Consider the following 72,089-nt stretch of genomic DNA (forward strand, 5'->3'; position numbering starts at 1 on the left):
GTATAGGTTCGGTGGGCTTGGGTCGGCGCAACATCGAGGGCCAAAGGGCCTGTACTGCGCTGTATTCTTCTATGTTCTATTTGCTGAAAGGAGTGCAAAGGAGTCTACTTGCGGAGGATTCAGTCGGAAGAGGAAACATTGTCAGGATTTAATGACATAATAGGAACAGGGAGAGTTGAAGTTGCTGGAAGTGGTGAGAGTATTACAGAGAGTGGAAAAGGCTTAAATGATATTACAAAGCCGAACGAATTACTGCAGCTGGATGTGTTTGCAAAGGTAAAGACGGAAGTGTGCAATTGTAGATATTTATTCTTCAGGTGAGGTGATTAATGGATAGTCCAGCAAACATTGCTCACTGCTAATTGCTCACAGGCAGCTTAGAGTCAACAATATTGCTGTGGGTTTGGCGTCACTTGTGAACTAGACCCGGCCAGGATGTCAGATGTCATTCCCTAAAGGGCACAAGCGAATCAGATGAGTTTTTTCCCCAAAATAATCAACACCACATTTATTGTGGAGTCTTTTCAACACATCACTGCATATTTGCCCAAGTTCCTCAGTTTCCATATCTTTTCCAAAGCAAATACTGAAGCAAAACATTTGTTCAGGATCTCACGTATCTCCTGTATTACCACGCATTGATGGCCTCATTGACCTTGAAGGGGCCATTAGCTCTTCTGACTTATACTTTCGCCCTTGTAGAAACTTGTCCAAAGCCTTCTGAAGCTTCAAATAAGCAATATCCCCATTCCCCACTCTATCTATTTCAAAACTTATGTCCACACCAAGACATAAAATCCAACAGGCTTTCCAAAATGTCCTTTAAAAAAAAAGTATTGCCGGCATATTGGGTATACAATTAACTTGATGGTGTGAAGAAGACGTTAGTCGTGGCAGGATGTGTATTTTACTGCAACATTGTAGCTGCTGGAGTGCCTCAGTAGTCGGTGCTGGGCCCATTATTTTTTGTTATGAATATCAATGATTTGGGATGAGAACTTGCAAGGTGCGTTTAGAAAGTTTGCAGCTGACATTAACGTATCGTTGATATCGTTGAGTATTACAACGATTAATAGACATTGTAGCAGGAACTTGAACAGCTAGGGAAGTGGACCAAGAACGGACAAATTGATGTACATAAATGTGAGTACTTGCGTTTTGAACAATGATCAAGGTAGGAGTTTCATAGTGATTGGTTGGGCAAAAGGAGTGCAGGGGAACAGAGAGACATTGGGGTTCAGGTGCATAGTTCACTGAAGTCGTGTCATAGGTAGACAGGGCAGTAAAGAAGGATTTTAGCGCATGAGCCTTTATCAATCAGGGCAGTCAATATAGAAATGATGAACTTGAGAAGTTATGTTGCTGTTATATTGGACTTTGGTGAAGCTGAACTTGGAGAGTTGTGTTCAGTTTTGGTCACATTGATATGGAAAGAATGCAAATAACTAGAAATAGTGCAGAAGAAATTTACAAAAATGTTGAGTGGACTCAATGGTCTGAACAATAGGGGGAGGTTAGACAAGTTAGGACATTTTGCTTCAGAGTGGAGGAGGCAGAGGTGTATTTTGTAGAGGTTCATGAGAACATGAGAGGCATGTGTTGGGTGAATGTACTCAGTGTTTTTCCCAGTCTTGTTGAATCGATGGCGAGCGGGCATCAGGTTGACGTTAGAGGGGAAAGAATTAGAGGGAACCTACCGGGCAACTTGTTTTACGCAGGGAATGGTACGCGTACGAATGAGCTGCAACTCGAACTGGTTGAGGTGGGGAAATAAACAACATTTAAATGTGTGCCAGCCATGATGCTATTCTAAACTAATACCATCTGCCTGATCATGGTACCATTTTGAGTGCGAGCAGCAGAGAAGGCAAGATGAAGCCGGAACACTGCTGCTAAGGTAAGGCATTCTTTTTAAAAAATTACGTACCGGTTGCGGACAGCGGTGTTTTCCCTTTCACAAAGGAGCGGGAGCAGCGGAGGAAGTGATGAGGACTAGAGGGGCAGCCGGGAGGGAAAGCAGTGAGTATAAAATCTCGCAGGAGAGGAACCCGAGGCACGACTGAGGGAGTGCCTCCCACCGGCCCTCCTCCTTTAACCGAATAATAAGGCCCGTTGTGGGAAGTAGGCATGTGCTGCATTTTGCTTGTTCTATTCTTTAGACCTGTTTTCTTTTTAAAAGGTTACTTTTAGAGGGATGGCAGTGAAGGCAGTGCAATGTTCCTCTTGCAACATGTTTGAGGTGAGGGATGCCATGGTCGTTCCTGCTGATTACACTTGCAGGAAGTGCATCCATCTCCAGCACCTCCAAGACCGTGTCAGGGAACTGGAGCTGGAGTTGGCTGAACTTAGGATCATTCAGGAGGCAGAGGGGGTCATAGATCGGAGCTTTAGGGAAGTCGTAACTCCAAAGATTGCAGACAGATGGGTGACGGTGAGGGGGACTGGGAGGAAGCAGCCAGTGCAGGGACCCCCTGCGGCCGTTCCCCTCAAGAACAAGTATACCGTTTTGGATACTTGTCGGGGGGACGACTTACCAGGGGTAAGCAATGGGGTTCAGGCCTCTGGAACGGAGCCTGTCCCCGTTGCACAGAAGGGAAGGGGGGAGAAGAGCAGAGCAATAGATTTGGGGACTCGATAGTTCGGGGCACAGATAGACGGTTTTGTGGGGGCGAGAGAGACTCACGTTTGGTAGGTTGCCTCCCAGGTGCAAGGTGACTTGACGTCTCTGATCGTGTTTTCCGGGTCCTTAAGGGGGAGGGGAGCAGCCCGAAGTCGTGGTCCACATTGGCATCAACAACATAGGTAGGAAGAGGGCTGAGGATGTTAGACAGGCTTTCAGGGAGCTAGGTTGGAAGCTCAAAGTTAGAACAAACAGAGTTGTTGTCTCTGGTTTGTTACCCGTGCCACGTGATAGAGAGTCGAGGAATAGGGAGAGAGAACAGTTAAATGCATGGCTACAGGGATGGTGCAGGAGGGAGGGATTCCGGTATCTGGATAACTGGGGTTCTTTCTGGGGAAGGTGACTTGAAGTGTATATACTTCAATGCAAGAAGTATACGAAACAAGGTAGGTGAACTTGCAGCGTGGGTTGGTACCTGGGATTTCAATGTGGTGGCTATTACGGAGACATGGGTAAAACTGGGACAGGATTGGCCTTTGTAGGTTCCAGGGTTTAAATGTTTTAGTAGAGTCAGAGATGGGGGTAAAAGAGGGGGAGCTGTGGCATTGCTTGTCAAAGATAGTATTATAGCGGTGGAAAGTACGATGGCTGAAGACTCTCCATCTGAAGGAGTTTGGGCTGAGGTTAGGAATAGGAAAGGTGAGCTCACCCTGTTAGGAGTTTTGTACAGGCCTCCTAATAGTCCTAGAGACGTAGAAGAAAGGATTGCGAGGATGATTCAGGAGAAGAGTGAAAGTAATAGGGTGGTTGTTATGGGGACTTTAACTTTCCACTTCTTGACTGGGAAAGCTATAGCTCAAGTTCGTTAGATGGGTCGGTGTTTGTCCAATGTGTGCAGGAGGGTTTCCTGACACAATATGGAGACAGGCCAACAAGAGCTGAGGCCATACTGAATTTGGTTCTGGGTAACGAACCAGGCCAGGTGTTATAATTGGAGGTAGGTGACCACTTTGGGGACAGTGACTACAATTCGGTGACTTTTACTCTAGTGATGGAGAGGGATAAGTGTGCACTGCAGGGCAAGAGTTATAGCTGGTGGCAGGGAAATATGATGCGGTGAGGCACGACCTCGCATGCGTGACTTGGAAAAGTAGGCTTCAATGGAAGGGCGCAATTGATGTGTGGAGCTTGTTCAAGGAGCAACTGTTGAGTGTGCTTGATAAGTGTGTACCTGTCAGACAGAGACGAAAGGGTCGTGTGAGGGAGCCGTGGTTTAATAAGGAATTGGAATCCCTTGTTAAAGAGAAGAGGACAGTCTAAGTAAAGATGAGGCGTGAAGGTTCAATTGGGGCGATTGAGAGTTATAAGGTAGCCAGGAAGGATCTGAAGTGAGAGAGAGCGAAGAGCAGCAAGGAGGGGGCATGAAAAGTCCTTAGTTGGTAGGATGAGGGAAAACCCAAAGGCTTTCTATCGGTATGTCAGGAATAAAAGAATGACTAGGGTAGGAATAGGTCCAGTCAAGGATAGTAGTGGGAAGTTGCGTGTGGAGGCTGAAGAGATTGGGGAGACACTGAATGAATACTTTTCGTCAGTATTCAGTCAGGAACAGGACATTGTTTCCGATGTGAATACTGAGTCACAATTAATTAAAATGGACGGCTTTGAGGTATGTAGGGAAGAGGTGTTGCAAATTCTGGAAAGGGTGAAAATAGATAAGTCCCCTGTGCCTGATGGCATTTATTCTAGGATTCTCTGCGAAGCAAGGGAGGAGATTGCAGAGCCATTGGCCTTGGTTTTGATGTCCTCGTTGACTACAGGAATAGTGCTAGAAGACTGGAGGATACCAAATGTGGTTCCCTTGTTCAAGAAGGGGAATAGGGATAACCCTAGCACCGATAGGCTGGTGAGTCTCACTTCTGTTGTGGGCAAAGTCTTAGAGAGAATAGTAAGGGATAGGATTTATGAACATCTGAATAGGAATAATGTGATCAAGGATAGTCAGCATGGTTTTGTGAAGGGCAAGTCGTGCCTCACAAACCTTAATGAATTATTTGAGAAGGTCACTCAGGAGGTGGTCGAGGGTAAAGCAGTAGATGTGGTGTATATGGATTTTAGTAAGGCGTTTGATAAGGTTCCCCATGGTAAGCTACTCCAAGAAATAAGGAGGTATGGCATTGAGGGTGAGTTGGAGGTTTGGATTAGGAATTGGCTGGCTGGAAGAAGACAGAGGGTAGCAGTTGATGGTAAAGGTTCATCTTGGAGTGCGGTTACTAGCGGTGTTCCGTAAGGATCTGTTTTAAGACTATTGCTGTTTGTCATTTTTATAAATGACCTGGAGGAGGGACTAGAAGGTTGGGTGAGTAAGTTTGCGGATGATACGAAAGTCGGTGGAGTTGTTGACAGTGAGGAAGGATGTGTCAGGTTACAGCGGGATATAGATAAGTTGCAGAGCTGGGCAGAAAGGTGGCAAATGGAGTTCAATGTAGGTAAGTGTGAGGTAATTCACTTTGATAAGAGTAACAAAAAGATGGGGTACTGGGCTAATGGGTGGATACTTGGTAGTGTGGATGAGCAGAGGGATCTTGATATCCATGCACACAGATCTCTGACAGTTGCCACCCAGGTAAATAGTGCGGTGAAGAAGACATATGGCATACTGGCTTTTATTGGTAGAGGAATTGAGTTCCGGAGTTCTGAGGTTAAGTTGCAGTTGTATAAGTCTCTGGTGCGGCCGCATCTGGAGTATTGTATGCAGTTTTGGACGCCATACGAGAGGAAGGATGTGGAGGCACTGGAACGGGTGCAGAGGAAGTTTACCAGGATGTTGCCTGGTATGGTAGGAAGATCGTAAGAGGAAAGGCTGAGGCACCTTGGGTTGTTTTCATTGGAGAAAAGAAGGTTTCGGGGTGACTTGATAGAAGTGTAAAAGATGATTAGGGGTTTAGATAGGGTTGACCATGAGAGCCTTTTTCCACGTATGGAGTCAGCTATTATGAGGGGGCAAAGCTTTAAATTAAGGGGTGGTAGGTATAGGACAGATGTTAGGGGTAGGTTCTTTACTCAGCGAGTCGTGAGCTCATGGAATGCCCTGCCAGTAGCAGTGGTGGACTCTCCCTCTTTATGGGAATTTAAACGAGCATTGGATAGGCATATGGAGGATAGTGGGCTAGTTTAGGTTAGGTGGGCTTGGATCGGCGCAACATCGAAGGCCAAAGGGCCTGTACTGCGCTGTATTCTTCTATGTCTCTATGTTTATATATACTCAATTGTTTTTCCCGGAGTAATAGAGGAAATATAGTACATTCCATAGTGATGTAATTGCTCCTTTTTAGTTTGTTTTTATTTACTTTTAATTGAATAACTTCACTTGAGGAAATTCCTCATGTTTTATCATTCTTTACTCGTGGAAATTTATCACTGATCAATATTATGACTTGCTATCCGAATTTTACTGCTTCTCTGTATCGCTTGAAGCCTGTACATTCTGGAAAATTGACCTACCTAGCCCTCTGCTTGCCTTCAGTGACATTAATGACATCAATCCCTGTCTCTTAACTTGTGATATCAAATCCTTCGTCCTTGATCTTCAGACCCGTTGCTTGAAAATATGCATCAGTTAATCTTAACAATTTCAATTCCGCTTCACCGTTACTGGCTTTCTAGTTATAAGAACCTCGTAATGTATTTCCGGACTGTCTTTTCTCGATCTTACTCTGTATCTCCCCCTGATGACTCATCCCTCGGGATACCTCCCCCCTACAATCTCAGTTAAATCCTGCCCCAACAGAATGAGCAATCATTACTGGAGGGATTCAGTTCTCATTCTGCTTAAGGTGCAACTTGTATGGCTTTGTTACTACCTGACCAACAATTGTCACACTATCCCAGAAAGCAAATTCATCAAGATAAATTTCATGCAGACTAAAAACAAAAGTATGGTTTATTCTTATCGAGGTTCGCAAAACAATTTAAGAGAAATATAAATAAAATCCATGAGTGGTGCTAAGAAATACAAAGTACTTGAGAGGGGTGTTAATGAGAATGGTCGGGGAAATATTCATCCTCGTAGAGAAGAAACCAACTGTAGAATTCTTAGAAAAAGGTTTCTTGAATGAACATCAGAAAAACCATGTCTATGGATCACATTCTCAAAAGTGGGAAGAGTTGATAGACCGTAGTTTTGGCAGAGTAGCCTCGATGGTCCAAAGGCCTTATTATTTTTTTTTTATAGATATTTTTATTAGAAATTTAACATTTTTACAAGTTTACAAAAATAAACAAAACTCTCAGATATAAACATTGATATACAATTAGCTCAAATATACAATAGCCAAAATTTGACAAAAAAAACAAAACAACAAAAAAAAACCGAAAAAGAAAAAAAAAGAAAACAACAAAAAAGAACAAACAGACAAAACTCAACTATCTACTAATCTAACCTACAACTAACCAGGGTGTATATTTAAGTCTCTTACATGCTCGGGATGTGTTAACATCAGATATGATAAAACCCGTATTCGTGCGGGATTCCTCCCCCGAGGGGCCGCGGACCAGCCAGGTCTGTAGTCTCAATTAAATAAAAGCCCTTGTTAGGATCGCCGAAATATCTGTATTTATGTAATTCAAAAAGGGCTGCCATATTTTATAAAATAATTCGGTCTTTCGGTGCACCATGTTTGTAAGGAAGTCAAGGGGAATACATTCCATAATTAGTCTGTGCCAATTTGAAAGTCCAGGGGGGCCCTCCGCCACCCAGTTCATCAAAATATTTTTCCTTGCACAGAAAGAAAGAATAGAAAATAGTCTCTTCCCGTACGTGTCCAGGGAGGGAAAGTTCGAAAAGCCCAATAGGAGAGATACGGGGTCCACTTTTATTTCCGTTCCTAAAATTTCTGTCAGGGTACTTGCTACTTTAGTCCAATATCCACGGATCTTATGACAGGTCCATAAGCAATGTACAAGAGTGCCCACCTCTATTTTGCATTTAGGACACATTGGAGATGCTCCTGCTTTAAATTTTGCCAATCGAACCGGTGCTATATGGGCCCTATGAAGTATCTTCAGCTGGATAGCCTGGGTTCTGTTACAAATAGTAATTCTTCTAGCATTTTCCCAGATATCATTCCACGTTTCTGTGGAGATTTCTAGTCCCAGATCCTGATCCCATGTTTTAAGCAGATTATCCATATCTCCCGATACTTCATCATGTAGTAAATGATAAATATTACTGACGGAAGATACCCCCACTGGTCGTAAAACACTACATTCTCTATCGGATTTATAAAGACTATCTAATAACGTAGTCTTCTTCTGTATAAAATCTCGAATTTGGAAGTATCGAAAGAGGTCTCCATTGGGTAATCCGAATTTCTGACGCAGCTGTCCGAAAGACATCAGGACCCCATCTTTAAATAAATCCCCGAGACATGAGATACCCCTGGCTCTCCAGAGTTTAAAAGTGGCATCTGTTAACCCCGGTTGGAATCCCCATGCTCCCACTATCGGTGTATAGGGGGATGTTTTATGTGAATTACCCTCATTTTGCCGCATTATATTCCAAGCCTTGATTGTATTCAGTATTATAGGGTTTTTACAGTGATCTGTAATGATTTTCCTCTTGTCTGAGAATAAAAGGTTAATAAGTGGGTATTTTACTTGAGAAGCCTCGATGTCCAACCAGATTGATTGTGGATCAGACAAAACCCAATCAGCTATATAACTTAATAGGGAACTTAATTGATATTTCCTAAAATCTGGGAAGTCCAATCCACCCCTTGCCTGTGGAAGCTGTAGCTTCTTCAGCTTAATGAGGGGCCGCCTATGGTTCCAGATAAAGGAACTCAGCCAGCCGTATAATTTACATAAAGCTGTCCTCGGCAGCATCACCGGAAGCATTCTCATAGGATATAGGAGACGGGGCAGGATATTCATTTTGATTAATGCTATTCTACCCAGCCAGGAAATTGGCAGGTCTCCCCATCGCTGGAGGTCCTGCCTTATCCTTTCCAATAAATTCACAAAATTAGCCTTATACAACTGACCAAATACTGGAGTAATAAAAATGCCTAACTATAAGAAACCCTCCAGGGACCAGCGAAAGGGAAAAAGGGAACCGTCCGCTAAGCGGGGTATCACAGCAAGGCCACCCATTGGCATAGCCTCCGATTTTGAAAAATTAATTTTATAGCCTGAGAATGCACTAAATGTATTAATAACTTGGATTAAGCGGGGTATGGACATCAAAGGGTTACTGAGGAATAGAAGAACATCATCTGCATAAAGGGTAATTTTATGTTTACCTGTACCAATCCTTGGGGCCACTATATTAGGATCAGCTCGTATAGCTTCTGCTAGTGGTTCAATTATTAGCGTGAATAACAATGGTGAGAGGGGACATCCCTGACGGCAGCCCCTACCCACACTGAAGCTATCCGAGCCTAATCCATTGGTAACCACAACTGCTTTGGGATCACTTTACAATGTTGAGATCCATTTGGTAAACACCTGTCCAACACCAAACCTCTCCAATGTGTAAAACAAATATGACCATTCGACCCTATCAAATGCCTTTTCCGCGTCTAATGAAACCACTACTCCTGGTATCTTTCCCTGATGACAAGCTTGAATCATATTCAGAGCCCTTCTAACATTATTGGATGATCTACGGCCCTTAATAAACCCCGTCTGATCCTCCTTTATAATATGTGGCCGTATCCTTTCTAATCTCAGTGCTAATGTTTTAGAGAGGATTTTAAAATCTGCATTTAGCAAGGATATTGGTCTGTATGATGTACAATCTTCTGGGTCCTTTCCTTTTTTGAGGATAAGAGAGATATTTGCCTCTTTCAGCGAAGGCGGGAGACAGCCCTGACTATATGCATAGTTATACATGTCCATAAGTGGACCAACCAGTATTTCTGTAAATTCTTTATAGAATTCAGCTTGAAAGCCATCTGGGCCCGGCGTCTTACCATTTTGAAGGTGCCTAATTGCATCAACTATTTCTTGGGGTGTAAGAGGAGCATTTAGGACCGATACTTGTTCCGGAGTTAGGTCTGGAAAAGTCAAATTTTTAAAAAATGACTGCATCCTCTTCGCCCTATCTTCACAATCCTGTGATTTATATAACTCAGAATAGAATTTTCTAAAGGTCGCATTAATCTTTTTATGATCATGAGTCAAAATACCCGTACTTTCCTTGATAGACATAATAGTCTGAGGGGCCTTTTTTTTCTTTGCAAGAAATGCTAAGTATCTACCCGGTTTGTCGCCATATTCATATAATCTTTGCTTTGCAAATAATATTTCCCTCTTAGCCGTTTGAGTAAGTGTAGTATTTAGAGCTGTCCTAAGAGCTGTAATCCTTTGCAATTTAATAATAGAGGGTCTATCAATGTATGCTGTTTCAGCCGCTTTTAAGCGGGTTTCAAGCAAACGCTGTTGTTCTCCTTTTAATTTCTTCTGGGTCGCTGAGTAGGAGATGATCAAGCCTCGCGTGTAAGCTTTGATGGTCTCCCACATCATTGACGGGTTGCTAGCTGTACCTGAATTAATTTCTAAAAAAGTTTTAAATTCTTGAGAGAAGTACTTTACAAATTTACTATCTTTCATTAAGAAGGGGTCCATACGCCAATGCCGAGGGGATGTCCCACTGTTCTTCGCCTTAGTTTCCATATATACAGCAGCGTGGTCAGAAATTGCTATATTACCTATTTTACAGGATGATATGGAATTTAAAAAAATTGAGGGGGCAAAAAACATATCAATTCTGGTATGACATTTATGTGGATTAGAGTAGAAAGAAAAATCTCTACCCTGTGGATGAAGACATCTCCATACATCTACTAATCCTAATTCTTTGTTCAGATCCATCAATTGTCTAGATCTGGGAGATACTCCTGCAGTACTCTTGGGAATCCTGTCTATTTCCGGATCCATAATACAATTAAAGTCTCCCCCTATAATTATATGACGGGCATCAAAAGCCATCAATTTTGAGAAGGCTTCCGTTATAAATTTAAAGGGGTGTGCCGGGGGGCAGTACAAATTTAAAATCCCATATTCCTCTCCATTTATGAGAGCTTTAATCAAGATATATCGTCCAGATTCGTCTTTTATCTGCTTTAGGATTTTGAAAGGGAAATTCTTCCGAACAAGAATAACAACTCCCCTGCTTTTTGAGCTAAAAGAAGAAAAAAAGGCCTGATCAAATCCGCCCTGTCGTAATTTCAAGTGTTCTTTATCTGACAGATGCGTCTCCTGTAGGAGAGCTATATCAACTCTTTCCTTCTTAAGATTTGATAATATTTTCTTCCTTTTAAGTGGCGAATTACTCCCTTTGACATTCCAGGTGCACCACTTAACCGATTGATCAACCATAATCCTCTAGGCCAATCCGAGACCCCTCGGGAGGGGGAACCCCATCCAGAACATCCCGGGCATGGAACATGTAAAATTTACAAAAATAAACCCTCTTTAATACACCCACAACAATACAGTAAAAAACTATTTCTAAATAAAAAAATATAAAACGTATCTAAGTGGAGACTTTCCCCCTTGTTCCCAGGGGGCATCACTGCCTCTCCAAAAATCCCTCATATCCTCTCCCAACCAATGCCCCACCCTTGACCCAGGCACTCCTCAATAAAGTGAGGAAAATTCAAATATAATACAAAGCTAGAGTTAACAGTGAGCACCCCACCCCCACCCCTACCAACACCTGGGTATATTTGGTAATGTTAATACCACATATAAACATATAACTATAAAATTACCAGTTCAACAAATAATAATTAAATATGATAATACAAAATAACGAAGGGAAAAACAACCGCGCTCCTAAAGACAGAGGTAAAATCGAATAAGGTAACCACCTCCCCCCACCCACATTAACCAAATCCCCCAGCTTATATATACATATATATACATACACATACATATATATATATATATATACATACATACATACACACACACACATATACATACACCCCTCATATATACATAAAATAATAACAGAAAACAACTCCAAGGGGGGGGGGGGAGAAAATCAAATCCCTCTCCCCACCCCACATAATAATATTAAGCAATAAGGTAAGAAAAGAAAAAAAAAGGGAGGGGATATAAACCAAAACGAGGGGGGAAGGCAGACCAACATCCATTATGTCCTACAATTTATCTAAGAGAGTCCAAGAATTCCTTAGCCTTTTCTGGTGATCCAAAGTTATATACAGATCCTTCATGGTTAAAGCGTAACATCGCTGGGTAGCGTAAGGAGTACTGTACATTTAAGTCCCTTAAACGCTTCTTCGCCTCGTCGAATGCCTTCCTCTTTCGAACCAGAGCCGGGGAAAAGTCCTGAAATAGCATGATCTTGGATCCTTTGTAGATCATAGCTTGGGGGTCTTTTCCGAGATTTCTAGAGGCTTCTAGGAGTATCTGCCTCTCCCTGTAGCTCTGCAGCCGGAACAGGACCGGGCGCGGGCGCTGGTTCGAGCCGGGCCCGCGTATTGCTACCCGGTAGGCCCATTCCACCCTTACCTGGCCTGATCCAGCTTGCAGATTTAAAAGTTGTGGCAGCCACTGCTCCAGGAATGCTGTAAGCTGGCCTTCCTCTTCCTGCTCGGGAAGGCCCAGCAAACGAATATTTTTTCGACGACCTCGATTATCGAGGTCGTCAATATGATTTTCCAAGGTCCGGACTCGCTGCTCGAGAGTCCGGACCTGATCCACGGCCGATTGAGCGGTTGTCTCCGAGGTCGCGGCCTTTAGCTCCGCCCCTCCGACTCGGCGTTGAATTTCATCAATTTCACGGTCGTGCTTCTTCAGCGCGGCCGAGAGCGACTCCCAACGATTCCTGGATTCGACGATAAAGGCATCAATCTTCGAGTCAAGCTTGGAAAGCATTTCTGCAAGGCTTGTTTTTGTAGGTAAGTCCCCCGGGGCGGCTGTGGACGCCTCTGCTGCAGCTGGAGAGTGTGGGGGAGGGGTTCCTGCTTGCTGAGAGCTACGGGCTCCCTTCCCTTTAGTCATTTTAACTTAGGATAAAGTTGCTTTAATATAATATTACACCACTAATTCAGTTACTAAACTATTATAAATGATTTATAAATGATTTGGTAAGCTTGGTAGGGGGTAGGTGACCCACTGTGCCCAAGTCTTGGGAGGAGCACTATAGATTCAGTCTTACTGGGTCGCCGCCATCTTGGATCCCCCGGCCTTATTATTTAGTGGGTGATTCGATAATTATGTGCAGTATGACACGAGGTAACCCCCGTCCCAGCCCTCCACCCCGCTAACTTAAACGAGCAAGACAGATAAGATTTAACTCCTGCGGTAATAAGAAAATTTGAGATGCAAAGAACTATCCCAAAAGTCACTATTTAAAGTAAATATTAGCATCTTTGTTTAAAGTCTATCAGGGAATATTAACTAACAACTGATTACAACTCATTTATCTAACCCTAGCAATTACCTTCCTCTCTACAATACTGGATGATAAAACACCTGATTGAGGTTTGCTGAAAAAAAATTCAAATTTCAAAAAACAGCCACTGTTGAATCTTCTCTTGGCATCTTCCTCTGTCGGTTTGCTCTCCGGGTCAGTGACGATCTACTTTTACTGTGCAACCTCCTTCTCCAGACAGGTAACTCTCAGAGAGTTCTGATGAGCAGCCTACATTTATTAGTATTTTGGCAATTCTCTCTCAACTGATCAAGTTTTTTTTTTACTCCTGGTTTTATATGCCAAAACATTGGATCGCTTCATGGATTTGATATTGTCAAAATACCAAATTCAAATTTGATTAGAATGTGATGTGTTGGGGCCAAATGTAAACTGACAGGTTGAATTTGCATTTGCTTTTGTCTCACAGCAGCTCAGCCAGTGCTAACTGTTCTGACCAAGCGTTACATTGTAATCTTGTTCTGGGCTCTATGCCTCTCTATTTTTTGCTAGCTTGCAACTATCTTAAAGTTACAGCACCCCTTACGTCATTAATGATTGCAAAAGAATAAAAATCGTTACAAGTCAATTATTTTTTCAGAAATGTGGAAAACCACAATATTATTCCCTGAAATCACAGAAACCCAAGCTCTCACGGAAGTTATGTATCATACATCATATTTAATATAGCACATAATTTATTCAACATGTAATACATGTCACACAATTTACATTACAACACCTTGCAAAGGTGGCCAGCACACTGGCCAGCATCTTGGAACAGCACACTACGTTTCAGTGATGTTGTGAATAAAATATATCAATTTGCATTTCAGCTTGATGAATCCCCATTAGAACTGGAAAATGATTGAGATGTCCCTTTTTTAATGTGGAAATGGAGGCACGAAGAAACTAGTAGAACAAAGGCAAGAAAAGGGCACAAGGCTCTGGTAGGAAGAATGTTGCTGGTGATTATGTGTGGTGAGGGATGAAAACACAACAAAAATATCTGGACAAAGTAATATTTTCTGGAATAGATCAAATTTGCAGGATTCTTTCCTGGAACTACTAAAGGGTGAAGTGAAATTTGATACGTCCAGTGATCACCTGTGTCACAGGAGAACTTGTCTCATAAGCTTCTTCTTATCGAGAAAATGGCATTGTATACATCATTACATCTGTATCATTAATGCACATCAGAATTGAAGTATGCAGACAGTATGCCTTATGAGACTTGACAATCCAAAAATCCAGTTTCAAAAACACATTTTTCATAACCTTTGGTTTTTTAAAAATACCATGTAGTCACTTGGCAATAATTCCTCTTTGGTCAACATAGAGCTCCGTTTCATCAAAGGTTTCGTCATTTCTTTCCCCCCAAAAAATTGTAAGTTCTGAAACAAAACAACAGATTCATGGCCTATTCCACAGGAGAATATAAAGCTTAGAACTTGGGCTGGCATGATGGGTCAGGGGTTAGCATTGCTACGTCACAGTGCCAGGCAGCTGGGTTCAATTCCCGTCTCGGGAGACTATTTGTGTAGAGTTTACACATTCTTCCTGAGCCTGCAAGGGTGTCCTCCCGAAATCCAAAAGATGGGCCGACCAGTTGAATTGTCCATGCTAAATTACCCGTAGTGTGAGGTGCATTAGTCAGGATTAAATGAAGGGAAATGGGTCTGGGTGGGTTTCTCTTTGGAGGGTTCATGTGGGTTGTTGGGATAAATGGCCTATTTCCACACTAATGTACACAAATGCATGAAGGCCCTTCAGTCCACTGTGTGCGTAATAAACATACACCATTTGTCTGCACATGGTCCATTTGTCAATTCGTTGGCTTTTCATGCATCTGTCTGAATGCTTCTAAGGTGCCTCTATCGTATCCATTTACCCTGGCAGCATACTCCAGGCCCTGTTCACGTGCTGTTTAAAAAGATTTTTGAGTTGCAAATCCCCCTTAAACTCTTTAATCCCCCCTCCCCTTCCCCCAACTAACATCAAGCTATGCAGCCCATTATGTGACATTTCCACCCCGGGATAAAAGCTCTGACGATCGAACCTATTAATTCATCCCACCATTTTGCAAGTCTATCAGGTTTTCCCTAGGCCTCTGAACCCTCTTGAGGTCATGAATCCAAGTACATCCCTCTTCTACTGATAACTAATGGATTCCGATCAATGAAATATCAAGGTAAACCACTTTTGCACGCTTTACAATGACTTCATATCCTTTCCTATATTTGCAAACAGAACTGCACGCAATACTCCAATGTGACTCAAATTTAACATGCTTACAATATTACTGGCCAACTATCGCAGTGAAGGATCATACCGATGTCAAAAATCATGGCATTTTCCTTCTTTACCACCTTATGCACTTGTGTTGTCACTTTCGGGTACAAATGGTATTTATCCCACCTAATACTTCATCCACAATGAAAAAGAAATCTGAATTAATTTGGAAAGCGTCAAATTGAATTCGATAAAATCTACAATTAAGTTTAGATTTAATTAAAATTAAATTAGTTTTATGGATATCATGTAACTATTTAAACCGCTGGAAATAACATCTAGTTTACGAACATGCTTCTTCGAAGGAAATGTGCCTGTCTTACCAGGCGTGGTCTACATGTTATTGAAGAGATATAAACAGTCCGGTTGATACTGAAATTGTCTTTGAAGCAGCTTCGGAAGCCAGTCATGTGTGTAGATAATTGGGAAGTATAATAAGTTTTTAATTACTCATTGAGAATTAAATTATTCATTTCTAGTGTGTGATAATGTATACTTTTGTCGTATGAAATTTATTTGAAAATGATCACCTCTAATCTGGAAGTTGTGCAGCTCATTAAGCACGCGGACATGGTTGATTAGGGTTCTGAGATGTCACTAATATCGTACAACCTTTGAACATCATTGGTCGAGGTGGACAAATGCGATAATTCCACATTTATTAAGATGTAATGCATCACTTGGTATGGTTGGACTGAGCACATTGGGCTGAGGAACACCTGAATTGGCAAGGTGTGATAAGTGTACATCCCTATTAAGCATAACAATCTTGTATGATTCCTGCTTTGACAGTCCTGAGACTTCCCGCTGGCTGCAATTGATTTCAGATGCATTTGGATTCTTCGATGTTGTGATTATTCAATAACTTACTCCAGGTCAGTGGTAGTTAGCCATAGTATGCGCATTTCCTAATCTCACTCATTCATATGAGCCAAATGGAACAGAATTTGTTCCTTTCAGCACATTCTGCGGAAATTGAGCACAGTTGAGAGGATGGTACGTTCCATCAGTTTTGCTGAGACCTCCTGTCAATGTTACTAATGGAAAACAATTGGACAAACTGATCTTGTCATGTTCTTTGTCAAGTAATTGACATCTTTCCCCAACAATGCACTGGTGCAGACTTGGGCAGAATGCAAGTCACCCTGAACAATATTTTAGACAATGGGATTGATTCAAGTTTCTGCTGTCAGGTCTAAAGCAATTGGAAGATTGATCTCTGCATTAGATGACATGCCTGCACTATTTATAACGTCTGGATTTGCACAAGCTGTTCGGAGGACTGGGTTTGTTGACGGCAATATGTCTGTTGAACATTACCCCATTGTTGAAATTTATACATCACAGATTCATGTCAGGTGGATGTGAAGGTAGTTCAATTTCAGTTTCTTTGCTGAATAGTTTGTATCATTGAAGAACCTCTATTGTTTGGTGAATCGTTACAGATTGGGGGATACTCTGGAGTTGAACCTCACGCACTGGTTGGAGAATGTCTGTTTTTTGGATGATATTACTCAATATATATTAGATTGAGGGACTGGGCATTCAACTTACAATATGATGTTTTGGGGTCATTTGTGTTAATTGTAATTATTTCAAAAGTCGAATAGGCTGTTTTGTTTGCAAAATGTGCTTCTTGGAACTGAAGTTCATTTGAAATGTTTTATTGCCTCGAACCTCCATCGAATCCCTACACTGTGGAAACGGGTTATTTGGCCCAACACATCCATAACGACCGTCTGGAGGGTATGCCACTCAAACCCATTTCCCGACCCCATTTATGTACATTTCCCCTAAAGCACCTCACCTACACATCCTGAACACTATGGGAAATTAATCTGATCTGCACATCTTTGTGTTGTGGTAGGAGATTGGAGCACATAGAGGAAATCTATACAAACATAGGGAAATATGCAAACTCCACACAGACAGTCTCCCGAGGCTGGAATCGAGTCTGGTCCCTTCAGCTGTGAGGCAGCAGTGCTCACCACTGAGGCTCCATGCTGCATGAGGTAGAGATACTGAATGAGTTGATGTCTTAGAAGTAGATTCAGATTTTCAATTGAGTGTGTGTTTCTGTGTGTGCATATGGAGAGTGTTTGTTTTGTGTGGTTGCAATTGTCTTGCTCAGTTGTGAAAATTGCTGCCTCAGAGGACAAATTGTTGGAATGAACATATCTTGACAGGCCTGGAGACAGTGTTTAAATATAGGTTTGTGAAATTGCGAAATAAATCCACCCGTCCATACAAATTGTGAAGGCAGGCTGATTGTAAATATATTCATATCAAAGAGGAGGCTTCATGTACTTTATAAATCTGGGATATGAAGCAGGCATCAGTAATATTGATGACAATGGTATTATGGAATAAACATCGATTTACAAAACTGCGGATGCTGTGAATCAGAAACAAGAAGCACAGATATTGCTGGAAAGATCTGGCAGCATTTATGGAGAGAAATCAGATTTGACATTTCGTGTCGACTGACGCTTCCTCAGAACTGTTGACTCCGAGGTCAGCTTAGATGCAGAAGATAGTCTGAGGGAGGGGGTAAGGAGTAAGGGAATACAATCCGAAGAAATTGAAGGAATATTGGACAAATTGATATGGCCTAGGAAAGTGACTTCCAAATTTACAAACCTGCCTCAACAGCTCAATCAAGCAATTCTGATAGATGTTGAAAATGTTCTTTGCTTGTGTGATTAATTATCATCAGGTCGTCCATATACACCAGACAACCGAGTAATCCAGAAACAACTTCCTTGCCAAATCTTTAAATTGTGGCTGATGCAATTTTCATGCCAGATGGTATGTCTTTAGATTGGTGTAGTCCGTTATATGCCACAGATGCCAAATTGTCTTCTCTCTTTAAGTTGAAGGTACCTGACAGTACCCACTGAGTATGTCCAGTTTCTGTTGCCGACAGAATGAAGAGAGGAAGTGTTGCGAATTAAATGTCGTTCGTCACCTAGGATTAAGGAAGGTTCAGGCCAAGAAATAGAAGCATTTTATTGTTTTGGATTGTGCAAAGACGCCGTTGAATTTTTCTGTACCTTCATTATGTACCAAGAAAGGCATAGGTAGAAATAAAATCATAGCCTTTGATGTCAATTCCCACATTTCGATAATGTTTAGACGGGTTATAATATATTATGCACGTCCACGAACTATAAACAAAAGTGGGAACCAATATTTCATAATTGTAATGGGTGTGTCAACGAGGTTTCCAGAGACAAATTCATGATGAAATGTCAGGGCATAAAGGTTGTGACGGAGCTGCTTGCTTGACATAGGAAGATTCAGTCAGACAAAAAGGTTCAATTTTACTACCGAATTATGCAAGGAGGTTATGGACAGTTCAGGCATCAGTCACTTGACGTCAAGTGTGCACCATCCCGAATCTCAGGGAGTATTGTAAAAATGGCAGCAGGCCCTAAAGCTCACTTGAGCACTTACTGCCAGGATTACCCAAATGATCCTATTTATATTATTTACCATTAGGGATGCTTCACATGAAGGGACTCCGTTTCCACCACTCGAATTGGCATTCGGACAGAAGTAAGAGGGCATTTAAAATTAATTATGGAAAAGTTGACAGGTCCGAAGTCAGATACCTTAAGGTTGGATTACATTTCTGAGGTGAGAGAAAGATTCAACAGAGCAGATGAATTAGCTAGACAACATTGGACGGTGGCACAGCACCGAATGAAGCACGAAGCAGAGAACAAATCTGTATGTTTGACGATGAAGATAAATAATTTGTGCTGTTAGCAGTGGTAGGAGATTCTTTCAGAGCAAGATTGAATTATCCCTCTCAGATTGAGAAGAATTTAACTCAGATGAATTATCTGGTAAAGATACCAAAAACGAAAAAAAGACTTTCAAGTATATTGTTTGAGCATGGTGGAATTGTACTATGGTAGGGAAAATGAATCAGGGAAGCAGGTATTGTTTCCTGCACTCAATGTGAGTAATCAAGTCGTGATGATTTGGATTTTAATGTGCCACAGAAAAAGGTTGAAGGATGAAGAAGTCCTTAGGGAATTGGATAGGGTAGAGCTCTATCTGTCCCAGGAGAAGAGAACTACATTGAATGATTTTTGTTACCGTGCTATGGGCATCTATGCAGAAATGGAAGAGGGAGGACTATTGCCATATTAGATGAGGCTGACAAAGGGATAAAACAACATCCGTACGGGTTCAATCTTTTGAAATTAACGCAGCTTCAGAAGGAAGTGGAAGTTCATTGAGATGAATTAAAGCAAATGCAGTTTGCCAAACCTGTTTACGAAATTCGAAGTTACTGAACTATTCTGGAATGACTATCTGTAGATCAACGCTATGACTAAATCTGACTCACAATCAATTCCCAAACTGAAGATTTGTGTGGAGAAATCTGGACATGACATCACAAAGTTAGACTTCTTTTGTGATTAGGGTCAAAGTCAGAGAGAACAAAAGATGTTTCTGCTTTTGTGATCCCAAACGGGCTATGTTAATTTAAAGTAATGCCCTTTGAAATTAAAACTGCAACAGCTACTTTTCAAAGTCTTGTGAACAGACCTGTTGTAGAGTTGACCAATTGTGCTGACTTAGTGATATTTAGCCATTCGTGGAAATATCACATGGAAAATTTGGTAGAGTTCTTTGAAAGACTGTGGCAGGGGACATTGATCGTAAACTTGCAAAACGTGGAATTGTGAAGTTGGAAATGGCATTCTTCGGGCACAGCAACGGAAGTGGGTGATAACACTGAGGAACATGAAGGTGAAAGCCATCGAGGAATTCCCAAACCATCCTCAAAGAAGGAAGTACTACGAGTTTTACAATTGAGCGGATTCTACAGGAAAATTGTTCCAAACATTACTAATCTTTTAGTTCGTCGTAAGGGGGACAACTTCCACTTCATAATAACGTGGATTTCACTCCTGCATACATTACATCATCTGTGACATAGCTACCGTTGAGTACAGCTGCCGCATCACTTTCGCGCTCTTATTAACAAAGGCAAGTATACCATATGCCTTCTTAACGAGGTCACCCACCTGTTCTGATCACAGACTTCTTATGCAGCACCATTCAAAGCAACGACGTTGACAATCTGGTAGCATAAGGGCTGTCTCACGTTGAAACACTACTCTCTACAATTTCCCCACCACGCCAATATCTAAAACTTCCGTTATTCTCTTGAATTGTTTCCTGTGTTCTGATTTGGTCTATCTTTGCTTGCAGTTGGGTTGCTGGTTCATCATCATGCTTTGGTATACATGGTGAACTGTAAACTTATGCTGGGCCAGATAGCATTTTATTTATCTGTACAGTAACTGCAGAAGACAAGTTGGATTGATTCATGTGCTAATCCATGTTTGCACTGGTCCAGTTTCTATTAGCAAAATAGAAGGACTATACGAAATCCTCAGAGAAAGTTGGCAATACTTGTTTAATTGACTGCCAAGACTTTATACGTAATATTGAGTAGTTATTTATTTTGCATTTGAAGAAGATAATCTCATTTATTGATTGATCAGTGAATTGAGACAATTTGTGCACTCAATGTGCAACTCAATGACAATTTTCTGGAATAACGGGACTTTCATTTTCAAAGTTTCTCCCTCTGAGGATTAACGCTACAGTACTTTACTGAGTATTGTGGACTATCGTGGCTGTTCGGGCCAGGTGTCCTGTCAGCAGAGTCTTCAAATCTCTACCCTCAATCCTTCACTTCTGGGCTTATTCGTTGAATGGACTTTCGCACAAATTAACAAAATATTTAATTTGTATGTTGATTCCCAGAATAGTGAGGGCCTTGTGAGAAATCATTGCAATTTGAGAAAAAAAAGTATGTCTACGTCATTTGAAATCCAATGAATGCAAATATAACCTGATGCAATGTAGGTTAACAGGTGAAGCACATAAATTATATCCTTCACTCTCAGAAGAGATTTTCGGTGCTGAAAACAGTGCAAAATATAATTACTTGTCAGTGAATGCCTGAAGGCATAGAGGGAAAGGAGAGAACCAGGGCAAACCTATATCAATTCTAGACAGGTTAAGTAAACTAATTATGACAGGTGAATATTCGAAGCCAATGCAACACCAGAAGCTCTTCGACCTCTGAGAGACGTTTACACCCTTGATGAAAGTCAAATTTCACCACCTGGAAAAGTATTCAAAGCTGATGCATTTTTAACTGCTTAGCAGGAGAGTAACCCCCTGCTGGTTATGAGTTATTCTCTGAAACTAAATACTTTAGTTTCATGTCCAGCTCATAAATTGGAAACGAAGCTGGGTACATACAGTGAATGATTGGCAGTTGGCTTAACTACAATACGAACAAAGGAACATTGCAGTTATAAGTGGGAGTAGGGAAATCATTCCTCTGCTATTCCTCTGCTCGCTCTGCCATTTAATATTTTCAAGGCTGATCTTATCCTGACCTCAACTCCACTATCCTACCAAATGCCTATGCCCTTTATGACACATTTAATCAGAAACACATCTATTTCTTTCTTGAATCTGTTGATTGATTCTGTCTCCACTTAACTCTGGGGCAGTAAGTTCCATATTCACAAACCCCTGAAAAAGTAGTTTCTCCACATCTCAGTGTTGAAGGTGCCTTCTCTAAATCTATCTCTATGACCTCATTTTCGAGACTATCACAAGGGGGAAAATCTGATCAACATATCCAGCTTATAAATGCCCTTTAGTATTTTAAATACCCCAATCAAATCGGCTCAATTTATTCTGAACTGAATGGAGTACAAGCCCGAGCTATTTAAACCCTCATCGTTTCACAGCCCTTCCATCCCTGGGAAATAACCGGATGAACCTTCTCTGACCGGCATCCAATACCACCACATCATTCCTCAAGCGAGGAAACTCATTTCTGAGTTGATCGTTATTAATGATATCTGAAGTTCCAATATTTGCTTCCACTATTCACTTCCTGTTTATACGCTTATAGAGGCTTTTGGTATCAGTGCTTATGGTTTCTGCTAACTTAGCTTCTCTTAGCTCGATTGATTCTGCTCTGAGTGAATCTTTGCTGACGTTTAGAATACTCCCACTGCTCCAGAGCTTCACTAACCTTCACAGCATGAAATGTTTAGTGTTTATGCTCTCATTGACTTCGTGGATGATTTTGAACTATTTTACAATTCATATACTTCAATTGAGATATATTTAGCACCTCCCTCAGCATTTGCCACTGTTCTTCAGCTCTTCCAGAGCTTCATTTTTTCCCCAAGCTACTCCGACCAACTCCTGCCTCAGATCTGCATAACTGCCTTTTCCCAACACTAAAACTCTCACATAGGACTCTGTCTTCACTCGAGTATGACGAGGTCACTGCCTCCAAGTGGATTGTAAACGACAAATTCATTTACCAATGTTTCATCGTTTCATAATATCAAATCAAAAAGTGCCAATTCTCTAGTTGGCTCCGTGACATGTTGCTTTAAGAAATAGCACCTTACACTCTGAACAGTCCTTCGAGGCTCCCCTCACCACGTTAATTAATCCGATCAATACCTATGTTTAAGTCGCTCATAACGGCCATTGCGCCTTTCTCACAAGCCCTCCTTTTTTTTCCTGGTTTATGTCATGCCTTACTTCATACGTACTCTTCAGGATTCTGTAAATTATTCCTATCAAGGTGTAGGAGTACCTTGCTTTTTTTTATTTCCATGCAGACAGATCAACTATTTTTGTCCCTCATGTCAATATCAAATCTCAATACAACCTTGATCATATCCTTCATCAATAAAGCAACTCCCCCTTGTTTCTTCTTGTCTATCCTTTGAGAATGTTGAATATCCTTGGATATTTAACTGCCAGTCTTGATCATCCTGTCACCATTTTTCAATAATCCCAACGAGGTCGTACCTAGTTGTCCCTATTCGTCTCGTCAGCACAAATGTTTCCTTCTGTGCTGCATAAACAAAGCCCTGGGTAGTTGCCGCTTGGAGTACTGTGAATAGGTATGGTCAGCACATCTTGGGAAGGACATATCGAACTTGCAGGGAGTACAATATACACGTATCAGTCAAAACTAGCCATGTAACTATTCAAATCCCGTGTGCTCATCCATTGGTCCACAGTCCTGGCATGTAAGTGCACATCTGAATACGTCCTCAATGTTGTGTCGTTCAGACATCTTAGAAGGAGTATAGCATAGACTTATGACGATGTTTCTTAAACTTCATGGATCAAGCTATTTCAGGAAAGCATATCGAAATTTTATCCTTTCCCTGCGAATTTGAAAAGTTATGTTGTGATAGATGTGCTGTAAAGTTTAGAGATAAAACATCTCCACATGTTGGTGATTCTCGAACTAGGGAGCATGGTCTGAGATTTCACACCAGACAATTCCGGGGAGACATTAGAAAATGCATTTACAAACAAAAGGTGGTAGGTGTTCGCAACTCAATTCTACAAATGGAAGGGAATAGAATATAGAACATTGAAAAATACAGTGTAGAACAGGGATTTTGGCCCTCGATGTTGAGTCAACCTGTGAGCAAATCTAAGCCAATCCCCCTACACTATCCCATCATCATCCACATGCTTATCCAAGGACTGTTTAAATGCACCTAATGTCACTGAGTTAGCTGCATTGGCAGGCCGGGAATTCCATGCCCTTATCACATTCTGAGTCAATACCTGCCTCTGCGTCTGTCTTAAATATATCCCCCTTCAATTTGCAGCCATGGCCTCACGAACAAGCTGACACCGTCATCCAAAGAAAATGACTGTCAGTGTCCATCCTATCTCATCCTCTGAGCATCTTGTATGTCTCTTTTAAATCCACTCTTAGTCTTCTTCTCTCCAAAGAGAACAGAATCACGTTCCTCAGCCTTCTCTCATAAAACCTTCCCTCCAGCCCAAGCAACATCTTGGCAAATCTCCTCTGCACCTTTTTCAATGCCTCCACGTACTTTCTGGAATGGAGCGACCAGAACTGTACACAATGTTCCAAATGAGGCCACAATAGCGTTTTGTACAGTTGCAGCATTACATCATGGCTCTGGAACTCAATCCCTCGAACAATCTAACACACAGTATGCCTCTTAACAGCGCTATCAACCTGGGTGGCAATTTTCAGAGATCTATGTACCAAGATCCTTTTGCACATCCACACTACCAGGAATATTTCCATTGACCCAGTATTCTGCCTTCCTGTTATTATTCCCAAAGTGAATTCCCAAAGTGAGTCATTTATCTGCATTGAATTTCATATCTACTTTGAAATCCATGGCGTTGGAGATTACTGAACTTGATTTTGAATCCTGAAGAAGCGAGTTTCCAAGAGGAAGGCTTTGCAGATGTACCAGCACTATGGACTATAGAATGTTGGATAAGTTGTTAATATTAAATCTGAGAGAAGGATTCAAATGTTATTCAAAGTTTAAATGGGTCTCAGCCAAAGATACTTGTCTTTGGCATATGGAGTTAGAGCAAAATGCTGAAGAAACACTTTAAGTATGTCAACACCTCTAGAGAGACAACAGAGTTAACTTTCTGAGTGCAGTGATGCTTCTTCAGAACTGGAAGCAGCTTGGAAAATGAGGAATTTCTGCTGCTGATGCGTCGTTGGATGCGGGTCTGGTGGGTGGGAAAAGGAGCAATAAGATAAGTAGTGAGGGAGCCGAGAGAGAGAGAGAGCGAAATCAAACGACAGGTCGACCAAGGCAATTTTGATCGTAAGCCAGGCAAGAAGACAAGCTGTACTGGTTACAATAAGCTCTCTGAGTTGGTAACAATGAGTTGGTACCAATGAATGTCACCCATTTCATGATAGTGTGCGTCGTGTTGTTCTACCAAGGAATGGAGCATTAGCACTTTGATATTATTGAACTCGATTTTGAATCCTGAAGTCTTCAGGGTCTCCAAGTGTACGGTTGTTTGCAGCTGTACCAGCACTATGGACGATTAAGAAAATTAGCTTTGACAGAAATAGGTTTTAAAGAGCAGTTCTCTGATTGTTTCCTGGTTGGTTGACATCTTGTGATTGTGCACGGTGTAGGAAACGCCTCTTGAAAAAATGAGGTTGCACCAGTCGAGAGCAAATACTGAAGTATTCTCATCCCATATTACACCAATTTTATCCCTGTCCATTGCCGCCATTGCTTCAGCTGAAAACTCAATTAAATTGTCAGACACGACCTGCTCTTAACAAAGCCATCTCTCCTATCTGGTATTAACTTACCATTTTTCTAAGTGGATATTGTTTACATTGGTATCTCATGTCACATCTAAATGCTTCTTAAATGTTTAAAGGGTTTCTGCCTCAATCACCCTCACAATCACTGTCATGGTATTACAGAAGTAAGTAGGTCAGACGAGGTCCTTCGACACAAATCTACTAAACTGTCAAGAAATACAGACTACAAATGTAGCCCTTGGGCTACACAAAACTTCATTCTCAAAACAAAATGTGTAAGTCGACACTTGCCCCACTTTCATGCACTGGGCCGATAATTGTGAACTTTGTGACATTTCAAGTCTTCATCTGAAATACTTTTTAAAAGGTTTTGTGATTTGCATTCTCAACTACCCTGCCGGACAGTGCATTTCTGACCGCCATATAACCCTATATATTTTGTAACATCTACTGTCATTCACGTTCACCTGATGCTCCCGGGTGCAATTTATCTCCACCACTTTCCCAGGTAGTGCATTCCAAATTCTGATAACTCATGGTGCAAAAACGTTTTGCTATTACGAGGGGGCATAGCTTTAAATTAAGGGGTGGTAGGTATAGGATAGATGTTTGGGTTAAGTTCTTTACTCAGCGAGTCGTGAGTTCATGGAATGCCCTGCCAGTAGCAGTGTTGGACTCTCCCTCTTTATGGGCATTTAAGCGGGCATTGGATAGGCTAATGGAGGATAGTGGGCTAGTGTAGGCTAGGTTGGCTTGGATCGGCGCAACATCGAAGGCCAAAGGGCCTGTACTGCGCTGTATTCTTCTATGTTCTATGTTCTATGTTTCTCATCAACTGGCTCTTGCTGACAGACTTCATGTTGTTATCAGCAAGTTACTAATTATAATTGGAAAACGATATCATTCTTTACACTGTCAAAATTGATCATAGGTTTAAGCATTCCAAACAGGTCACTTTTTAATGTTCTCTGCCTCAAGGAGAAAATGACTATTCACTCTATCCTTTCATTGGATCCAGAATTCCTCCATATTTCTTCTAAAACTCCCTTTCACTCTCTCCTGGGCATTAAGATGTTCCACACTGAAGCTGCCCACAGCTGAATATAAAACTCCAAATGCGTCTTCCAGATAGTTTTTCTAGGTCTGTCACCCCTTCATTGTTTTTATCTTCCACGCCTCTGTGTAAAAACCGTAGTATTCTATTCCTTTCTCAATAACTGTTTCACAGTGCCTCACAGCACCAGGTACCCAGGTTCGATTCCAGCCTTGGGTGACTGTCTGTGTGGAGATGGCACATTCCCCTCCTGTCAACGTGGGTTTCCTCCATGTGCCCCGGTTTCCTCTCACAATCTAAAGATTAGGTGAATTAGCCATGCTAAAGTGTTCAGGGATGTTTAGATTAGGTGCATTACTCAGGAGTAAATATAAGATAATGGAGTAATGGGAATGGGTATGGGGGGATTTAAGTACCGAGGGTCAGTGCGGACTAGTGGGGCTAAAAAAACCCTGTTTCCAAATTGTAGCGATTTCATGATATTCTATGATGTTTCAACTTCCCTGGCAACCGTCTGAAATGCAAGCACATTAACCCTGAAGTCTCTCTGCTACTATACGTCCAGCGAAGTTGTATCATTCAGTCTGTATTGCCTCTCTGTTCTGTCTATCAAAAAGCATCGTCACCTGTACCTATTTATTGCAATTTATCTGCCAGGTGTCTGCCGATTCTGCCAACATACGAATATTCATTCGAAGATGATCAGTGTCATCCTCATTACTCACTATTCCACAAACCACCTTATCATTTGCGAATCCATATTCGAGTATTATCCTCTCAGTTGCGTTTAAGATTCTCTTCCTGATTCTGACAGCTATTATTATCGCGGCATGCATCACATGTCATTCATTTCCTTCCTTATTTTCTCATCAGTATCCTTAGTCATCCAGATTCCTACCATTTTGGATGCCTCAAATTTATTTCTGATGGGCATGCAGAAAGCATGCACACTATTCAACTATATTTCAACTATATTATCCCATTTTTCATGCATTGTTTCTTATCAACGTGCTCCAATTTAGATTTTAGACCCAGAACATCGTTCATTTTCCAGATGCAATATTAATCATTGAGTGATGTTTATATATTTTGAACTGAATATCGAAAATGATTAAGTTGTTATCGTTATTGCCTAACTGCTTCTCCACTCTGATGCTCCGCACTTGGCCTGTCTCAGTTTGTAGGATCAGATACAGTACTGCCCCGTTCTTTGTAGGACGAGAAATGCTCAGTTCTCGGAAGTTCTCCCGCGCACTTTACAGAATTTCACCCCTTCTGACAGCGCACACCCCTGTCATCTATCAGCCTCCAAAACAGCCATCCAATCAGATGGAATGCCGGCTGGCGCCAGTGCACGAACTCATTGCTCCTCACCCCCGCAGCAAGTTGGTCCACAGCAGAAGACAGTTTATTGATCCTTCACGTCCTCAACATTACTAGCCAAAACACCACCTGCACCAAAACCTAGAGAGACTTCCAGACCGACCGCTTGAGAACCCATAATGGTACCTACGCTATTTTTGGCCACAAAGCCTACCCATCATTTCCTGACCCAGGAGCTGTTATGTTGTATGTGCGGTGCAGTCCCATTTGCATATCGTTTCCAGTCTGTCCCTTTACGACGCCACCATATCACAGGAAGCGAAGCCTCACCAATCTTGACCTGGTTCTCTGTATCCTTTCACCCAAATATGCAACCACTCGTTCTGAATAAAAACTCATCTGCTGGCCTCCACCTTGGAGGAGGTAACCAAAGACCAGCTGAATGCCAAAACTGTTGGCATCCCCAATGTGACCCTGCAAAACTGGATGATCCAGGATTATCTGCTGTTCGAGAAAGTGGGCTCATGCCCCCTCATCGTTTCGGATTGCTGCACTTACATACCTAACCCCAGTGAGGACATCAGTAACCCAGCCTGGAATATCCAATGTGCTACCGCAGTACTGCTCAACCAAAAACCAAAATGACCTATGGAACTGGGCACGAACTGTGGCAGTTTTCCAGAGGCACAGCCTTGCTACAGGGATTCATATTCGTCATTATTATCAGCGTCGATATCTCACTTCTTGCATGGCTCTTAAAATGTGTTTAACTCGCCAGCGTTTGTGCTTCAAGGTGCTACCCCCGTCCCCTTACCATGCATCAATGAAGGCCCACTCGAACAATAACTTTGCAACCGACACGGAATAGGCAGCTTTGGACTCGCACTCCGAATACTACCCAACTGATGCTGGCCCGACCGCGTCAGATAACCCCCCTAGTTCTTGCGACACACCCCCTTCACCTCAAACCCAGTTCTCAGACAAAAACAAAAAAAAGGAGGAATTGTCGGAGAAAAAAAAAACTACTCTGCCTGACCACTACTTGTTTGCAGAAGCCATGTCGGTTATTAACTAAACACAACATACGCAAAATGCCTCAACTTGACCACAATCAGCTCAGTGACAAAACAGCAAAATAAGCCATTTTCTAAACAGCTTCCAGACTCAATGAATATACTCCTTAGATGATCTGACAACAGTATTCCTAGCTCAAAATAGCATCATCTCTATCGAAGTGATGCAAGGACATCCCCAGTCTCCTCAAGTACTGAACCACACAAAGCCTACCTAGAATGAGTGACACCTGATGCGACTGAAGATTGCACACCAACCTGCATAAGCATTGAAACGGTGATACTGGAGATGGGCACCTGCACTAGACGAGGAACGGACACCCCTGTTACAATTACATTCTTTTTTCCATTCAATATAATTTAATTCATATTGTCTTGGAATTAACAATGCACGACTGGAACACGGATGTAACACTATGCACACTATTTGTATCTACAACACGGGATAGAGAAACCTGGAATTATCTGAGCAGTGTGTCCATGCGGTACCATTCCTCGCAATTTCTCCTGCCCATGATATCGTCAGAAATAAACTAGTATTCATCTATTTCACAGATCTGTGTGTGACCTCTTTTTGTCATTGACGGTTCTCCACCAGTATTGCTTTGCAATACTTAAAATACTCCGTGTTCCAGTTTTTCTATTCAGTGCCAATCAATAGATGAAATTACATATTCGCATTTGTCTGAACTGAATCTCATCGGGACACTCCCAGTCGACAGTCTGGCCAGCTTAACCTGTTTCCAGGAGGGTTTCTGGTTAGATTCCGTTCAATTAAGCCTGATTGTCCTCAACAACCCCATTGCATTTATTCAGTAGCTGTGCTGGTGTCAAAAAACACAGACTCTTCAAATTTTCTGTGCTTTTGTCTACAACGTGGTTTGACAATAGATTTCACAGCAGACAAGACAATTCATTCGGCACAAAGACAAATACGTTCCTTTCGAAAAAACAAGCTCTGAAAATGATTGCTGGCAGCCTTTATTATATTGTTGGACATCAGCAGTACATGCAGATTATTATCTTCTACAAGCTGGAGAATGTATTCATTCTATCATTTACAGTGGCTATATGTATCAATCAGACAATGCCATTGGTTTTATATGAAGCGATAGAAATGTGAAAAAATTGTTATTATTTCACTTTTAAAATTTGCAGCAGACAATTAAAGCAATGTCTTTAAATGAGTCAGCATTAGCTGAAATGGTCCGGTTTTTCATTCAGCTGGGATTGATGAAGCTCTGTCTTATCAGTTGGCTCGTTACACGACAGGGTACCGCACAAAACTGGCAATTTCACAGTGATTCCCTCTATCCTTAGCAATTTTGATGTACCCGTCTTCACCCCAGTCTGTTCCCCAGCTGGAAAATAAGAAAATCGATTGGTGTTGGAATCAAAACGCTAATAAAAGAGACATGTTTGGAGAAGCAGCTGTTTTAACTCTGATATATAATTGGAATTATTTTAGGGACTGAATTCTGGAATTACTGAGGTAGATAATGAGTTGTAAAGCATAATTTGCATCAGACTGGAAAGAGTCAATTGTTTTCTTTTGCATCAAAATTGCTGATCTGTATAGTACGTATGGACTCACTACAACATTTAAAATGACATGAGGTGAGATCATTATCAGGGATAGGTCTGCAACTGGAGTGGATATGAACGGGAAAGTGAATAGGGACGAGTGAGAGCTTTATGGCCTCCTGGAGATTTCCTTCTTGCCGTCTGGAGGATGACATTTTCTCAGTTTCTTTTTTAACCATCATCGTTCTGAGATTGCCTGCCACAGGATAGAGTCTGTGCAGAGCATGAATTGATTTGGGCTCAGGTTGCCCAGTGTCTGCTAAACTGCAAGGATACTTCGGCCTTAAAATTTGTTCTATATACGGTTACCCTGCCCAAATCTCATTTCCAGCTTTACCAAACTATTCCAGAACCCATTACACTGTAATACTATCTACCTTATTAAACAACAACGTGTAAGTTTAATAAGCTACCCACATAATGTTTCCTCTGGGAAATCATGTCGAAATGTGTGTATGTGTCTGTGTGTTTGTGTGTGTGTGTGTGTTTGTGTGTGTGTGTGTGTGTGTGTGCGTGTGTGTGTGTATGTGTCTGTGTGTGTGTGTCTGTGTGTGTGTGTGTCTGTGTGTGTGTATATTCACCCGAACCACAGGATTTATTTAATCAAACATTTTGTATCCAATCTCGCCCTGAAGATGTGACTGCTTCTTCCAAGCCTGACTGCCGTGATTGTAATAACGGCAGCCAGCGACACCTCATGGAATAAATCGCTGAAAGGAGACAGACGGTGGTAGTTGATGGAAAATATTCATTCTAGAGTTCAGTTACTAATGAAGTACTGCAAGGTTCAGTTTTGGATCCACTTTTGTTCATCGATATTTAGATAAATGAACTGAATGAGAGCACAGAAGGATGGTGGATTAATATGCGGATGACATTTAGTTCGTTTGAGTTGTGGACAGTTACTAAGGATGTATGGATTGCAGAGATAAGTAGATAAGCTGCAGAGCTATGACGAAAGGTGGCGAATGCAGTTTAACGCGGAAATGTGTGAGGTGATTCAGTTTGGAAGGAATCCAATGTAATGGCCGAATGGTCAGATTCGTGCTTATGTAGATGAGCACAGAGATCTCGGTGTCGAGGTACATCGATGTTTGAATGTTGCCTCCCAGGTTGATAGGGTTATTGAGATGGCATATGGTGTGTTAACTTTGATTGATAGGGGGAATCAGTTTCGGAACCAGGAGATCATTCTTCAAGCCGTACAAAACTCTATTGCAACCACATTCTGGGTAATGTGTACAGTTCTGATCACCATATTACAGGAAGAATGTGCATGCTTTGGAATGCGTTCAGATGAGATTTACTGGGAAACCGCCAGTTATGGCGGGAGATAGTAAAAGGAAAAGCTGAGGGAGTTAAGGCTGTTTTCTTTAGGAAACATTTTGAGAGGTTAATTAATTGAAACACATAAGTTAATTAAGATATTTGATAGGTTGGATAGTGAGAGGCATTTTTCCTTGAATGGCGATGGCTGGCAGGAGGGCTTTAAAATCAACAGTGATAGATATTGGACAAATGTCAGTGGTAGTTTCTTTCCTCAGATTGTTGTAGGGCTTGGAACTCTGCCTGCAACAGTAGAGGTATTGCCACATTTCAGAGTATTTAAATGGTCATTGGTCAGGCATATGGATGAGAATGGAATCGTGTTTGTTACATGGGTTTCAGATTGGTTCCACAGGTCGGCACAACATCGAGTGTTAAAAGGCATGTACTGGGCTGTAAAGTTCTATGTTCTACTATCCAAAATTGGGGCTGTTAATTTGATCCCATCAGTGCCCCAGTGACAAGTGATTCGAGCTTTGTCCTTGTTTCCCTGTGAACAGGTTGTACAGTTGGGTTTGGGATCTGACTTTGCCGCCCATATCACCAATAACTTGCTTTTTGTTGTGTATAGCTGTTAATTTTAACCGTATGTTTGTAATTTGTACTGGTAAGTTTAAAACATGGTTGTGATTCAGGGATAATGACACTCTGATGCCTGCCTCTGTACGAAGCAATACTTCAGTCAAGAACCGTACACTTGTAAGTGCAGCGTTACTTGGTAATGGGATACCTGCCTCAGACTTTTTTTTAGATATCATCCCAGACAGCACAACCATTAAGCATTCACTTCCAGATAAACACAATGTTACCTGCTCGTTGGACAGATACGCAGGTTGCAGCACAGAGACAGGAAATTCACGCCATGTCACTGTCCCTTCTCAATCTGTGATCAGGTATTTGTTATTTCATAGAGTACGGACCTGTTTTTAACCAGCCAATAGTTCATTCCATCCTCAATTCCAAAACCAACCACCAGCACTTCATGGGTTACGTATCCATTGCAATTTTCATCATAGTAAACTCCTGTAAGGAGACACATATTAAATGGTTTATCTGTGAAATATTTAATTAGTGTTAATTTAGCTTTGATTAATGAACACTGACATGTCTGTTTTTACTAACTGTCTTCAAATTGATCGTCAATTCAAACACTTTAATCAATGTTTCCCAATGACATTGTCTCTAGCATTCTCACTTCCTCTCGGCACATCCTTCAGAGTCACAGAGTTTTATAGCGGAGAAATGCTTCGGTCTTTCGATCGAAATCGTCCATGCTGAGCACATATCCTCAACCAATCTCGTCCTATTTTCCAGCACTTGGCCAATATCCCTGTAAACCATTCCTGTTCATGTAGCCATCCAGATGCCTTTTCTAATGTTGTATTTGTATCACTCTCCACCTCTTCCTCTGGTATTTCATTCCAGACACGTACCATGTTCTGTGCGAAAACATTGCTCCTCAGATAACTTTTAAATCTTTCCCTTCTCACCTTAAACGTACGGTCTCTAGTTTTGGACTCTCCTCTTCTTTATTCGTCCCATACCCATTATTGTTTATGAACCTCCACAAGCTCACCCTTCAGTCTCTGTCGGACCAGCGAACAAGGCTGCAGCCTTCTCAGCCTCGGGCGAAAGTGAGGACTGCAGATGCTGGAGACCAGAGTCCAGATTATGCTGGAAATGCACAGCAGGTCAGGCAGCATCTGATGAGCAGGAAAATCGACTTCATCAGGAAGGGCTTTTGCCCGAAACTTGATTTTCCTCCTCTTCAAATGCTGCCTGACCTGCTGTGCTTCTCCAGCAAAACTCTAAGCTGGACTCAATTCAGCCTCACTTCAACCCTAAAATACTTCAACCTAAGTCTTTGTCAATATTTTCTGGATCCTTTCAAATTTAACAAAATCTTTCTTATAGCAGAAAGTTCAGACATGAACATAAAATTATAAAACTGGCCTTATCAATGTCCTGTGCAGCTGGAACATGACATCCCAAAGCATATACTCAATGCACTGAGGAATGCTGCTTTCACTACCCTGTCTACGTGTGACTCCAAAATCATGGAATTTTGCACGCAGGCCCCGAGGTCTCTTTGTTTTTTAAATAACACTCCCTCAGGCCCTGAAACTTACTGCATACATTTCTTTACTTTCTTTAATTGTCTCCTTTCCATTCCTGCTGGCACTGGAACACCATCCCTTTTTTTTATTTAATTTCCTTGTTCCACCCAATTACAGACTATCTGCTTTCCAATTGATGGTCCGACCTTGATAACATTCTTCCATTTTTTATAATTTTTGCTGTTGTTTTTATATCAATGATTGATATAGTATCTTGCTGAGATTATTTTCGAAGTAGAAATAATTTACCAGACATTTGCAGAACACACTGACCATGGTATCTGACGTGTGAAACATCGGTTTGCTGCCATGTCTGTTAACACATTCTGTTAACTTACAAAATCCTACACCTGGGGTGATGAAGGATTCAGTATTTTCAAGTTTGTCTCCAATTGTGGGTTGTACAGTAGAAGTGCTTTGTGATTTGAAATGGTGATGAAGTCAATAGGGAATGGTCCTGCACATGGAGACGACCTGTGTCATCATCACAAGGAAGCTGTGCAGGCGTCCACCTCCCTGTTCAGACCACCGTCTTTGCAAGTCATCTCGAGTTGTCACACGAGAGGAGATCAAGAACAGAATAGAAACAGCTGCTGAGAGAAGAGGTGGAGCAGAGAGTGAAGGACTCTCAGCAGGACGCCAAGAGATTTCAAGTCGAAGGTCTCGGCCTTCCTCTTAATCCAGATACAATGAGTGCAGCGTGTTCAGTTTACAATTAATAAAACGCTGACTTGTGCAGACAGTCAGCAGCACATCAGGACAGTTACACCTCACTATCAGTTCTCTTGGCTATAACACAATGTTATGAGCTATTTGCATCACTCCGAATGGGAGTAGGTCCATTTCTCATTACCATTCATGAGCTCAACTTGTAGCATGGTCTAGCTTTAACTCGATGATATCTGACAGAACTGGACGGAATGTAACACGGGGGGGGGGGGGGGGGGGGGGGTGTAGGCAGAACAAGGATAAGGGTATTGGTCCATGGTGAACTTTGCAGTAATGTTAATACCAAAATAGTGACAGTAAATGTGTCTGTAGATGTATGATTTCTAATACCTTTTCTTGAACAGTCGATAATCTGATTCAAAGACATCATCCAGTGCTCTGCGACTTACCTCCTTTATAATGTTGAAAGGATTTCAGACTTGCATTAATCACAACAGACATCGGTCCTATCTCTCTCACTGCTTGTTCCAATGCTGCCTCGCCTCCCCAAACCCATTTGTAGTCAGTGATTTTAGCAGCAATTTTATCTCGCTGAAATTTGCAGTAGCGTCCATGCTATACTTTAAATAAAATGTTCAAAAGGAATACTCATTAAGATCATAATAAAGCTATTTTTTCTTTGCTTAACACTTTTCTGCATTCCGACTTTGGCAGCCAATTTATTTTCCCAAATCTGTGCGATATTTGTTCACTATTTGTTTAGAAAAAGGCACATTTTGCATGGCTTAGCATGAAAACAAACCATTTGTTCCAACTCGTCCACGCCAGTCACATATCCTGACGTATTGTAGTCCCATTTGCGACCACTTGGCCCTGAACACTTCCAATCCATATACCCATCTCCGTATCTTTTTAATTTTGTAATTGTGCCAGCCTCCACCACTTCTTCAGGCAGGTCATTCCATACATACATGATCCTCGGCGCGAGACAGTTACAACTCAGATCATTTTTAGGGTTTTCTTGTGTCAAACCTAATATTTTTTGCTCTATGTATTCGAAACATTCTACACTGAGACGAAGCAATGGTATTACAAATGACTTGAAATGTGAGAAACTAAAAAAAATTACTTTGCCTTGACAACTCAATATCCCAATCAGGCTCACCATCTAGTTAGCTCATACCGAAACTACATTAGAAAGAGTTGAGCCTTTTCACAATTTTCGGTCGACTCATCTGAAACTTGTGATCATAGAGTAGTGAATTAAATTCTTCACATGCAGATAAACGTTTCCCGGGGAATCCAAGATGGCGGCGACCCAGTAAGTCTGAGTCTACAGTGCTCCACCCAAGACTTGGGTAAAGTGGGTCACCCACCCTCACCACACTCACCAAATAATTTATAATAGCTGTTTAATTTAATTAGTTGTTTAATATTAAATTTAAACAATCTAATCTTTGGTAAAAATGACTGAAGGGAAGGGAGCCCACAGCTCTCAACAAGCAGAAACCCCTTCCCCACCCTCTCCAGCTGCAGCTGAGGTGTCCACAGCCGCCCCTGGGGACTTACCGACAGTGACAAGCCTGTAGAAATTATCTCCAAACTGGACGCGAAGATCGACGCTTTCATCGAAGAATCCCGAAGTCGAAGGGAATCACTCTCGGCCGCGCTGCAGAAGCACGACAGAGGCATCCAGTAAATCGAGCGCGGAGTCGGAGCGGCGGAGTTAAAGGCCGCGACCTCCGAAACTACAACACAATCGGCCGTGGATTAGGTCCGGACTCTCGAGCAGCGAGTCCAGAACTTAGAGAATCACATTGATGAGCTCGATAATCGAGGTCGTCGAAAAAATATTCGTTTGCTGGGCCTTCCCGAATGGGATGAGGAAGCCAGCTTCCAGCGTTCCTCGAGAAGTGGCTACCACAGCTTTTAAATCTGGAAGCTGGATCAGGCCAGGTAAGGGCAGAATGGGCCTACCGGGTCGCAATACGCGGGCCCAGCTCGAACCAGCGCCCACGCGCCGGTCCTGTTCCAACTGCAGAGCTACAAGGAGAGGCAGATACTCCTTGAAGCCTCTAGAAACCTTGGAAATGACCCTCAAGCTATGATCTATAAAGGATCCAAGATCATGTTATTCCAGGACTTTTTCCCAGCTCTGGTCCGAAAGAGGAAGGCATTCGACGAGGCGAAGAAGCGTTTAAGGGACTTAAATATTCAGTACTCCTTACGCTACACAGCGACGCTATGCTTTAACCATGAAGGATCCATGTATAACTTCGGATCGCCAGAAAAGGCGAAGGAATTCTTGGACTCTCTTAGATAAAATGTAAGACATAATGGATGTTGGTTTGCCTTTCCCGCCGCTTTGGTTTATATCCCCCTTTTTTTCTTACTTTACCGATTAATATTATCATGGGGGAGTGGGGAGAGGGATTTGATTATCTCCCCCCCTTGGGGTTGTTTTCTTTTATTATTTTATGTATATATGTGGGATGTATGTATATATGTGTGTGTATATATATATATATATATATATAAGCTGGGGTGTTTGGTTAATGTTGGTGGGGGGAGGTGGTTTCCTTATTCAATTTTAACTCTGTCTTTAGAAGCGGGGTTGTTTCTCCCTTGTTATTTGTATTAGCATATTTAATTATTATTTGTTGAGGTTGTAATTTTATAGTTGAATGTTTATATATGGTATTAACATTACCAAATATATCCAGGTGTTGGCATGGGTGGGGGTCGGGTGCTCACTGTTAACTCTAGCTTTGTATTATATCTGAATTCTCCTCATTTTATTGAGGAGTGCCTGGGTCAAGGGTGGGGCATTGGTTGGGAGAGGATATGAAACACTTTGGAGAGGAAGGGACACCCCTGGGAACAATGGGGAAAATCTCCACTTCGATACGTTTTATTTTTTTTTATTTGGAAATAGTTTTTTATTGTATTGTTGTGAAAGTATTAGAGAGGCTGTATTTTTGTAAATTTTATATGCTCTACGCTCGGGATGTTCTGGATAGGGTTCCCCCTCCCGAGGGATCTAGGATTGGCCCAGATGATTATGGTTGATCAGTCGGTTAAGTGGTGCACCTAAAATGTCAAGGGGAACAATTCGCCAGTCAAAAGGAAGAAAATATTATCAAATCTTAAGAAGGAAAGAGTTGATATAGCTCTCCTACAGGAGACACACTTGTCGGATAAAGAACAGGGTGGATTTGATCAGGCCTTTTTTTCTTCTTTTAGCTCAAAAAGCAGGGGAGTTGCTATTCTTGTTCGGAAGAATTTCCCTTCCAAAATCCTAAAGCAGATAAAAGACGAATCTGGACGATATATTTTGATTAAAGCCCTCATAAATGGAGAGGAATATGGGATTTTACATTTGTACTGCCCCCCGGCACACCCCTTTAAATTTATAACGGAAGCCTTTTCAAAATTGATGGCTTTTCGTGCCCGTCATGCAACTATAGGGGGAGACTTTAATTGTATTATGGATCCGGAAATAGATAGGATTCCCAAGAGTACGGCAGGAATATCACCCAGATCTAGACAATTGATGGATCTGAACAAAGAATTAGGATTAGTAGATGTATGGAGATGTCTTCATCCACAGGGCAGAGATTTTTCTTTCTACTCCAATCCACATAAATGTCACACCAGAATTTATATGCTTTTTGCCCCCTCGATTTTTTTAAATTCCATCTCAACCTGTAAAATAGGTAGTATAGCAATTTCCGACCACGCTGCTGTATACATGGAAACTAAGGCGAGGAACAATGGGACATCCCCTCGGCATTGGCGTATGGATCCCTTCCTAATGAAAGATAGAAAATTTGCAAAGTACTTCTCTCAAGAATTTAAAACTTTTTTAGAAATTAATTCAGGTACAGCTAGCAACCCATCAATGATGTGGGAGACCATCAAAGCTTACACGCGAGGTTTGATCATCTCCTACTCAGCGAGCCAGAAGAAATTGAATGGAGAACAATAGCGTCTGCTTGAAGCTCGCTTAAAAGCAGCTGAAACAGCATACACTGATAGACCTTATTTTATTAAATTGCAAAGGATTACGGCTCTTAGGACAGCTCTAAACACGACGCGTACTCAAACGGCTAAGAGGGAAATATTATTTGCAAAACAAAGGTTATATGAATATGGCGACAAAACGGGTAGATACTTAGCATTCCTTGCAAAGAAAAAAAAGGCCCCTCAGACTATTACGTCTATCAAGGAAAGTATGGGTATTCTGACTCATGGTGATATAAAGATTAATGCGATCTTTAGAGAATTTTATTCTCAGTTATATAAATCGCAGGATTGTGAAGATAGGACGAGGAGGATGCAGTCACTTTTCAAAAATTTGACTTTTCCAGGCCTAACTCCGGAACAGGTATCGGCCCGAAATGCTCCTCTAACAGTCCAAGAAATACTTGATTCAATTAGGCAACTTCAGAGCGGTAAGGCACCGGGCCCAGATGGTTTTCAAGCTGAATTCTACAAAACATTTACAGATATATTGGCTGGTCCACTTATGGACATGTATAACTATGCATATAGTCAGGGCTGTCTCCTGCCTTCGCTGAAAGAGGCAAATATCTCTCTTATCCTTAAAAAAAAGAAAGGATCCAGAAGATTGTACATCATATAGACCAATATCCTTGCTAAATATAGATTTTAACATCCTTTCTAAAACGTTAGCACTGAGACTAGAAAGGGTAGTGACACATATTATAAAGGAGGATCAGACGGGGTTTATTAAGGGCTGTAGATCATCCAATAATATTAGAAGAGTTTTGAATATGATTTAAGCCTGCCATCAGGGAAAGATACCAGGAGTAGTAGTTTCATTAGACGTGGAAAAGGCATTTGATAGGGTTGAATGGTCATATTTGTTTTACACATTGTAAAGGTTTGGCGTTGGACAGGTGTTTACCAAATGGGTCTCAACATTGTCTCGTGATCCCAAAGCAGTTGTGGTTACCAATGGATGAGGTTCGGATAGCTTCAGTGTGGGTAGGGGCTGCCGTCAGTGATGTCCCCTCTCGCCATTGTTATTTACGCTAATAATTGAACCACTAGCAGAAGTTATACGAGCTGATCCTAATATAACGGCCCTGAGGATTGGTACAGGTAAACATAAAATTACCCTTTATGCAGATGATGTCCTTCTATTCCTCAGTAATCCTCTGATGTCCGTACCTCACCTAATCCAAGTTATTAATACATTTAGCGCATTCTCAGGCTATAAAATTAATTTTTCAAAATCGGAGGCTATGCCAATGGGTGGCCTTGCTATGACACCCCATTTAGTGGATGGATCCCTTTTTCCCTTTCGTTGGTCCCTGGAGGGCTTCTTGTAGTTAGGCATTTTTATTACTCCAGTATTTGGTCAGTTGTAGAAGGCTAATTTTGTGCATTTACTGGAAAGGTTAAGGCAGGACCTCCAGCGATGGGGAGACCTTCCAATTTCCTGGTTGGGTAGAACAGCAATACTCAAAATGAATGTCCTGCCCCGTCTCCTATATCCTATGAGAATGCTTCCGGTGATGCTGCCGAGGACGGCTCAACGTAAATTATATGGCTGGCTGGGTTCCTTTATCTGGAATCATAGACGGCCCCTCATTAAGCTGAAGAAGCTACAGCTTCTACAGACAAGGGGAGGATTGGACTTCCCAGACTTAAGGAAATATCAGTTCAGTTCCCTATTAAGTTACATAGCTGATTGGGTCTTGTCTGATCCACAATCAATCTGGTTGGACATCGAGGCCTCTCAAGTAAAATACCCACTTATTAACATTTTATTTTCAGACAAGAGGAAAATCATTCCAGATCGCTGTGAAAACCCTATAATACTAAACATAATTAAGGCTTGGAAAATAATGCGGCAAAATGAGGGCAATTCACGTAAAACATCCCCCTATGCACCGATAGTGGGAGCATGGGGATTCCAACCGGGGTTCACAGATGCCACTTTTAAACTCTGGAGATCCAGGGGTATCTCATGTCTAGGGGACCTATTTAAGGATGGGGTCCCGATGTCTTTTGAACAGCTGCGTCAGAAATTCGGATTACCTAATGGAGACCTCTTTCGATACTTCCAAATTCGAGATTATATACAGAAGAAGACTAAGTTATTAGATAGTCTTTATAAATCCGATAGAGAATGTAGTGTTCTACGACCAGTGGGGGTATCTTCCGTCAGTACTATTTATCATTTACTACATGATGAAGTATCGGGAGATATGGATAATCTGCTTAAAACATGGGATCAGGATTTGGGACTAGAAATCTCTATAGAAACGTGGAATGATATTTGGGAAAACGCTAGAATAATTACTATCTGTAACAGAACCCAGGCTATCCAGCTGAAGATACTTCATAGGGCCCATATAGCACTGGTTCGACTGGCAAAATTTAAGGCAGGAGCATCTCCAAAGTGTCCCAAATGCAAAATAGAGGTGGGCACTCTTGTACATTGAGTATGGACCTGTCATAAGATCCAGAGATATTGGACTAAAGTAGCAAGTACCCTGACAGAAATTTTAGGAACAGAAATTAAAGTGGACCCTGTTTCTCTCCTTTTGAGCTTTTCGAACTTTCCCTCCCTGGACATGTACGGGAAGAGACTATTTTCTATTCTTTCTTTCTGTGCAAGGAAACATGTTTTGGTGAACTGGGTGGCTGAGGGCCCCCCGGACTTTCAAATTGGCACAGATTAATTATGGAATGTATTCCCCTTGACTTCCTTACAAATATGGTACACCGAAAGACCGAATTATTTTATAAAATATGGCAGCCCTTCTTGAATTCCATAAATACAGATATCTCGGCTATCCTAACAAGGCTTTTATTTAATTGAGATTACAAATCTGGCTGGTCCGGGGCCCCTGAGGAGAGGAATCCCGCACGAATACCGGTTTTATTACATCTGATGTTAACTCATTCCGAGCATGTAAGAGACTTAAATATACACTTTGGTTAGTTGTAGGTGAGATTAGTAGATAGTTGAGTTTTTTAAAATCTTTTTCGGTATTTATTTTCTTTTGTTAAATTTTGGCTATTGTATATTTGATTTAATTGTACATCAATGTTTATATTTGAGAGTCTTGTTTATTTTTGTAAACTTCAAAAAATGTTAACTTTCTAATAAAAATATCTATTAAAAAAAAGTTTCCCAAACCGTCAATAATTACATCATTAGAGTCATTGGATTACAACTAATTAGTATTAGTCTCAGTACCTATTCAACTATTTCCCCTTTCATCTTAAAGCTCTGCTCTCTAGGTTTGGACTCTGATCCCATGGCTAAAACATTCTGCTCTTCACCCGATTCATGCATTTCATGATTTTATAAACCTTGATAATGTCACCCCTCAGCCTCTGTTCCTCCGCTTGGAGAAAAGCGCCAGACTATTCAGTCTCTCCCGATAATTGAAACCCAATCCCAGCAACATCCTTGTCAATATTTTCTGCACCCTGTGAAAGTTAACAACATCCTCCCTTTAACAGAGCAACCAAACGTGTGTGCAGTTTTACAAAACTGGCCTCGCCAATGTCCTGTACAGCTGCAATATGACGTCCCAATACCTGTACCAATGTTTTGAACAATAAAGGTAACTGTGCCAATTGCCTCCTTTACCATCCTATCTGTCCTCGGCTCTACTTCCAAGGAATTATACACCTGCAGCTCTCGGCTTCTCTGGAAATTCTTGCATGTTGGAAATGATGGAGTATATTGATTGCCTCAAGTATGGTCTCGATGCCCTTGTTTAAACGAAAATTGGAAAATTATAAATGTGGTGACTTTGCTACTCTCTGATGGAGTGAAGATTCTGGTCAATAATTTTCAATTACTTCTCACCAATGTTGCAGTTACTTCAGTTTCAGGACACAGGGCAGAACATGATGCCAACTCTGGGGTGAGATTGATACTGGGAGTGATATCGAAATGGGTGGGTGTGTGTAGCAGGAGGAATTGCCACATACACCCAGATTTAATTCCAAAATGGATTAAAATGTAGTTGTGGCAGACTGTGTCAGCGTTCATTCAAACTTGGCTTGGAGAAGGTGTGATGAGCTGCCTTCCAGAACATTTGCAGAAATTTTGATCGGTACTATTCTGTGCGAGAGGGAGTTCAAGGCTTTTGACCCAAAGTCGGTGATGGAATGACAATAAATTTCTGAGCAGGAATGGTGAGTGATTTGAGGTGATGTTGCAGGGAGTGGTGTTAACTGTATCTCCTACGGTCCTTGGCAGAAGTGGTCTTCGGTTTGGAAGGTTCTGTCTACAGTCCATCGGTCAACTTCACAGCTGTAGCTCGTGGATTGTATATACTGCTGTCACTTTGTGATGATATTGGAGGGAATAAATATTTGTGGATTTGATGCCAGACAAATGCAGTGAATGTCCTGGATGGTGTCAAATCTACTCAGTGTCAAACATAGAACATTGAACAGTGCAGCACAGTGCAGGCCCTTCGGAACCCAATGTTGTGCCAAACATTTATCTTAATCTAAGATCAACCTAAATACACACCTCTCAAATTGCTGCCGTGCATGTGCTTGACCAGCAGCCGCTTAAATCTTCTTAATGTCTCTAACTTTACGACCAAAGCTAGCAGTGCAGTCCACGCATCAAAAACTCTTTGCGGAAATAACCAACCTTTGATATCTTCCCTTTACTTTCTCCAGTGACCAGAAACAAATGAACTCTCCTGACAGCCTTTTTCCTGGGTAAACGTCTCTGGTTACTTTCCACTTCTTTATCCAACCCAATTATAAAAAAGCAACAATCCTTAATCAAAAATATTTATCCAAACAATCCAAAATCATATATCTGCGAACATTTTTCAGTACCTTGCTGACCACAGACGTAAACCTACCTAGACAATAATTTCCAGGTTTTTTCCCTATTTACTTCCCTGAAGAGAAGTACAATATATGCCTCCCTCCAAACATGAAGAACTACCATGGAGAGGTTGGATTCAAAGATCATTGCCAGAGGTGCAGCAATCTCATTCCGCACTTCTCGTAGGAAATGTGGATATATCTGATCCGGCCCTCGAGATTGAGTCATACTCATGCTTTCCAGAATTTCCACCATATCCACATTCTTAATATGAATCTGCTCAAGCCTATTAAGCTCTTCCCCAGTATTCTCTCTAACATCAAGCTCCCTCTCTCTCATGAATACAATAGCAAAAAACTCATTTTGCTCCTTCTCTATCTCGCCACGCTCAGTGCTTAAGTTTATCCACTGGCTTGGATCCAGCTTCCACTCTCTCAGATCATTCTCTTATTCCTAATGTACGCGAGCAAAACATTTGGATTTTTCCAAATCCTTTCGCCAAGGCTTTTTCATGCCCCAACCAGCTTTCCTCAATCCATTTTTGAGTTCTTTCCTTTCGACCCTGGAATCTTCAAAATTTGCGCCAGATCCCGCTCTTCTGCTCTTACCATCCAGGGCTCCTTTTCTTTCCAATTCCACACCGGTCTCATTGGGACAAAGTTATTCAACACAGCAAAAAGATGCTCCACATTTCTGTTGTGCATTTCCGTAAAGCATTTATTCTTAATTTACACTCCACAGGTCCTGTCTAAGAGCAGTAAAACATCCCGTCCCCAGAAAAATATCCCTCTCATCCAGTCAGTTCCTATTCCTCTCCATGACGACCGCAAAGTTGAGGCATTTATGCTCTCTGTCACCAAAATGCTCGCCACCGAGATATCTGACACCTGGCCTGCGAATTGCCTCGCACCAAATCCAATATGGCCTCCCCAGTCGGCATATCGACTTCTTGCGTCAGGAATACTTCCTGGAAACACCTAACAAAATCATTTCCATCCAGATAATCTGCACCACGGATGTTCCAATTAATATTGGGGAATTTCAAATCACCCTTATCAACAATTCTCTTCTATCCGCTCGTTTCCAAGATCTACTGCCCAATCTGTCCAATGGCTATAGCAGACAACCAATAAAATAACTGTTTCTATCTTTGTTGTCGGAGCTGCAGTCATCCAGGGAAGTGCAAGTATTTCACCATATCCTTGGTTTTTGTTTAGTTGATGGAAAGGCTTCAGAGATGTTGATAGTGTGCGATTCAGTAATGGTTAAATTCTCTCCCATGTTGGATTATGTCATTGACTGGCATTTGTCTGGTGAGAATGTTATTTGTCATTTATCTTCGCAAGTGGAGATATTGTCCACACTTTGCCGCATTGGACACAGATTTCATCAAAATGTGATGAATTCAAATGGTGCTGACAATCGTGTAGATTTTCCCTCTGCGTACCTATTGGATAGAAGGCCAGTGACGAAGCAGCTGAAGATGGCTGTACCAAGAAGGCTACACTGAGGAACTCCGATCGACATGGCCTGAGCAGAAAGATATCAAATAACTGCAAACACCTTCCAGTGTGTTCGATATAATTACAACTAAAGGAACCTTTTCTTCCAATTCCCATTCACTCCAGATTTTCTTGATGGAAAGGGGTGTCATTCACACTGTAACTCTTGAGATCATTTCGTTTCCCCAACTGTGGACTGTAAATTAGGGACTAAAGGTTTAATGAATCACAAGCCGAGTATTCGTGCTGGACTCCAAACTGAGGTTGCCAAATTGGCAATTTATAATACTGAGCAGTTCTGATCCCAATGCCAATATAATTCATTCAGGGGTGAGGAAGGTGCTCAACATGAGAGGAGAGGACAACGATATGCAAATGTGTTCAGCATTGTTTGTAGATTTAGGGGTCGGGAAATATCAAGTACCAGTTGAGGAAGAATACACCTGCTGATATGTGACCTTCCTGCACCACACCCCACCCGAGCCAAGCACACCCCTACACAAAGCTGTGTTGTGATCGTCACCTCCCCTCCTCACTCAATCACTTACTGTTGGTCTGTTACCCAAGCTCAATACCAGCCCTCAGATTGTTGTTGTACTGAATGTTACTGCATTCCTGTTGAGCAGGGCCACTGGCCTCTGGCTGGTAATGACCACTCCTTGGGGCTATCATTTGTGCAGAGCCCTTCTCTTGTCCAGCTTCGTGCCCGAGTGACAATACGTACACTGGGGCTTCATGAAAAGAGGAGACTCTGTTCATGTTGACTCACCAGCCAGTGAGTGAGAGGCCATCACCTCCATAAAACATAGCCAGAGAATAGGTTTAGTTTAGAGTGATGCCCAGTCACCAGATCACGTACGCCTGTCACATGAAGAGAGTGTTTCTTTCATTCAGTTGTCTATTTGGCCAATGAAACGCTGGATTTTGGAGAGCAGAGTGGATGGGCAGACAATGAACTTAAACTCTGCGTGGCCTCAGATTACCACAGGAACAAGTAAATAATGTTGACACAAACCCAAAACAAAAGCAACAGCTGTCCTGGATAATAACGCACAAGTCATCTACAATAATCCAGACATGAGAGTGTGGAAGAGCTGGGGTAAGGACTTGAAGAATGAACTGAAGAACAAGCTGAAACTGTGTGGCACTGAGACAAAGAGCTGGGATTTGCAAGCAAGAGGCTGATCCCAATCAAATCCAATACTCGGGGCAATTGTGACGTGTAGAAAGACAACAACAGCTTCTGGAGGAACAACATCAACCGTAAAGCCACTTACACAAAAAAAGTCTCCTGAGTAAAGATTCAAGCCAAGTTTCTTAATTACACACAACATGCCAAATGTCAACCCAGCAAGTTGCACGGTAAATGACATTCCTAAAGAGTAAACACCTCTCTTAACAAAGGACCATATTTACAAACAGACCTACCAACGACTTGAGCACATAATTCGAAGATTTCTCATCAAACGTTTATAACTTCTTATAGCTCACACTCCAAACGTAAGTTGTTCCTTTTCATGTAAAATTGCAACTTATATTAGAGTGACTGACCAGCCCGATGGGGCATACGGGAGAAGCAGACAGACTAAAATAATTATCTTTATTCCTGACTCTTCAGATCTGTACTTCGCAGTGTTAGTACGTTACTGTTATAGTGGATGGTGCACGTACCCGTCTGAAGGACAGAACATGCTCAATGTTACGTTCATTCAGCTGAACGTCACATCCACATACTAACTCACAGTATCAGAGAATCCTCAGAGTGTAGAAAGTGCCCATTCGGCCCTACCTTTTCCTAGTAATCCTGCGTCTCCCATGGCTTGCATACCTAACCTATAATTCCCTGCGCACTATGGTTAGCTTAACATAGACAATCCCCTAACCACCACATCTTTGAACTGTGGGAATGGTGAACATTAATTCACAGAAATGGAAGTACTCTTAACTCCTCAGACCGATTGTCTGAGGGTACGAGGTGTTGTGTCAAGATGTTGGAGAGCATTCCAAGATAAGGTTGAGATGACTGGGAGTGCTGAAAGATTATATAGTCCTTGCTAAGTGCTCCATCATGAACATGCTGGTCAGGCATGTGTCCCGTTCTCTCTCACCGTCGGAATGAATGTCGCCCAATCTTTGGTAGCATCTTGACTCCGCTGATGCCTTGGTCACAAAGAGGTCTTGATGTACCTCAGCAAAGTAAATGCCACTGATGCTGCTCGGCATGACATTGGTCCAAACTCGATTCTGTTGTTCCCACGAGGCTGCTTTAGATATCGCTTACTGATGCAGTCACTGCAGTTGCTGCCGGTTCTTGTACTGGGCCGAAGCTCCATTGCTATCTCCATGAATCTGTGATGGCGACATGCACTGACAGGAACCCAAACTCACCTTTTCCAAATCTCCATGAATCTGTGCTTGATACAGATCATGACAGGAACCCGAAAAAACCTTTCCCCTCTCTCCATGAATCTGCGCTGGATAGCGATACTGACAGAACCCAAACTAATCTTCACTCTGCCTCAATTAATCTATGATGGATGCAGTAATGACAGGAAACCAAACTCACCTTTTCTGCCTCCTTGAATCAGAGCTGGATACATATACTGATAGGAAACAAAACTCACCTCCGCTTTGCCTCCATGAACCTCTGCTGGATACAGACACTGACAGAAAACTGACCCACTTGCACCCTACCTCCATGAATCTGTGCTGGATGCTCATGCTGCCAAAATCCTAGACTCACCTCCACAGGTAATTTTGTGAATCTATGATACATACAGATATTATCATGAACAAAAACAGAGCTCATCTGTTGCCTGCACGAAACTGTACTGAATATGGACACTACCAGGGACGTAGACTCATCACCGCCTGAGCAGCCATGAATTAGCGTCAGGACAGGAGCCATCAGGAACCAAAACTCTCTCGGCTATCTCCGTTGTGAGTCCATGCTGCTCGACACACTCACAGATTTCGCTGCTCTTCACCAAGAGGTAATTAAATTAAAAACCCAAGAAAATTTACAAGCGAACGCAGACAGGAGAGAAGAAATAAAATAAAATGAAATGAGAATGAATCCCGACTCCACCACAACCTTACTAGAAGTCTTGGGGATTTACCTTTCCTATGTAAGGGTAAGTTTCAGCAGAGTTGATGCCTTGAAGTTGAATCACCAGAACAAAGGCTCCCAATGCGTTTGAACCAGAGCATCCAATAGGTCCTTTTCTACAATCAATCAGATTCTGTTCACTGAGAGAAACCAGTTTTCCATGCCTTTTTGCCCACTGTCCTTCTATGGCACCAGTTGCACTGAAAGCCCAGTCAGAATGACATTGACCCTAGTGTTGACAGAAACATAAACCACATTAAATCATATTGATCGAAAAACGATATCCAGTTTGCATCTACATTCATATGGAACACAGTCTCACACTAATGTTCTTAGTCTAAATGTTTGTTCAAGTTTCTCAGAATTACACAGAATCTGTGAATATCGGTGTGCCTAGGTTCGGATTTGATTCGATTTATGCATTGTCACGTGTCGCGAACAACAGTGAAACCCTTTGTTTATGAGCAATATAGGCACGAGGATGCGAGGATGAAGTATACGAGGATGAAGAGATCAAAAAAGACTTGGAAAATGGTACATTGCAGAGAGTGGGCACAAGGCAAATTCAATGTCAGCAAGATCAGTATGATTTGAACAAGAGAGTCTCATAACCGTCGAATAACAGCTGGGGAAAAGCTGTTCCTGCAACTGCTGGTGGATGTGTTCAAGCTTCAGTGTCTTCTACCTGACGGATTGCATGTAAGGAGTACATTACCGGGGTGAGTTAGGTCCTTGGTGATGTTGCCTGCAATTTCGTGGCAGCGAGATGTGTGAATGGAGTTCATTAATAGAGTATTCGATTCCATAATGGCCTGGGCTGCGCACACAACCTTTAGTAGTTTGTTATGATCCTGAGCTTCGCAATTGCCATACATGGCCTTCCGGACCCAGACAGTATGCGCTCAAAGGTGCAACTGTCGAAGTTAGTGAGGGTCCTTATGCACATGCCAAAATTCCTGAGCTCTCTGAGGAAGAAGAGGCGTTGTTGTATATTTTCCAACGGCACAAACACATGGTATTTCCCGGAAAGATTGTCCATTATGGTCAGTCAAGGAAATTTGACATTTTCCATTCTCTCAACCTCATTCCCATTGATGGAGATGGAAGCGTGTTGTTCTCCTTTCCTTCTGAAGTCAATTATGTGCTATTACATTTTACCAAAATTGAGAGAGAGAAACGCTATTCTCATTGCACCACGTCAAGGATCTCTCTATCTCCCTTCTGTCTTTTCATTAATCGTTGTCAAATTTCCCTCCTGTTACAGTGCTGTCGTCAGTGAATGTATAGATGGTGTTCGTTCGGGATTCGTGGGTGTAAAGGGAGTACAGTAACTGGTTGAGCACTCATTATTTGGGGGACGCAAGTGGTGAAGGTTATTCGGGAGAAGGTGCAGTTGCCTATCTTCAATGACTGGTATCTGTGGGTCAGACAGCTGCGGATCCAGTTGAAGAGGATAAAATCATGACCAATGTCACAGGGTTTTGAGTTCAATGTAGAGAGGATAAGAGTGTTGAAGGCAGAGGGGTAGTCAATGAGCAGGAGTCTGACAAAAGTGTCCTTTTCCAGATGTTCAAGGGGTGCAGTGCGAGAGATATTTCACCCACTGTGGACCTGTTACTTTAAAAGGCAAATTTTAAGTGACCGAGGCAGGCTGGGAGAATGGAGTTGATGTGGACCCTCCCCAGCTTCTCGAAGCACTTCATGATTATTGTGCTCAGGCCACTGTTCGGTCGTCATTAAGGAACAATGCATGAGTTTTGTTTCCTCACTTACGAAGATGATGGTGGTCTTCTTGAAGCAGGTTGGGACTTCAGCTTGTAGAAGAGAGAGTTTGAAGATGTCGGAGAATTTCCCGCTAGCTGGTCCACACTGGAGCTGAGTTCCTGGCGGGGACAGTGTTTAGGCCAAGCAGCGTCCTTAGGGTTATTCCCAGGAGGACTGATCTGATTTCTACAGCAGTGACTAACAACTTGAAGCATTGACATGTCAGAGGATTATTTGATGATGTAAAGTATCCTTACTAGCAAAACTTGTCCCATTATTCAATTTCCCCTCTTGACAAATTCACAAAATGCATTGGCTATCTAGGGAACATGGCATGGCTCTCAGAGAGGGACAGGATGAACGCTGTTTCCGATTTGTTACAAACGACCATGGTGTTCGATCAGACCAAATAGCATCTCAGGGCAAGATGCACAGGCTCCTGTTGTATGGGCCTTGCCCATGAACTTTGGCATCTGGCATTTGTTTGTCCACAGTCCAGGGATCGACCATAGTCTGGTGCGGGGGCGGGGGTGCGGGGGGAGTTGTCTTTGCGTATGCAATCCAGAGACTTGGTTTCAACTCCAAAGTGACCAGTTACCAGTTCGGGGATTGGGAACTGTTGTCACAGGAAGAAGAGTTTGAAATTCTTCACTTCTGAGGGCTGTGCGTTGAGAAGTCTGGGAGATTGCAGTTGTGAGCGAGGATGGGTGATAACACTAGATGCAATGGTGAATAAAATGAATCTTGGATGGGAAGGGATTCCATCAAGTTGTTGGATGAGGTGTGACGGTGTTAGCAGCACAGCCTTACCTCTGCAAACCTTGTTCCTCGACCTTCAACATGCGACACCAGGCTCTCAGTACACACATTGATCCGATGTAACCATGTCATTCGGCATCATGGTGCTGCAGTTATATTAAGCCTTCTCTCCACCGAGAGAGAAACAGCCAAGTGGAAGGTCAAGCTGATACCACTTATCGAAAAGGATCAAATAACGTACGAGGTTTGTCACGCTTGCCACGAAACCTCCCTTTCCTTCATTGTTTCAGATTTAATGAATTCCGGTTACTGTGTTGAGCAGGAAGGATCGGACTCCTTGTTGCTGCCTGTTAGCCCTGCAGTGGTTTGTTCAGTCAGCCTCGCAGCATTTCAGTCTGGCGGGAGTGAGGGAGCTCTGGCAATGCTGAGAAGAACTGGGCAGCAGTTTGCAGGTGGAGACTCAGCCACTTCTATGACATCTTGAGTCTGGGTCTTCGGAGTGACCTGTGTGTGCTTCCTCCTCCAGCAGGGCACTGTCCCTATTACTTGTGATTAGAAAGTGGCACCTCGACTACAGGCCTGTGGAGCAGTGGGCGATGGGGTACAGCTTTATGGCCATAGCCAGCAGACTGTACGGGTGCTGGGTCTGCTTCTCCATGGCAACTGCCAAACTGTCCTTGGAGGTTAGTTGATTCATTGATTGGGATATCTGGGTTGCTACAGTGTATCTGCATCCCTGTCGTCTTTCAAGTGTACATCTCTGTCTGCTGCATCTGCTGTTCCCTGGTAAATGTCGATGTTTGCCGACACCACGGTCTCTTCTGCCCGTACCGGGTCACTGGCAGCCCTCCGAGTGCTGTGGGAAATGACACAGTGAGGGGCTTACCAAACTGTGCTCCCACACCCTCAACAGCTCACATTCCCAGGGAGCTGAGGGTGTGTACTGGACGCAGCCTCACTGATATTTCCTCTGAGGCCGCAATACTTTCATGCTCAGAGAACGAGGAGGTGTCTTCTTTCCCTGCGGAGCGAGAGTAGATGCTGACGGAACCGACAGAACACGAGAGACAGAAGTTTCAGGGACCAATGCAAAGAGACACTGAAAGAATTAATGAGACTGACAGAGCGCTAACAAAGGAGTGATGAGTGGTATTTACTCGCTCAGTGGAATGTGAGTGTATCATGTTTTCTTGTGAGAAACAGGAATCACTCCTCACAGGTTGAGGAATCTGGTGTCAGACACCTCTCCACCAATCGAAGAGCTTTCTGCCCTCCAGTGTTCTCTCATCTCCTGGAATGCCAGAAAGGGAAGGATTGAGTGAGAGATTTAAGTTTTGCATGGCTGTTGGTGTTGGTACATGCGGGAGGTATTCAGAGGTAGTGAAGTGGCAAAGCCGATGTGATGTTGGTTTTGAAGATGAGGAAGACGTCATTGACAGCATGAATCTGGGTAGGAGGGGGTTCTGGGGCTGAGATAGAGTGTGGCGGAGGGGGAAGGTGAGTGGTCACAGCGATTCTGACACATAGCATTTTTATGGCAATGTTGGTTGTTTTTCTGTACCATTCTCTGGCATGTTCGAAAGCATTCCTATCTGAGCAGGGCAAGGTTACCATGCTCGTGCTCATGTGGGTTCACAGCAGCTTTTTCATAATGGCCCAGCTCCCAGGATATCGGGCGCTAATCAGGAATCTATTGAATTGTTCCGGGAAGAATGCGTGGGAAGATTAGACTCGGAGCGGATATGCGGGATGTTATAGCTGCATTGACATAGCTAATGATAACGGTAGTGAGAAATCTCACTGAGCCTCGTGGCGGTATCCCTCCCAAACATTCAATGCAACTGACATTTAGTGAATTACAGTATAATACGATCTTTTACAACTCCCATTTGTACACAATACTTCATATACTTACCAGCAGGCTCTGCTCTCCTGTCGATCAGCCTTGCCCAGTTTGAAAGAATGATTGAGAGAGGTACAAGGCCCAACAGAAGTGAACTGTGAATGTGGTTTTAAAAGTTGCGGTATCGAGCATATGATCGAATATTCTTTGAATAAGACTGGACATGGTATCACAAGGAAGCTTGGCACTGCAGCCTGCAACATTACCATTGTTGAGTTGTGCCAATTTACATCTGAGCTTATATTTCTTACATCGGAATTGTACCTGTAGACTTCAATTTTACAATTTAATCTAACCATTGAATTTGATTTTGAAGTAAAAATTCTCTAGATATTATGTGTAAAACCACGAACATTACAATTGATACATATACCATGCTCCCTTGCCTGACCATACCAATACCAGGAAACAAATGCAACAAGAAAGCAGGAGAAGCAATTTAGATTAAAAATGATCTACCGAAACGTAGCCTTTCCTAACAATTCCTACAAGCTGATAACAACGTCCAATCCTGTTGAGAAGTTAATGTCTGCACTTAATAAACTTGAGAGCTTTTTCTGATATTTACCTGGTTTTTCACTGGAGTAACTAATCCTTCTCTCCGCCAGTCAACAGTTGCAGTTCTCAATTCAATGTGACTTTCTTCAGATTCACTACTTTCATCTCTTTTATCAGTTTCAATTTCAGTCATGTTGACAGCTTCGATTCGGAGAGGTTCATTCATGAGCTTATTGAACTCTTCATTGGTCTGAAAATTCAAACACATTGGTGAAATGATTGACTTTTAGTGGTGATTATGTCGGAGAAGTGTCAATAACGTAAGAGAGCTACATTCTACATATTCTCTGACTTTAGCATTAAGTGCGGGGAAAGCAATGAGGGCACTCACTCCTCGTGTTTAAGCTTTGACTGAATAAATGAGTAGCAGGCAAATAAGTGGCCATCCATTTCGTCCCAATCCAATATAAAGCTGTGTGAAAATCCTCGAGCAGCTCAAATATCTCTGCTCGATCGTTCAATTACCAAAATGGCAGGGGCTTTATAATGTGTTTCATTTTGCAAGAATCAGTCTTCTCCGATCATTAAAACCTGACAGGTCAATTTCATCATGGAAGGATAGGTTAAGTCACCTCAGATTGGTGGGATTTATTGGTGTTTGAGATGAACCTTCCCGATCAGGAGGATTTCAAATTTCATCACTGGCCTGACCTGATTTCCGGATAAGACGTTGGTCTTGAGTTGGCCTCATGCCCCTTGGACCATTAGATTTAGATGCGAAACTCAGATTGTTCATTTTCATGAAGATACTGGATTGGAATGGTTAGAAAAGGACCAGATTTGATGCTATCCATCATCACATAACTTATCATCCGCAACTGTGGCTGTCTGCATATCAAACTGAGATTGCAGACTGGTATTGAATCATCTGGTGTCTCTTTTTGATGGGGAGGGAGGGGCACATGTCGGTTTGAAAGGGGATTGAATATGTCCTATCCTCTGAGTAATAACCTGGGCCCTAGGTACATGCAAAAGTCCGAGTTGCGGCTGCCTTTTTGCAGGCGATATGGAGCACGCCTTGTTCCAGTCCTACTCTGACCCCTGTCAAAGTTCTATCTCTGATGCATTGATTGTTGCTTCCTACTCTCACCCAGAATTAGAAATAGTAATCAATTTTACTTCGAATTTCAACCCTTGTCCCAACTTCACCTGGAATCTCTGAAAATCTTCCTTTCCTTTCTTGATTTTAATGTTTCCATTTAAGGGCGAGACCATCTACTGTCTCCCACAGTTACGTTGAACTACGTCTCCTCACACCCTGCTATCTGCAAAGATTCCATTCCATTTTCCGGGCTATCCACCTGTACTGCATGTTCATTGGTGTCACCACCCACCGGGGTGTTTATCCTTAGCTAAGGACTCCTCTCAATGTCGTTGACAGGCATTTTAGCTGTCTTACTCAGTTTGCGCAATTGTTTCCTCACCCACAAGAACATAGGAAGTAGCAACATGAGTAGACTAGTGGCCCCCTCCACCTCGCTCCATTATGATTGACTGAAAATTGCCCATGTTCCAGTTCCTTCATTTTCATTGTAACACTTGATTCCCCTACCGCTTAAGAATCTCTCTCAGATTAGGCATACAGAGAGGCCTAGTGTCATAGAGATGTACAGTATGGAAACAGACCCTTCGGTCCAACCTGTCCATGCTGACCAGATATCCCAACCCAAACTCGTCACACCTGCCAGCACCCAACCCGTATCACTCCAAACCCTTCCTATTCATATACACATTGCAAATGCCCTTCAAATGTTGCAATTGTGCCAGCCTCCACCATATGGTCTGGAAGCTTGATCCATCCATGTACCACCCACTTTGTGAAAACGTTGCCCCTTTGGTCTCTTTTTTGTCATTTCCCTCTCACCCTTTACCTATGCTCTCTAGTTCTGGATTCCCGATCCCAGGGAACAGAAATACTTTGTCTAATTATCCTATGCATGCACCTCATAATTTTGTAAACCTGCATAAGATCACTCCTTACCCTCTTCGGCTGCAGAGAACACAACCTCAACTTGTTCAGCCCCTTCCTATTGCTCAATTCCTCAGTACTGCCAAAATACTTATAAATCTTTTCTGAACCCTTTCAAGTTTCACAACATCTTTCCGAGTGGATTGAGACCAGACTTGCACGCAATACGCCAACAGTGGCCTAACCAATGTCCTCTACAACAGCAACATGACATCCCAACACCTGTATTCAATAACATGACAAATACAGGGGAGCATAAAAAACGCTTTCTTCACTATCCTATCTTCCTGCAAAGATATTCAGGCCTCAGGGAGAAGGCATTCCTCCACACCTCGATTCAAAACGCTGTTATTGTGATTCGATGATGTCAATTCCGAGCTTCTCTCATTCGCTTCAACATCATCTGTGCACTCACCCTGTCAAACCCAGTAAGAACATATAAATTTCAAAGGGATCACTTGTCATTCTTATAAACCCCATTCAGGAAAGTCCCAACCTGATTAGTCTTTACTCGCGAGACAATCTTTGGTGCAGTTTCTCCCCTCCATCCCAGAAGAAAAATAGGATTATTTCTGTCTTCACTTTCTACCATCCCATTCTCTGTTTCTTTTTTAGCGAACAAATCCTCTACCAATGCCAATATGTTACGCACTAAACCATAAGCTGTTATTTTGTTTACCAACAGCTGAGGTGGCACTGCATGACATGTCTTTTAAAATTGCTCCTGCACACAATATATCGGCTTTCCTGTGGTAAAAAAAAAGTTTTGTCTCTTTGTTCACTTATTAACATTTGTGTGCACATAGATCCAGCAAGTTATTAAAGAGGAAAAAGAAATATTTGTCTTCAATGCATAGCAAAGACAGTATCAAAGTGGGGAAGTCTTGTTGCGATTGGACAAACACAGAAGGCACTGTGATGAGCATTGATTTCACTCTTTACGGAGGAATATTTGGAAGGAAATTTGAAGCAGTTTAATCAAAACTATTCCTACGAAGAAGAGGGTTTTCCCTTGAGAGACATTTTGACAGACTGGGCCCACTCCACAATAAATTTGAGGAGAATAAGTGCTGATCATACTGAAACAAATAAGATTCGAGGTGGATCGACAAGGCTAATGGTGAGAGGATGATTTTCTTGATGGAAAAGGTGAGTACAGAACCAAGGCCTGACGTAGTCATTGTCGCTATTATTTACTTATCTATGCGAATTAACTCTGTGATCTGCCTGTATTGTTCGCAAGACAATTCTTTTCACTGTGCCTCAGTACATGTCATATTAATTTCAATTCGATTCAATTCAATTCAATTCAGTTCCGTTCAGTTCAGTTCAGCTCAATTCAATTCAATCCAATTCAATTCAATTAATGTATTTTCAATTCATGGAATGCTGGTGTAATGTTGATGTCATTAGTCACATTTGTTTGAGATGCGAAGAATAGGGGAAATGACCAATTGTCATGAGGAGCAATAATACATAGAGCAGGATCATGTACTTCAATTTGATTGGAATGCAGACTAGTTTAACTGCTGTGAGATAAAGTTTAGTCAGCGACAGGTAGGGCGGAGCCAGAGATCCAGCAGACTCAAGAAGAATATTGTTGCCGAAGGGAGCAGCTTCCACAGTACAGAATGCAACTCCGGCTTCCAGACGTCATAATGGACAGTATCTGTGAAGACTTAACAACATAGAGGTGTATCCATAGTGTGACTGCCGTCCATAAAGGGAGCTCAAGCCAGCCAGTGTTGTTTAATGCAATTTAGTTGCACAGAATCTGATCGTGCAAGTGAGCAGAAATTATCGAATCGGGGATTGTCAGTCATTTGAGTTCTCTTCCGCAGAGAGAAATGGAGACTTGAGTCATTGAATATACACAAATTTGAGAGAGATGTTTTTTGATTTCCAGAGGAGTTACGGGTTATGGAAACCTGGAATGAGAAGGAAGGAATCAATAATTTGGAGTAAAGTGAGATCAGCCATTGAGTATACTGAATGAGTGAGTCAGCTTGGAGGACCAAATGTCCAAGTGCTGCTCCTGTAGCTGAATATAGCTTCACAATTATATAGCTTCACAATTTCACAATGACCAGCATCAAATAGATCCCAGCCGATACATCCTGTACACACCAGAGCTCCAAATTTGTTCATTCCCACTTTAGACGTGCGTTTTCCCAATGAGTGTTCGATGTTGTGTTGTTCGATGTATCTCATATTGTCCTCCCATATCATTCTCCTGTAACTCTCCTCATCCTGAATAAAGAGATTAATATAATCAGGCTGCAGCATCTTTCATTTATAAAATTATACAGAAGTATTAAAATCCGCTTGTGAAACCTGAAATAACATTTTGCTGTCAGGGTCCATCCTCCCACACAGATCTGAAAATTATTAATCAGGTTCTCCTCACCCCACTCAAAATAACGCACTCATAGCAAAACCTGTCGAGCTGCCAGTCTGAGAGATTCATGCTGAAAGTGAATTAAGAATAAAATATCTGAACAAGAGGATGGTTTAATTGACCGTAATAAATGACGTTGACAATGGATATGTTCTCTCTACTACCAGCTGTCCCTGTCTGAAGTAAGGTTAAGCCAGTGACAGGCAGGGAATTCAATAAGCCACGTCCTTGCGAAAAAACCGAGGCCAATACATGGCCAATTACTGTGCATCTATATACCTTCTTAACCTGTTGTGTGAGAGACCTGCCTAAGCTGCCAGCAGAGTAAAGTCGGTGTCGGCAAAGAGACGCTTCATTGAATGGGCCGGTTGAGATGATCAGACGGCTTCCCCATTCCTCTGTCTCCAAGTTACCCACTTACAATTGCCTCTTCAACACCAAGAATGGATCTTAATCTTCTCGAGGCAGGTTTGTGGTCTTTGTAGTAAATCCAACAGAACTGCAGCGGGATCCTAGTAAATTAAGATACACCAAGTCGCTACTGATTGACTTTGTGTTTGGTCAGTTCTCTAATGAAGTTAGAAACTTGGAGAATACCCATTGAATTTCAAGATCAATATTTTCTCAATGTCACTTCACTCAACAGATACCTCTCATTGACTGCAACTACATATTCTCAATCTCTGCCAATTGTGTGCAGACCATTCCTATTCTGAGTGAGCTTAACATTACAGACTCTCCTTTTACCTTGGTGTACTGGTTCCCATGTTGTGATTTCCAATTTTTCCATTCTTCATCCAATTTCGAATCAAATGTGCCTGTTGAGGCTACAGCCAGAATAGATACCGCCACACTGCCCAGAAAGAGCCAGAAGTTCATGATGGACAACCTAATAGGCAAAACCAGTGGGCTTTAGATAGGGAGTGGGTAATTTTCAAGTTAGCTGTTTCCTTATTCTGAGAAGGAACAAAATAAATTGTACAAATAATACAAACAATAAAATTCCAACAATTCATCCAATGCTGAAAGTTTAAGGTAATTCACCTTCATGAGGCATCGTCAGTGGATTGGAATCTTCCAGCACTAGACTGATCAACTTAATTACGTTTCAAATTTAAAACCAATTATTGGAAAGAACACGGTAAAATGAAATCATACTTTTCCATAAATTGCCTTCTTGTGATGAAAGTTATTTGACTCACGGTCCACAGGTTGAATCAGTCAACAGCTCATGTCGTAATGATTACATTGCATTCAACCTCACATTGAGCAATGAATCCTCAGAAGGTATGACTGTAGGATTAGCAACAGGAAATAAAGAACAGGTGGACATATTTTACATCGTTATCTTCTGTTACTTTAGACAATGCAAAAAAAAATCTGAAGACGACATGTAAATCGCGAGTTGAAAAGGAAGGAAGAAATTGAACCAATGCAATCAAAATGGAAAGATACAGGAAAAAAAATCAAACTGAAAAAACTCGTATGTCCTCAGTAAAAAGATAGAATTAATGATAGAATTCCGAAATTGAATGTGTGCAGCATTTTTAAAATGTTGATGTAACAAGTTACAAAACAATGTGCATGACATTAAAGTTGTTTCAGAGGTGTGGTTCCAAAATGGTCTCGGAAGGGACCATTCAACTGAGTATTCAAGAATCCTTCATGTTTAAGAAGTAAACGAACAAGGCGGAGGGAATTTGGCCAACTCGTTTGATAAGCTTCAATGTGAAAAGGGAAAGTTGAAACGAGAGGCAAGCATTTGTGTTTTTTTTTTTACACAGAGGCTGGTACATGCCTTGAAATTGCTGCCAGTTGAGGTGCTAGAAGTAGATGCAATGTCGAAGTTAAGAGAAATGTAGACAGACACATGAACAGGCAGGATATGGAGTGTCACAGAACATGTGAAATCAGATGAGATTAAATTAGAAAAGCATCATGGTCGGCGCAACCATGGTGGTCTGAAGGGCTAGTTTATTTGCTGCACAGTTTCATGTTTAAAACCATCGGAGATCAGTGAAATAGTTAGAAATGGTTTTCTGGATGACTATGTATGTTGATGAGAAAGGAAAATAAGTCTCTGCTGGGTCTTATTCCTGTATTTCTTAAGAGCGTAGATGGAGAGCACAACCCAAGGAATAGTGGGATTTTGTCAGAAAGGTATCGAATAAGTAATTACAATTTTAAATTTCACGTTGATTGGATGAATCAAATTGACAAATACAGCCTTGTGGTTGAATTCATGGGGTGTAATTATAAGAGTCTTTCGAAGAATACGTGATGGAATCAATTGGAGAACAAGCTATTTTCTTCCTGGAATGTATGTATGTATGTATACAGGATCATCAATAATAATCCAGTAAATGATTCGTTCAACAAAAGTGTTCACAGCTTTCCGGAATTTCATATGCAATGTAAAATAGAAAATCTTGGATATCAAACTAGTGCCTGAAACTGAAAGAAGATCAAGCACAAGAAGATGATGACAGCGTTTACATCAGTGGGAGATGGAAAGAAAGGTGAGGTAAGAGACTGGATAAACAGTGGGATACAGTTAAGGTAATATTTAGGTATTCTTATCAAGGAACTATTCAATGGTGTAGATTGTAAGAGAAGAATGTACCATTTATGGCTAAATATCAAATTCACGTCTAGTCTAAATAAATTGATCATCATTTGTGCAAACATCGATTAAGAGATATAAAAAAATAGAAACTGACAAATGACAAATATTGATGAAGAGAACAAGAATATGAATGTTAATGACAAATAAAAAAAGAAAGTGAAAGCAAGGATTTTAATACTTATTTAAAGGAAGAAGCTAGCTGAAATATTGATTATTTCGATGGTGAGATTTGTCCATGTATAATGGAAAAGACGAATGTAGCAGGGAGTTTGAACAAATATCCAGTTTCATGTTAAAAACAACAAAACAAAAAGATTCAGAATCAAGAAGTAAAGGGAGGGAATTATCTTGATCACTGAAGGAACAATTACTCAGAAAGCAAATGAGATTAAAGTCTGACATTCACTTGGATCTGACTGATTAGATCTGAACGTTTTAAATATAGTTACTGCAGTGATAATGGGTACAATCGTGGCAATATCATTGCGGTTCCGGAATAGTTTTCGTTGATGGATATCTGCAAATAGGGCAGTTCACAAAAAGGAGAAGAATAGAACTTTGGAAGATTTATGCAAGTTAGGAAATATGATGTCATTGCCTAAAATAGAACAAAGAGTAACGACAGTTATCGCACAACAACAGGCCTATCGGCCCTACAAGCCTGTGTGGACACATATTGCCCGTCACCAATGAATTGTCTTCACTTAGAGGAACCATGACCCTCAACCTCCGATCCTATTCTTGTTTTCGACCAGGTACATCTTGAATACTGCCATTGTGTCTGCTTCCACCAACTCTTTCAGAAAGCGCTCTCGGCACTCATCACTTTGTGTGAAATGTTTGCCTCTTTTAAAATGCACGCCCACTACGCATGTTTCCCATAGTACTGACCCCTCCAGCCTGGTAAAAAGGTCTCCTACTCACTATTCGATCCATGTCATTCTTGTCCTATTATCTGACAGGTCACCCCAAAAAGCAAACCCAGTCTCCGTGATAATGAACATAACACATAGAAAATTATAGCACAGCACGGACCCTTCGGCCCTCGTTGCACCGACCTCCAGAACAAAAGTAAAGCACATCTCCATGACACAATAGCAAATTCATCCGTACGTTTTCCAAATGACCATTTAAATGCCCTTAACCCTGGCGGGTCAGCTGCTGTTGCAAGTAGTGCGTTCCACAGCCTTTCTACTCTCTCAGAAAAAAAAAAACTACCTCTCACATTCGTCCTATGTCTATAGCTCCACAATTTAAAGATGTCCCGTCGTGCTAGCCATTTGAGGAATAAAGGCTGTCAGTCTCCACCCTGTCTACCTCTCTGATTATCTCTTATGTCTCAATTAAGTCACCTCTCAACCTTCTTCTCTCTGACCAAAACAGAATCAAGTGCCTCAAACCTTCCTGATAATACCTTCCATCCATAATGTAATCTCACCTAATCTAAAAACCAGGCAACATTCACGTAAATCATGACTGAACCCTCTCCAAAGCTAAAACATTTTTCCTCCAATTCGGTGAGCAGAATTGTACGCAATATTCAAAATGTGGCCACACCACAGTTTTGTACAGCTGCTATATTACCTCATGGCTCCCAAAGTCAATCCATCTGCCAATAAAATATAACACAGCCGTATGCCTTACAAAGAAATTTCTTAACCTGGATAGCTATTTTCACGGATCTCTGTACATGGAGACCGAGATCTCTCTGCTCATTTACACTTGCAAGAATCTTACCATTCGCCGAGTAACCTTTATTCCTGTTGCCCCCTCCAAAGTGCGCGTTACTTTTGCGCGTTAACCTACACTTGGCACCGCAGCCCAGCTCTGCAGATTATCTTTCTCCCTCTGTACCTTGTAACATGCATGAGCACTATCCACAACTCCACCGACCATAATGTCACCCGCAAATTTACTATCATATGCTTGTCCGCCCTCATCCATATTATGTATAAAAATAACAAACAGCAGTGGCCCTAAAACAGAGCCTTGCATTACACCATTACTACATGAATCCCAGTATACACATTTTCCGTCAACCGCCTCCCTCTGTCTTCTTTTAGCGAGCCAATCTCTGATCTCAACCACGAAATCATTCTGAATCCCATGCCTTCTTACTTTGTGGAATAACCTACCATGGGGAACCTTATCAAAAGCCTTACTGAAATCCATGTACACCACATAATCTCTTTTACCTCATCCAAGTCGTTGGTCACCATCTTATAGAACTCAATAACGATTGTGCGGAATGGGCCTCCCCTGCGCAAAACCGTGTTGACTATCCCTAATCAACGGATTCTTCTCCAGATGATCATAAATCCTGTCGCTTACACTCTGTCCCAACACTTCACTCACAACCAAGGTAAGGTTCACCGGTCTATGATAATCAGAGTTGTCTCTACTCACCTTTTGAACAAGGCGAGAACATTTGCTATCCTTCAGTCTTCTGGCACTATTCCCGTAGCCAATGTCAACATAACGAAAAAAGCCAAAGTGTCTAAAATCTCCTCCTTGTTTCCCAGGAAATCCGAAGATAAATCCCATCCAGTCCAGGGGACGTATTTATTTTCAGACTTTCCAGAATTGCTACATCTCCTACGTGTGAACCTCAGTCCTGTCTAGTCTCTTAACTTGAATTTCAGTATTCTCGACAGCCTATCGCCAGAGCCAAAATGTCCCCCATACCAGGCAACATGATGGTAAGCCTTTTCTGTACACTCTCTATGGCATTGGCATCCTTCTGGTAGTGTGGTGAACAGAACTGTGAACAATATGCTGAGTATGGCCTTAAATAGAGTTCGGTAAAGCTGAAGCATAGTCTCTCCACCCTTACATTTTCTGCAATTTCAATGAAGCCAAGCATGCGAAACGCATTTCTCTAATTACCTATCTACCTACGCTGCTGCCTTCCATGATCTGCGGATCCAGAAACCCAGATCTCTCTCCATACTAACTCTCCTAATGATTCTTCCATTCACTATATAATTTTCATCTGTACTTGACCTTCCTTAATGCATCAACTGACTTTCTTTCGAGCTCAACTCCACCTGCCATTTTTCTGCCCATGCAGTGACTCATTTATATCTGCTCTCTCCTCCGAAGGTCATCCTCACTGTCCACAAAACCACCAATCCTTGTCGTCCATAAACTTACTAATTTGCCCAGCCATGTTTTCCTCCAAATCACTTATGTAGATCACAAACGACAGATGTCAAACCACTGAATCCTGTGGAATTCCACTTGTCAGAACCCACCATTTTGAAATAAATTGTGAATCATCCACAAAAACCCTCGTTCTTCTACGACGAAGCAAGGTCTGTTTCTATCTTACCAGTTCACCCCTGAGACAGTGTGACTTTACCTTTTGTACCAATCTGCCTTGAGGGACCTTAGCAAAGCTTTTACTCAAGTCCATGTCGACAGCAACAACTTTTATTCCCTTGTCTATGATCTTTCTCACCCCCGAAAAAAAACGATCAAGTCCGTGAAGTGTGACCTTCCCCACATAAATATGTTGAGTCTATCCCTCAGAAGTCCATTTGCTTCTAAATGCCTGCAGATATTGTCTCTGAGAATCTTTTCCCATCGTTTCTCTACAACCAGTGTGAGGCTCACAGGCCTGTAATTTCTATCCAAATCACTCTGACCTTCCTTAAACAATGGGATAACAATGGCTACTATCAACTCCGTTAGATCCTCACCTGTTACTTCCCCTGGTGGAATCCATTACAGCACAAATATTAAGTAAGGTCACAAAATGCCTGAGGACCATGGGTTTCCTCTCTCTCAGTGGACACAGACGGTATGTCACAGTTAACCATAGGGGTCACCATACCTCAGGAATAGGCAGTGGTCGAGAATGTCGGACTTTCAAGGTAACCGTATGCGATATGGAAAATAAAGAATAACAGCACCTTTAAATATTACACGATAAGTAAGGTCGATCAACATCGTTTTCTGAAAGGAAATTGCATTTGTTCAAACGATTTTGAGGATATAACTACAGATTAGAACTCGTAGGAAGCAGGATAGTATTGTGTTTAGGTATCTAAAAATGTTCAAAATTGTGAGAGATGGAAGACACAAGAGCTCACACTGATGGAGTTGCATATCAGCGGAAATAGAGAGCTAGCGAACTAATAGGAAATAGGGAGTTGGGATGAACAGATAACTTCTAAGTTGGCAAGTTTCAATGCGTGGAATGCCGCAGCGATTGAACATGGAACATTATCTGTCTATCAGCTATAGCGGTGACATAATGAATGAAGAGAGCCTTTTTAAGTCAAATCTACGGACATATTGATTATTAGATTACATTACAGTGTGGAAACAGGCCCTTCAGCCCAACAAGTCCATACCGACCCGCCGAAGCGCAACCCACCCATACCCTTACATTTACCCCTTACCTAACATTTAGCATGGCCAATTCACCTGACCGGCACATCTTTGGACTGTGGGAGGTAACCGGAGCACCCGGAGAAAACCCATACAGACACGGGGAGAACGTGCACACTCCACACAGTCAGTCGCCTGAGGCGGGAATTTAACCGTGGTCTCCAGCGCTGTGAGGCAGCAGTGCTAACCACTGTGCCACCGTGCCGCCCACAATTGAACCCGGGTCTCCGGCGCTGTGAGGCAGCAGCGCTAACCACTGTGCCACCGTGCCGCCCACAATTGAACCCGGCACTCCGGCGCTGTGAGTCAACAGTGCTAACCACTGTGCCACCGTGCCACCGTGCCACCCACAATATTGTTTGCAATATAAATTGGGAAGAGGACAAAAACTGCTTTCAAAGGCACAGAGAGAATTTCGCGGGAGGCAGATATTTAGCAGGTGGAATAAAATATGGCAAAGTGGTTGATTCTCCAATTCGTTGGGTAAGCAGGAAAGCAGAATGTTATTAAATGGAGAGTAGAATGAAGTTGGACGAAGCGATGGAGGACAGCCCCAAATAAATTCTGCAGAAACTCAAAAAGTCTGACAGAATCTATGTAGTGAGAAACAGACTTAATGTTTTGAGTCTGGTTTGACATTTTCAGAGCTGAAAAGGGCTGGATCTCCATGCCATGCAACAAAACATGCAGTCACAGAATTATGTGTATTGAACTTAATTTGATATTTGTTTGTCAATTTTCCACATTTTGTTTAAAAAGTTCACCTAATTTACTGTTGCATACTTGGAAGCTGTCCTCAAATTTAGAAGTTGTGCTTTTAATTCCAAAGTACAATCTGTTAAACCAAAACTTGAGTGAAATGGCAATAACTTTAATTCGTATGTCTGAAGAAGCTCTTCATTTCAGGCACAGATCTCTGAATCAATCATTCTGCAGAATATATTTTCAATCAGAGCTTATTATCACTGTTCAAGACTGTGGTGGAAGTCTTAGTCATGCCCCTTTCTGACTCACTTGTTCTGCTTCCTCGTATTTTCAGAGACACAGAGAGCAGGGGTATATACAATGTGTGCGTGAAGTGTTCTGGTGGTATATGATGCGGGGCTAGAGAGGCATGTCAGGTGGAAGCTGGGTTTGAGGAATTGGCTCGCTGATGGGTTAGAGATCGGTGGGGATGGCGAAGAGTAAAGAGTGTTAAGGGTCGAAAGTCAGTCTGAAAATGACGAGAAAAGCTGGGAACTGCAGCATTTGGTGGTTATTGAGGGTTTAGGATTGTGACTTCAGGGGGTCAGTTGCCTCACAGGGAGGCGTTGTGTCAGTGTTCGAGATGGGGCGGGTGGTGCTGCGATTAGCTGCAGGAAGGATCGTTCTGTTGGGTTGGGTGGTTTTCTCACTTGGTAGATTTATGCCCGCCTGTATTCACTGGATAATGCATGAAGGTGAAATGCCTCGCTGATGTGTATAGAATTATGAAAGGACTCAGGATGCAATGATGATGTTTCCTCTGGCCTGGGAGTCCACAGAAAATGAATAGGGTCTCAGGATACACACGGGACACCATTTCCGACTGGAATGCTGAGAAATGTCTTCACTCAATCAATGGTGACCATCCGGAGACGTTGTCCACAAAGGGCTCTGGAGGCAAAGTCATTGTGTTTTTTTTTTAAAGAAAGAAACATGTAGATTTCCAGAATCTAAAAGGGTCAGTGGGTCTGAGAAAAAAAAAAAAACAGGTATGGGACTTCGTGATAAAGGGTCAGCCAGGATCATATCGGAAGGTGGAGCAGCGCTGATGGGAAGGTCACCCTTTCTCCCACCGCCCATTCTCTCCCATTCTTAGCATTTATTATCACATATTCAGCTTCTGATCTGCCCGCCCATTTCATATACTATGGAACAGTCCAACCTCTCTAAAAACTATCAAGGACATAGCCTAGACCCTAACCTGAGTGTTAGGTGTTGCATTGCAGATGTGGTTCGATTGGTCAATCTACTCGGATTTAAGCAAAAGACACTTCATTCTTACCCCACAGTTAGAAAACACGGAAAACAATCAAGGTTGTATTGGAACAGTTACTTATTAGTAGTTACTGTATGGGGTCTGTTAATGTGTTCCATAGTTAGTTTATTTTAAAGTTCGCTTTCTTTAGTTCGTGTTTCAATTGCAGTGTTTAATTAACTTCTGTTCTACTTAAAGCCGCATGGTTTGATCAATTGCATTAAACCGGGAATATCCACTTTACATCTGCCTTTAAAATAGGAAGAAGTTAGAGTCTCGGCTACCTTCTTAAAACATTTTGAGGGGTTCTGGCCCAGACCATAACAAATAAAGCTACATAATCTGCTTCTTCTTGAGAACATATCTGTTTGAAGAGAAACAGAACAGAACCAATCCCTCTTAAAGGCGCATGTTATCACACACAGCTCTCTCTCTCTCTCTCTCTTTCTCTCTGCTCCATCTCCACCTATCCGCTCAACTCTAACCTTCCCCCACACCACACTCTAAATACTCCTTATTCTCTGCTGCTATCAGTTGTGATGAAGGGGAAACAGATTCAAAGCATTAAATCTGGTTTCTTCCAACAGTTGCTGCCAGTGATTCGCGGTTCACTTCAAAGACAGTTAGGGATGGATAATGGTGGTTGCTCTAGCCAGTGAATACACTAGCGTGTGAAAGCTGAGGTTTTTCCACTGCGAACTCGGAGGTTCGAAAACTGCACTCCCCTGCAGACACCGTACTGTCTCTGAGCACAGATACTTCCAAATTGCAAATCAAGCTTAGGTTTATGGCTCCTGGAACACAATTTTCAGATAATCACCCCCTCAATGAGACATAAGAATGAACAAATTTCAGGCTCCATTACATTAGCACTGAGCTGTTGTTCCTTGACCTGCAGGCATTTATCTGTGTGATGTTGTATGGATCACGCAGGTATGTACCAACCTACCCACAGTATAGCTGGAAAATATCATTTACAATCCATCCAAATAATATTGTTATTGAAGAATTAGAATTCATCGGATTAAGAAGGACCGGGTGTGGCACAGTGTTTCAGTGGTTAGCACTGCTGCCTCAAGTTCCATTCGAGCCTCGGGCGACTGTCTGTGTGGAGTTTGCACGTTCCTCCGGGTGCTCCGGTTTCCTCTCACAATTCAAAGATATGCAGGTAATGTGAATTGGCCATACTAAATTGCCCATAGTGTAAGATACATTAGTCAGAGTAAATGTGGGAAATGTATGTGGGTGTGTTACTCTTCAAAGGGTCGGTGTGGACTTGTTGGGCCGAAGTGCTTGTTTCCACACTGTAGGGAACCTAGTCCAATCATTGAGGAGAAAGTGAGGTCTGCAGATGCTGGAGATCAAAGTTGAAACTTTATTGCTGGAACAGCACAGCAGGTCAGGCAGCATCCAGGGAACAGGAGATTCGACGTTTCGGGCACAGGCCCTTCTTCAGGCCATTCCTGAAGAAGGGCCTGTGCCCGAAACGTCGAATCTCCTGTTCCCTGGATGCTGCCTGACCTGCTGTGCTGTTCCAGCAATAAAGTTTCAACTAGTCCAATCATTACCTTGTGAAATCTGATATTTGTAAATATACCGTTCTGACTTCAACTACATGTTTCAGACAGAGAGAGACAAGCTGACAAAAAAACAGTGTGAGAGAGAAAAACAGACGCATAGAGAAACAGTGAGAGAAGGAGACGCAGAGAAAATGAGACAGAAAGACAGTTTGTGTGTGTGTGAGAGAGAGAGATGGAGAGACAGAGGCAAGGAGTAACAAAATGAGTAAGAGACAGAGAGAGACAATCAGACGTGCAGAGTGGGATAGAGTGAGAATGGAGGACAGACAGAGGTGACAGTGACAGAGAGAAAACGACAGAGAGTGAGAGGCAGAGAGGGAAAGAGCGAGAAAGAGATGGAGAGTGAGGCAGCAGGGAGACAGAAAGATACATGGGGAAGAACAAGAAAGAAGGACAGAGAGAGAACGGCAGTTAGAGATCGAAAGTGACAGAGAGATGGTGCGAGTGAAAGACACTCTGTAGGACACGGACAGACAGTGAATGAGGGAGAGTCAGAGACAGTAGAAACAGAGAGATACACAAAGAGAGAGAGATCGATGGAGACAGAGACATGGAGGGGGGAAGATCAAAAAGAGGAAAAGAAACAGTCAGTGAGAAAGAAGGTTACTGTGTGTGTGAACAAGAGATACTGTGAGGGAGTGAGGAAAACAGTGAGATACACTGAAAGAGAGAGAGTGGGAGAAAATGGGAGAGGAAGGCTCAAAGGGACAGCGGTGCTGAGACAGAAATAGTGAGAGGGAAAGACAGTGAGAGAGGTAGGGAGATGTATAAAAAAAGGAGACTGGGATAGTGGGAGAATGAGACAAACAATGGGAAACAGGAATAGAGGAGACATTGAGAGAGAAAGGGAGAGTTACAGAGAAAGAAAGACAGAGTGACAGAGAATGTGTGTGCACGTGAGAGGGAGAGAGAGAGATACCATGAAGGACAGCGATCGAGAGAGATAGAGTGAGAGAAAGAGCAAGTCAGAGACATAATAGAAACAGAGAGATGCACGAGGAGAGACAGAGATAGTGAGAAAGACATGGGGAGCAAGAAAGAGGAACAGAACAAGTCAGTGAGAGAAAGAGAGGCAACATGTCTGTGAAAGAGAGATACTGTGAGTGAGAAAGCAAGGCAGAGGGCGTTGACAGATACAGTGAGATGTACAGAAAGAGAGAAAGTGGGAGACAGAGAGAGATAGTGGGAGAGAGAGATACAGCGGGGTGTGGAGAAAGAAGGACAGACAGAATGAGAGTGTGAGTCAGTTAGACCGAGAGAGGGAGAGGTACTGTGACAGAAAGAGAGAGAGGGAGAGACAGTGACAGAGAGAGAGAGAGAGAGAGAGACAGAAAGAACGAAAGACAGAGAGACACTATAAGAGAGACATAGGGAAAGATTGAGAAAGATGGACAGAGAGAAATCGATAGTGAGAGAGGGCCAGTTTGAGAGAGTGAGACGAGATACAAAGACACTGTGAAGGATAGAGAGAGAAAAAGTCATAGAGAGAGGAATTCAGAAACAGAGGAGACACACAGAGACACAAGGAGGGCATGGGAAAGAGAGAGAGAGAGACATGAGTGGGGGGAACGAGCAAGAAAAAGGAACAGGGAGAGTCATTGAGCGAGAGAGTTGTTGAGGGAGACAACAAGACAGTGAGAAAGAAAAGAATAATGACACAGACAGTGGAAGAGAAAAAGAGAGAGTGCGATAGAGGGAGAATCAGGGAGAGAGAAAGAGACAGAAGGAGAGAGACACTGAGATGAGAAAGTGGGAGACAGTGAGTTACAGAGGGAGAGAGAGAGAGAGAGATTGAACCAAATGAAGACAAACAGAGAGAGGCATAAAAAAGAATCACCAACCTGAATCACCTCTTCTCTGAACCAGTTAAAGAGTCTGCCCTTCAGCCGTCAATTTATGTCACTGTCCCTATTGGGCCACTCCTTCTTTTCATTCAGACATTTACATCTTGCAAAACATACTCTTGGCCAAACGAACCACAGCACGTCCATCCAGTTTAACAGGGATAGAATATAAAGTGTAAAAATAATTTGATGTCATTTGCATGTTCCTTTGCTTCAAACCAATTTAATGCCAATACTCCGGTGGCTGTTTTCAAACTCTCCTCAAGGTGAGACATTTATTCAGCAACCAACAATTCAATGTGTGTGTTTAATTAAATACACTCTACAAAAGTATTGCATGCAATACTTACTGTCAGAAGCAAGTACTTCATCTGAAGAAATACTTTTATATTGAACTCTCCACTGAAACCTCCCCTTCCCTCATAAGATCAGCGGCAATGTGCAATTTACTTAAACAAGCTGACAGCTGGCAAGTGGACAACCTGACAGTGAAGCATTGCCTCACCACTGCTCCTGATAATGCGTCAGTCTGTATACTCTGTAGTTTAGTTTGCATCCATTTCAATCAAAGATTTTAAATATTTCATCGTTTGTAACAAATTTGAGTTCCAATCATGACCAAATGCTCAACACGATTTCATCATTGAATCCAGGGGAAGGAAAAGATTGTTGTCAATTAAAGGAAGCGGTGCGTAAAGCTGACGTTGGGTGGGAGGGGCATCATGTAGTTCAGTGGGAATGAACAGGTTTCTTTAAAACATGCTGATGTTAAACCCCAGGCCTGGGGATTCAGAACAACGTTTTGAATTCAGGACAGTAGGACTAAAAAAAAATGAATTAAGAGAGAAAACAACATGAACTTAAACCAGTGAGAGAGATGAAAGTTGATTAGAAAAGACAAATATGTACCAGAGTGGCAGCGAACGATCATGATCACTGCAACCAATATTCTGAGTATTTCGAAAGTTGATCTTCAGATGTTGGGATTGTATTAATTAATTTTCAGTACGACTTCTGTTCACTAATGACCAATTCATGGATCTGCTCATTTTCACTAGGACATTGCTTCTGTTGTATTATTGAGAAGTGGAGTGAATGTTCCTCTCTGAAGACAGACCCAAAATATCATCTTTTTTCTCTGTTTTTCACAGCGTCCCAATTGCAAGTTTTCCTGCCTCTGCCAGTTGTCGGTGCATAACTGTCTTTTCTGATTACCTTCTGCTTTATCTCTAGAAACCTATTTCAAACACTTGTTTAGGTCTCACGCCAGTTTAATTTCATATTGTTTTCGCTAACTGCATTATTTTGTTAATCCTGAATTACTGAATACAAAAGTATTCCTAAGCACCAGGCGCAGGCCTTAACGTCTGCTTTATATATATATTCTTTTAAAAAATAACTTTTTTTGAAAAAATCAACCTGTTCTGAGATGTTAATGCACAGCTCTGGAGCATGTGTAGGGACACTACCACTGTACTACAAGATACCTCTTCCACCCAACATCAGCTTTACGCTCGTCTTCATTTAATTAACAACAATCTTTACCTTCCCATGGATTCCATGATCAGATCCTGTTGAGCTTTTGCTCATTATTGAAACTCATTTTTTTTTACAAATGATGAAACCGTTAAAACCTTTGATTTAAATGCAAGTGAACCAAACTACAGACTGCCACATTATCAGGAGCAGTGGGGAGGCAAGGCTTAACTGTCAGGTTGTCCACTTGACAGATGTCAGCTGGGTTGTGTCTTTGAGTAAAGTGCACATTATCGCTGATTTTGTGAGGGAAGGTTATGCTTCCAGTGGAGAGATCAGTATAAAAGTATTTCTGCAGATGAAGTACTCGATTCCGACAGTAGAATTGGACACAAAACCCTATTTTCCTCATTAAAAGAAAAGTAGTGTTTATTTAATTACACAGACAGGAGTGTTCCCTCCCAGTTGGGGAATACTTCAGCGGTCCAGGACATTCGACCTCAGACATTTGGATGACCATCCTCCAAGGCTGACTTCGGGACAGGCAGCAGCGAATAGTGGCCGAGCAGAGGCTGATAGCTTAGTTCGGTACCCATAGTGAGGGCCTCAACCGGGAACTTGTGCTCATGGCGCACTACAGATGTCCACCATTGCACTATACACACACGCACACATAGACACGGACACACGTGGGAAGC

The 72,089-nt window shown here is 42.1% G+C and overlaps 1 protein-coding gene across 1 annotated transcript; it reads right to left on the reverse strand.

Annotated features, from left to right (window-relative positions):
* Positions 1 to 30,095: 30,095 nt before the first annotated feature.
* Positions 30,096 to 58,359, reverse strand: LOC148134754 (cathepsin J-like). The gene is made up of 7 exons (XM_087985424.1): positions 58,219 to 58,359; positions 57,201 to 57,323; positions 53,115 to 53,294; positions 48,131 to 48,349; positions 35,114 to 35,279; positions 32,799 to 32,901; positions 30,096 to 30,329 (listed from the first exon to the last, which is right to left on the reverse strand). The coding sequence occupies exons 1-7, from the start codon at positions 58,348 to 58,350 to the stop codon at positions 30,230 to 30,232; spliced, it is 1,023 nt and encodes a 340-aa protein (XP_087841550.1). The 5' UTR covers positions 58,351 to 58,359; the 3' UTR covers positions 30,096 to 30,229.
* Between the last annotated feature and the right edge of the window lie 13,730 nt (positions 58,360 to 72,089).

This window comes from Chiloscyllium plagiosum, unplaced genomic scaffold (assembly GCF_037043375.1).
Source record: "Chiloscyllium plagiosum isolate Xiang-an unplaced genomic scaffold, Cpla_swu_hap1 HiC_scaffold_52, whole genome shotgun sequence".
Lineage (NCBI taxonomy): Eukaryota > Metazoa > Chordata > Chondrichthyes > Orectolobiformes > Hemiscylliidae > Chiloscyllium > Chiloscyllium plagiosum.

What these genes read in the sequence shown, in the direction of transcription:
- LOC148134754 (XM_087985424.1), bottom strand. Translation starts at nt 58,350, where the DNA reads ATGAACTTCTGGCTCTTTCTGGGCAGTGTGGCGGTATCTATTCTGGCT. An exon ending in ATGGGAACCAGTACACCAAG is followed by an intron (nt 57,324 to 58,218) that starts GTAAAAGGAGAG and finishes CTCTTTATTCAG; the next exon opens with GATGAGGAGAGTTACAGGAG. An exon ending in TATTGGCTGGTTAAAAACAG is followed by an intron (nt 30,330 to 32,798) that starts GTCCGTACTCTA and finishes CTTATTTTCCAG; the next exon opens with CTGGGGAACAGACTGGGGTG.